Source organism: Plectropomus leopardus, chromosome 17 (genome assembly GCF_008729295.1).
Source record: "Plectropomus leopardus isolate mb chromosome 17, YSFRI_Pleo_2.0, whole genome shotgun sequence".
Taxonomy (NCBI): domain Eukaryota; kingdom Metazoa; phylum Chordata; class Actinopteri; order Perciformes; family Serranidae; genus Plectropomus; species Plectropomus leopardus.
Genome location: NC_056479.1, coordinates 12,927,836 through 12,999,580, shown reverse-complemented (window position 1 = coordinate 12,999,580; position 71,745 = coordinate 12,927,836). Strand labels below are relative to the sequence as shown.

The following is a 71,745-nucleotide window of genomic DNA, read 5'->3' as shown; positions in this document are numbered from 1 at the left end:
CACTGGGATATTACACAAACAGCATGCTTAGTTTGGACTCCTATTATACGTCCTTACACAACAAAACGAAATGTTAGATGTGGCAACAGCTTTTGTGCTTTAATGGTAATCTTTTTGGCAATATAATTTTTATTATATCAATCTTTCAGTGCGAGGCTTTTGATTCGGTTCACATGGATTATCAAAAGCTTCAGCACATTTTGTCCTCAATTCTGCTTTTGTTTTCTTTTAATTACAAAAGCTATATTTGTCTTGTGTTAAACAGGGTTCCCTCACCTGATTAAAAATTAGATTCAAAGACTGTTCAAGGACTGTTCAAGGACTTTCCAGGTCCAATTTTCTAAAGTTCAAGGCCCCAACATGGCATAGTTTGAAACACTGATCAACATTAATTACTGTTACAACATTGACATTTTTATAATGAAAACTATCAGGTTTCACAGAAGCTCACAGGTAACAATTAAACAGAGCCCATTGACTTAATATTTTGTAAAAATCAATAAATAAATGGCAAAATTTCTCCCATACATAGTCAAGTGCATTTAAACAACAACAAAAAAGTCTATTTATGTGTATTTTCAAAAAACTTCAAAGTCTACATTTTTCCCTCGAATTCACAAATTTTAAGGAATTAAGAGAAAGGAAGAACTATTGGGAACCCTGGTGTTATATGCTGCTGTGGAAAAATCTATAGTTTAATTTTTAGGTGCCAAAATGTATACTTTTATCAAAATTATTTAAATACAATTTTAAAAAAATATTTTTAAATATTTCTTCTGTACTGAAAACACACAGACCCCCTACAGCGTAACAAAAATAATGGAGATATTTAAGTTAAGAGGCCTCAAACTTTCAAGGCCTTGATTTTTATCCTCTCACACACAAATTTCAAGAACACATGAACTTTATATGTTGCTGTGGAAAGGCTACAGTGGTTCTAGGTATACTTTTATCAAAATTATGATGATAACAAATTTAAAAAATGAACTTTTTCTGTAGTGAAAATATCCTAAACAACTTAAAGTAGCACAACAATAACCAATATATCCAAGTTAGGGTCAATGCTAGTCTTTGCTAAAAAAAAAAAAAACAAAAAACAAAAAACAACTTAACAATAATAGAAAACCTTTTACCTGATAAATGAATAAATCGTGTTTCAAAATTGTGATGAATTAATTCTCTGTAAATCTATATCTGTAGCTCAGTTCAATCTATGTCAATGCACATTCACATCCACACAATGACTCTATAAATACCTTTCCCTATGAGCTCTGCTTCAGCATTACATCTGTCTCCGGCTTTCAGCACTGCAATGACGGCCTGCAGTGGCACTTCAGTATCTCTGCGATATGCCAAAGCCTCAGCCAGGTGGAGGAAACCTGTACGCACTGCAGGGCAGAGAAACTTGTCACTCATTACAAAAAAAATGAATTAATTCACATTGTAAAAGCTAAAGAGTTGAGGTGCTCACCATCATTGTGCCTGTGTTTGTGAGAGTTCTGACCAGCGAAGGATTTGAGCAGAGTCTTCAGTGGTCCTGCCTCCACAGTCGGATTGTCTAACCAGATTAACATCTCAACAATAACCTTAAGGAATAGTGAGGAAAACGCCACGTCCTGGGACACGAGACGCTGGAGGCAACAAGAAAAAGAGTTTTATATTCCAGTATTTCATGACACAACCTGAAATAATGCTTTGATTATCAGAAAGCCTCACCTGGTAGAGGTGAAGCTGGCGCATGAGAGGACAGGAGAGGGCATGGCTGTGGTGCATCGACATGACAATAGGCCCTGCGTGTACCGAGGTGAGCAGGGCCGCTATGGCCTGTAGTAGCCGAAATGCCAACCCACCCTGCTGAATTTGGCCCTGCTTGGCCCGCATCAGCTCTTTAGCAAGGGCCTGCTGCAAGGCCAGAGAGAGCTGGCTGGGAGGGGGGCCGTGCCAGCGAGGGTCCACTTTTAAGGGGAATATCTGTGAAGGCAAAGGAGACATAACAGGTCAGTTTAATGCAAAGGTGACTCAAAAATAAAGGGAATAAACCTAAAGGGGATTTGTTTTGGAGTACACCTGACATTAAACATTTTTGAATTGAGAATAAATCAGCTAGGGAATCCCACCTGAAGCAACATGCCAGTGAGATCATCATCAGGCCCAACTGCAGGAAGCTGACTGGCTGCTCTCATCTTCACAGAGCTGTGCGGTGTTTCCACTGTAACTTTGACCTTACTGGTTTCAGAGGAATCTGTCAGGCATAATGTAGCAGAGGCAAATTTGCATTATTTTTATGCATTTTCACATAGATTATGTGTCAGATACTTTATATTTAAGGCTCTGTGTAATCTATGATCATGTGTGAGTAAAGTGTAATTCTTAATATTGTTAAACATATTTACAATATTGTGAGTAATAAAGACTTTTAATGTTAATGGTTTAAACATTTCATGAAGAAAATGACAGCAGATAAACAATAATTTGGAGGCGAAAGTCACTAACCTCTGTGTGGAGGAAGTGAAGAGCTCAGTAAGGAATGGAAAGTGTGCCCCCCTGTGGCACCTCGCTCATGCTGCACTTCAACCAGGTGGGCCATGTAGTCTATTGCAGGATAAATACACAATGAAATAAATCGGATCATTACAGCTATATTTCAAAACCTTAACTCATTTCAAATGTTGGATATCTGCAGCCTGCTTACGCTTGTCCATGATGTTCTGCTCAAGCGACTGTGGATCATGAGAGACAGCCTGATCCAAATACTGCAGCAATTTACTCATGCTGGATACAGGAATGCCGAAGGACTGAACGAACAGCAGCAGCTGCTGAGGCTCCAGGTCTTGCAAAGCTGATGGAAAAACATATATCGCTCCGTTAAAAGGTAAAAATGTATTTATATGGTAGCAACACATTTTTGTGCACTAAGACAAGTTGTACCTGCATCGACCAATCGAGAAACCTCTGAGCGGATCATCCTCAGTTTCAACCAATCAGGTAGCAGAAGGGCCTCTTCTGAGGTGTCAACAAGGAAGGCAGTGGGTAGAGGTTTCTTGTCGGGGAACCAAATGTCCAAAAGAGAATAAAAATCACTCTCTCCTGTAAAAATACACACAATGGTAAAAATGTTCTCACAGCCCCTATAACACAGCTAATGTTACACTATACACTCATCACAATATACAGTGAACAGGACTACCTTTGGGTGGCCCCAGTGTCAGCAGGATAACCATCGCATGAACAACAAGAATGTGCATCGTAGCAGTCTCTCCTGTGGTCCAACGCAGAAACACCTGGTCCTGAGATTCCGACTGGAAAAAGAAGTTTGTCAAACACATCTTATAATACAATTTCACTACAGGCCAATGAAAAAATATCAAAGTGGGATTAAACTTCAACTGCAAAGAAAATGCACTGTCGAAATTTCCCACACAATTTAGTGTGATTTTTTTTTTAAATTAAAAAGGACAGAGATAACATGTTTAACATTCCCTCTGAGCAAATAATTAATGAGAAATTCTGTATCTGTATTTTGTATATACTCTGTGGTTACACCTTATTTTGAAAAGCAGACATGGTCATTGTGTATCCTGGGTTGTTTCAAAGCATTAACCATAAATCTCAGAATACGGGAGCACTCCAGTTTCAGTGGCGGCTGGTTTGACCACAGAGATGCAAGTGACAGCTAGCTTCAATCATCAGACGCTGCCTCTGGACGAGGAGGACGGGATATGATCGAGCTTGGCTGACCGAGCAAAAAGCGGTCAAGTTCACCATAACACACATTGCTGTGGTCAAATCATCCAACGCTAAAGTTGGGGACAGACACAGGCAGAGCAGAGCAGTCTCAGTTAGTGAAGCAGAGGTAGCGATGTCGCTAGCGAAGCAACACACACACACACACACACACACACACACACACACACACACACACACACACACACACACCAATTCTCACTCCCTCCTGGAGTTTACATGATATATGCTGGGTTTGACAAAAAAAGAAGAAAGAAAAAAAAGGGCATATTTGCAATTTTAGTTATACGTTTTTCAACAGTCTCTCCAAAAATGGTCCCAAAATGCAACTAAATAGTCACTGTCTGAAGCCCTGTTTTAGGGAGTGTGTAACTTGAAACTTATTCTCAAATGTTTCACTTACTTTGATCCAGTAAGAAGATCAATGGAAAGTTAACTATAATGGAAATGATGATGTGCTTCAGTTAGTAACATGACTCTTGCTCACCCAGCTGTAAAGATCCTCGCCCTCTTTGGTCTTCCTCATCCTCTTGATGTATGTAGAGAAGATGGTGAGGAAAGCACTGAGCACAGCATCTGACTCGGGTCTGCAGGAGTGTTTGCAGAACAGGCTGTTCATGATGGTGGAACGCTCGACGATTAGCCGGGCAACGTCCTGCAGAGAGTGACTGAGGTCAGCACTGCTGAATGAAAACAAAACAGATTTAAAGCAACTCACTGTGATTACCAGGGCAAGGTCATTGTGAGAGGCCTGCTCCTCCACTGGTGCATGCTGGGACAGGTAGATGAGATAGGCACTGATCGTCTGTGGATCTGTCTCCATGTGTATAGCCTTCAAGAGAGCAGACAGACATAACATCCATCAAACTCTTGGTCATTAATCCTCCTAAAAGGTCTACATTTATATCCACTTATTAAGAGTTTAATGTGGAGTTGCTGACCTGCTGCAGAGCGGTGGACGTCATGCCTCTGACGCTGTCAAACAACGGGAGCTTTGGGAGGTCTTGTAACAGCCACTGGTATCCTGGCAAGAGCTCGGCATCTGCAGAGTCTTCCTCCATGGGCTGATCCCGCTCATCTCCGTCTTTCAAACCGCCTTCACTCAGCACCAATGACAAACCCTAAACACCAACAGATATTGTAAATTCAATCATTTTTAACACTAACAATGCTACTAGAGATATTTTTTTTCTGCCTACAATACAGTACCTTCATGGCTAGGACTCTGGATGCCACCTGAGAAGAGCTGAGACGTCGCAAAAAGTAGTCCAGCACTTCGCATGTTGTCTGTTCGTCAGCCTTAGGACCTAACAAAAGATCCTGCAGCCGTCCAAGTAGCTGTCTTTGCTTTTGCTGTCTCTACAGGAAGAGTTAGAATTCAGAATTAGTCAGTAATAAGCTGCACATAAGAAGTATAAATAAGCAGTGATATGAATTCAGCATATAGCATGTTAAATTGAGACTAGTGAGTCATTAAGAAAAAATCTAAAACGATGCCAAAATAGGACAACTTCCTTCCTGCCAAAAGTAAGGTATGGTGTTCTCATCAACATACTTGTCTCTTCTTGGCTTTCTGCTCTTTGCTCTCTCCCTCTTCGTCATCCTCTATTGGCAGACTGTCATCCGCTGCGTCATGCAGAAGGAATTCACACAGGCACTGCACTGGAAGCACATCCAAGGACCCCTCGCTGGACTGGACCAAATCAGCCAACCACGGCATGGACTGAGAGGAAGCCTGTGAAGCAGTGGAAATGTATTGCAGTTACCGGGTTCATACTGAAGACAAAAGCCTAAGAAGTCTGGCTCACATTGTGTTCTTGATACCTCATATCCTGGATACTAATCCAAAGCAACTCCAGTAAAGAACTAAGCCACAATCTTATACAAATTGTGAGCTTGTTGAGAAACAATCCCCATTTTGGAAGCAACATAGCCATCAACACACCTGTAACATTTTTAGTGAGTCAGAGAGGAATCTTTACAGACATTTTACCATTTTGAGGCATGCTCATTCTGTCCTATCAGCAGTAAAGGGGTGTTACAGTAAGTTTTAGGCAGTATTTTAGTGTGCAGTAGTATCTCCATGGCCATTACCTGTCTCTGGATGATGTTGAGGAGGAAGTCTGGATTGCGGCTGCGACAGAGGAGATGCCCCAAACGCAGAGACTGGTTGAGGCTTTTCACCTGCTCCTGGATCTGAGGAGGGGGTCGCCGAGGAGGGCCCCTGAACACAAAAAATGTGAGTCCATCTTCCAGTCACACAACCGTAAAAACACTTTTATCAAGACTTAAAAGTTTAAGCGCTAATACAGAATAATAAAGGAGTTGTTATATTATGGACTGACAGTGATTTTTTTAGTAGAAAACAGCTAGATTGAACTGTCCGCTGTGTAAAAAGTTAGAATGAGGACACTGTTCTCCCCCCAGTCTTAAGAAAGTGGGGTTAGTTGGAAAAGTCTCAAGATCCAATTCAACTTTTTCCACTCTATGACTGAGTCATTCTCTTTTAGAATATAATCAGCCAGTTACAGGGTGCATAAGGTAATTCCTTTTGGTCTCTTACTGTGGATCCAGACTGGTAAGCTGAGACAACAGCAGGCTGTTGCTCTCTGTGATGGTCTGTTTGGTGGAGGCTGCTGCCAAGTGGCTCTCAAAGGCCAGGATCTCCTGTTTCTCTCTCTGGGAGATCTGCAGCTCCCTGTTGATCATCTCTGTCTTTGTGTCCTCGTCCGCAATTGTGCATGGAGGGTAGGTATAGTTACTGTGGGAGCATGGAGAGATGTGTTAGTCGTTTGGCATCATCTTGAAACAATATTATATTCTAAAAGATAACCTTTACCTACTTTGTCATTACCATCTCCATGAGCATCTTCAGTGTAGGATAGCCATCCCAAGCAGCCAAACCTAAAGGTAAAATTGTCAGAAAATATATTAATGACAAATATTTAATAGTTTAAAAATAGCAGCTCATATGTATGCAATATAAAAACGTGTGCCGTACCGATTTTCTGAGGATTAAACGCAGCTACCACAAGCAGCAGCAGCCATGCCTTCCAATACAGGGTGGATATTGCCAAATTTGGCGGCTGATACCTTAAACATTAAAAGTCACTTGTTATTTTAGACTGTAAACTGTACGACTTCAAAGTGTTTTTAAAAGCTAGTTTAAGTACCCTGCAGGCAGCTGAATGTTTTCTGGGTGATGGTATGTACACAGATTCAGCACTGCATCAATGAGTTGGATCCTCTCCACTTTCAGGACCTCCAGATCTGTTTCAAAGCAAACAGTCAGTCAGCTTTATGGATTCAAGCATAATATACATCATGAATCATGCCAGGAGTGTTTAAGCAATTACAATAAAAAAGACATAATTCCTCTGTTCATACTATCCTAACTACTTTTTGCTAACTTGGGAGGGTAAGATGTGAACAAAGGGTTGGCCCTCTGATAGACTTCAGTTGGCTGCTCCTTAAACTGAAGCACATGTGTTTACTAAATGTGCCAGAGGGTGATATACGCAGCTTTAACTGCGATCGTAAACAGTTAAAGACTAAGTGGATCTTCACACACCATCAGACTGAACTCCAGCAGCCCTCTTAACCAAGTGATCCGCAAGCTCCATGGCATCGGCCGGGCCCAGGGGCAAATCACGTGACAGCCCGATCACCAGGATGCGCATGAGTGTGTCCTCCAACAGAGGCACCTCGGAGCAGAGGCGAAGGAAGAAACTGAGGAATAAAAAAAAAAAAAAAAAAAAAAGCTTAGTAAGGTGACAGTTAGATACAGTCAGAAAAAAAACACCATTAATGTAGCAGAACTGATGAAAACTGACTTTCTGTCACTCTCTGGAGGCCAGTTGTCCCACTTGTAATATGTCTCCGGTTGCTCAGTGAAAAGCACTTTGTGAAGACTGCAGACATAAAAGAGAGTTTTCATATTTAAAGTTGCTAAAGACATGGTTAGTGAAGTTAGAACACTAAACAAAACAGATTCATGCAGTTACAAACCAGTGAACGTAGTCTTTTGCGCCAACTTTGCTGATGGTTGGAACCACGGTGTGCAGCCACCACACAGCGTCTCTCTGGATGGCAGCTATCTGATTCTGGAACGACCTCAGGACCTCCAGATCTGAAACAAACCAGACATGGGTTTCAGGCAAAGCTGATCATGCATTTTCAGACTAAAAAAAAAAACATCATTAGAACAAATACTCAACACTCACTCTTCTTCTCTCCTTTGTCCCACGCGATGCCAGCTTCTTTGACCTGAGCCGTGATGCCCAACATCATGGAGACAGTCAGTAAATCCGTCACCTGGATAACAAAACGCTCCTGTGGGAGAGACAAAGTCCAGTGTAAACACATGAACATTAAAGATGAAATGACTAGAGGGATTTTCTTATAAACACACTTTAAACTCCATGTCCACATAGCTGCTCTCCTTTCTCTCCTGCATTAAACCAAAGCAGAAGGACTGGAAGTTAATCTCATGCTTGGTCTGTTTGATGATCTCTCTCAGCAAAGCTCGGGAGGCGCGGAGGTAATCATCCTTATTGGTTAGCAGGTCCTGGAAGACCATCGCCAAGAACTGCGGATAAAATGGAAGAAAACAAGAGATTTTAAATACGAAAGACTAATTACATAAAGAAAAACACTTATGAACTACTGTTTGTTTAACTTTTTAAGAAATTTGAAAAGTCTCTGGTTTCACCTTTGGAGCCTGCTCTGGGCTGTGCTGCAGCACCGTGTGGAGGACTTGCATGTTGTTAGGATTCCTGGCGTTGGACAGCTCATTGAAGATCACCAGCTTCACCATAGTGCCCAGGTTGTCTCTGTTTGCATTGAGCAGCTCCCTGGAGGTTTTCAACCAAAGTACCAGTTAGAGTAAGGAGGCCTTTACATCAGGGTCCCAGGTCCAGATCTGAGGACGCCTGATCAAAAAGTCCAGTTTGTTTGATTATTGTGAACATTGTTTACAGTATCCAGGCAGCCTGAGTGCACTTGAAAAGGTGGTCGTAAATATAGTTTATGTGTACTCAGGTATGGTTTGTATCAGATATGAGAACCAACTGTAGCAAAACACCAAAGTGGACTGCTACTTAATGTTAGTAGCCATTGGCAAGTAGAGTTGCAAAGGCATTTCTCAGCACTGCCAGTCTCCTCCAAAATGTGCATATGTGTGCAGCAAGCACCAGTTTTGTCTGAGAGGGATGTTCTTGGCATTGTTTTCAAAATATAAATCATAATAGGCATTAATGCAAAGGTCGACTCGATTGTATCATACCTAATATAAAAACGACCAGCTCACTGCATGTAATTACAAGATAGAAGTGAGAGAAAGAGAGACTCCACAGACCTGACACAAAGCATATAGTGGTTGAGGAGGACTTTAGGTTTGAGTCGGATCTTAATCAGGTTGGAGATCACCTCCATGTCATCTGCTCCCTGGGTGTTGCAGTTCATGCACAAAGACATGAGGAGGTCTTGAGCTGGTCGGGTCAGCTGCAGACAAACAAAAACAGAGTTATTAATCATTAGTTACAATAACCAACATTCATCTTCATACTCAAGATGAAGTGAAATTTACAAAAAATATTTGATTCTGTAATTCTGCAATCTAGCTGTACATTTAATAATAAATACTCTAGTAAAAATACTGCACAAGAAAGTATCACAATATTGATAACAACGTATGGACTTTATAGTGTTTTTTTAATTTTATTTTTTGCCCTGATAAGCCACCTTTTACTTTTCATTATAGAGATATTGTGACAAATTCACCCTGCAATTCACTGACCAAATGCAGTATATTACTACATTGTGGACAGAAAACATGGCTACTGAGATCCTGGGAAACTGGGCATTACAACTAGTTTATTTTAGAATGTTTGTTACTCACCTTTGGGTTCTGAAGCCACATCTCCAGCCTCTGCACAGCCATGAGCCGTGCCTCTTTATAGCCACACGTGGCCGTGAGGAGACGCAGCAGGTTTCGGGACACGTTGTCCATCGGCTGCCTGCGGTTCAACTGATCCCTGAGGACGTCAAGCACATAGTCCTCCACACTCTCTGCCAGTTCATCATACCTACAGCATGCCAGAAGGTGAGACAAAAAATCAAAATTGTCCCGGAGCTCAGTCCATCTTTTGCAAGAATCAATTTTTTTTTTAATTAAGTGTGACAATTGCTTATTTACATTATTAAATTTACAAATCTTAGCATCTAGAACAAAAAAAGCAAATTTGAGTTGTATCTTGAATTGAGTTGTGCCTGTCTGAAGCTGTGGTACCCTCACATCTGTATTGGTAGTTGTCATACCTTGGCATAATCTGGCCCTCATCCTCAGGGCTGAGTTTCTCCTCAGCTATCAGCAATTCTGTCTGGCTGTCATCCTCATCTGGGGTTGAGGGGTGAGGGCTACTACCTAAAAAAACAAAACGTGCAAACCAAACCAAAAGCAGCATAAATAATCAGCACGCATTTCCTGCATCACCAATCCCAACATCCAACACGCTGGTGTCTGTTTTCTTCATGAAACTGTACCTGCACTGAGATCTCCACCAGTGCGACCAGTGTCAGCCTGCAACAGCATACTTTTAGGGGGCATCTTTGTCCCAAAAGCAGTCTGGATGTTGTCAACGAAATTCTTGCAGTGAGAACTGTCGACCCAAATTCTTTCCCCCAAAGAGTCCTCAATGTACACCTGAAAAGACACTTTCAATTATCCCACTGCAAGAATTTCTACATGGCTCAAATAAAACATTTTAAAAATGAATACATTTTGGAGTATTTAGGATGTTCTCACTTTCACAAAGATCTCTGGCCAGTTCTCGTCCTCCTCGTAGGCTGCCATCAGCAGATTGCAAGCGAGAACAGACACAAGGCTGTTCCCCTTTGCTTTAAAGTTGATCGAAGCATCCCGTCGCAGGAGGCTGCACAAGGCCTTGTGACAAGAGTGAGACAGGTGGAGAGTCCAGTCAAATTCCAACATCTGTGACGTTCAAGATTTCTTTAGCAAAGATAAAATTGACAATGAGAAATCTTACCTCAATAATTCCTTCAGTAGCAAAAACATTGGGCTTGATTTTGGCCAGGAACATGAGACTGAGGTACAGTGTTATGTCAGGCTTGGCTCTGTTCATCTTGAGTTGTTTCACCGCTCCACAGAGCAGCCCCTCGATGCGGTCATCATTTCCTTCAGACTCTGCAGCTTCAATCTCATCCAGTAACACTACAGGTGACACTGCAATAAAAAAGGGGTTTTAATTAACTACTATGACAGTGTAAAAAATTTGATTTTAACAGGCACAAAGCTGTTGATTTACCTTCAATAGGTACCACTGATGGCTCCTTTATTGAGGGTGATATTGCCCTCTTGTCCACAGCTGCAACATCAGCGAGTCGTCCCAGGGCACTGACTGGAGGGGTGGTGGATAGTTTGGGTCGCTTGGTGAGGCTGGATAGACCCGATGAGGAGGGCAGAGCAGATGAAGTCTCTCTCTTTCGATCAGCAGGTAAATTTGTGGATGCCGGCTTCAGGAGGACAGCGGGGGCTTTGGGCTCTCCAGCCTGGCTCTTTGATCCAAGAGCAATGAAATCTCCTGGTGGAGGGTGACCTGGGAGAATCAGACGTCGTAGTCATATTATTCTTAATGATTTGCTATCATCTTCAGCATTAGATGAGGTTGTTATTTTTTAAATCACTCAGATGACACAGTGGTTAACTTCATACCCGATGGTTTTGCAGCACTGGGGCGCCTAAGAGTTGTAGGCTTTGGGCGATTCATCTTGAACAAAAGGCACAAAGTCAAAGCCAAATTCACAGCAGGTTACGCAGGTGACACTGCCTAGCTCGGAGAAGTCTGTGTGAGAGAAAAAAACACGAAGAACCACAAGATGAACAAACGTAAAACACAAGGTTAATGCTTGAGCAAAAGTAACGACTAGAGCTCGCTTAGCATCAATTAGCTATTTAAAACTCTAAATCGCAAAGCTGATCACAAACAACATTAACGTTACAGAGCAAAAGTAAGAAAAATGATGTGTTCGTGGTCAGTTGTACATCCCGGACATACCTGCTAAGCTAACAACACAAGGCTACACCTACATAATGTAGCTGTTAGCAACTTTAGCTAGCTTCCCGGTGTAAAGCGCAGCACTGGCGGTGAAATAGCCATTATCAACCAGAAACTTTGAATTAAAAGTGGCTTACGTACTTATTCAGTCTCATAAAACTGATCGTGGTTACGGCGAACGATGAATTTTAAACAGTATTTTCGTTTGCCGACTCAAAACCCACCAAACAGTCTGAGCCATGACGGCTTCTTCTTCTTCGCTGTGTCGACGCTGTTCGCTAACAAACGTAGTAAGTACGTACCGCCGCCTAGTGGTGATGTTGTGGTGAAAGCGGTCCACTCGACATTTTTCCCTTAAAGCAGAAATAAATTAATGTTTTGCTTTAAAACTTACAAAAAACTTTAAGTGCGAGTATTTGTTGGGTTTGTTAAGCGTTACATCGTTGTTCCGCCAGTCATGGCGTGTATCTACACTTCTAAGTTTTATTTGAAACTACACTACGACGCTGTGTGTAACTTGACCGGGCGCAACTGTAGTTACTCACTGTGACCACAGGAGGCACTACATGAGGGCCGACAAATCATTTTATTATACAATCACAGTTTTACTACATAATACACCTATATGGAATAATGGATATATTACAGTGAAAAACAAATCATTACATAACAAGAACTGTGTGGAGAAAGGAATTGGGTCAGTGGCTCACTTAGTTGATAGTAATGTTTCTCCCTGCTGAAAAGCCCTGACCAGCTTAAGATGGCAAAGCTTGTTGACCACCTTGTTTGACCGTGCAGCGTTTGATATCTTTTTGCATTATTTTTTATGGTTTAGCTGGTCATACCAGCTTGTGATGGTCACTCTAGCTGGTTCCTGTAAAATATAACCCAAATCAATGTCCATGAGCATGGAGAAACAACAGTGTCATGAGGGGGAAGTTTGAAAAGCAAAGGACATTAATCAGTTATGTCTTCTGTCACGTGTTAACAAAAACAGAGAGAGGTTCGCACTTCTGTCAAGTGTTATTCATAAAGATAAATGTACAGCTTGACAGGCTGGTCACCCCAGCATGTCAAGCGATGAAAGACCAGCAAGGACCGTCTAAGACCATCTTCAACCAGCTAAAACTAATAAAACCAACTAAACCAGCAACCAGCATTAACTGTTTTTTAGCTGGTTTTTTTTTCTATCATGTCGTGAGAATTTCTGTCTTAGACATGATTTAATTGGCAACTGTAACATCCTCAAATCTAAGACTCAAGCAATCCCCATCTATATTATATCCTTAATAAAAGGAATTTTAACATATTCTGTTCCTATCACCCCCTGTCTCACACAACGTTTAATTGAAGGCTGTGATTTCAACAAAAATAAAAATTCCAAACAAAACAACAAGAACGATATTTAATCACATCTCATGTCCTAGGCCTATATTATCTTCGTCTTCAGAAATTCAACTTCACAAAAATATTATTCAAGTCAGAGGAACTAAATACCTAAAATTCCCCATAACTCTGCAAGCCAAAGAAATCAATTAAAACAAATTAAACAGTGTGTATACGTCCAGTGATTTGCGACAACAATTTGGAATTTAATATCTTGTGATGATCTTGTGTTGATGCGGTCATTTATTTTTCCAGTGTATTTATTCTAGTGCTTTTTGGCTTTCCCCAGAGGGTTTTCTTTTAATTTTTCTCTCAAAAGTACATTATTTATGGACTTGTCATGCACACAATGTCAAGATGACTTTCTGCTTAATAACATGTTAATACTTTGAAGGTTTTATCAACACAAATCCAAGTATATAGAGGTAAAAACTTAGGACTAATGTGTTTCACTATGATTTTCTTTTCTATGTGAAAGCCTTTAAATGCATGACACATAAAATGCAACAAAACAGTTAAGAATACTAGATTATGATTTACAACAAAAGCCCTAGCCCTTAATTTAAACAACAACAAAAACAGACACAAAAATCAAAACAGACACGAAGTTGGAGCATCAGTTGTAGCTATAAAAATATATGTGTATAAAGAAAATAATTATTTGTACATTCATTTTGTTCAATTAAAAGAAGGCCTTAATGGTGCATCAAGGCTGATAAAAATATATTTGTAAAGGTCGAATACGCTATTTTGCCCTTCGGAGGACGGTAACTACAAAGAAGTGCTCCTATACTAAATTAACAATTAAAGAAATGTTATTATACACAATGGCCACTGGAGTGCAGTGTTTACAATGTACTTCTATGGCAGGCAACAACAATGCAATATCAGGTCAGACACAATAGCATAGTGGAACTTCCGTTCAACACTTTCAAAGTAAAACCCAAAAAATTGTTGACTAGAGAGTATCAAAAGTAAGGGAAAATAAATAAAAACCCTTTTTTATAAAAAAGAGAATAAGACATTCACTAAAGAAGACAGAACTCATGGTCACAGATTCTATGAGATGCGTAAACCATGTATTTTTCTAGTTATATTTTTAATATAGTCCCATTACAGGAGGCTACAAAATCATCAACATTTCTTGCATCTGCAGACGCAAGTATTATAGTTCTGATAATCATGAAAAGAGGTTCATTCCTTAAAAAAAAAAAAAAAAAAAAAAAAAAGGACTAATTTCTGAAACAAAAACAGCATGTGTTGTTTATGGCATAGTTTATCTGCATAAGACATAAGGGTTAATAAAGCTGTTTCCTTCTGGACAAAATAAAAGCACAAAAAGAAGAGTAACAGGATTTTACATGAAGGGACGTTTTGACATAAATATCTCATTTTTTAATATTTTTATTTCTCTTCTTTTTAATATTATTACACTAGCTTAACTTTCGTTTTCAAGTAAATACACTACATTCACTTTCTTTTCATATGAATACACCAGATTCACTTTTGTGCCTAGAATAGCACACCACATTTTCATGCTTATGTTAAATGCCACTAATCTAACACATGGGGGCAGCAGTCTCCATTGTATTGCACTGAAATGGTAACATTAATGTACAGGGTGGGAGGTTTCTATCTTACCAGAACAGACTCTTATCATTTGTGTAAATACATAGACATGAATGAAAACAGAACAAGGCTTAATCTAAACAGAACAATCGGCCATGATGAAATATCAGCATTTGGTGTGACTTTATCTCAGACCACACACCTGAAAGGGAGAATAACAGCAACTTTATCCTAACTTTCCACACAGATAGCACAAAACATTAAAAATGCCTTTCAGCTACACAGCAGCCGCAACCATCAGCTTTAATCATAAAGGAAACAAGATGCAGATTTTTTCCGTCTTAAGTCATCGAGAAAGTTTTGAATCTGTATTGGTGAGTCACACGGTAGAGCAATGTACTGTTGATGAGAAGTTTTCTAAAGAAATTACAGTATGCAAATGCTCATCCTGACAGCTGTTTTCATTCTTTAAAAATATCCATGCCTCCAGGAGAAGAAAGTCTGAGCATCAAAGCTTTACCACCCTTAATAATGTCCATATTTAGTCCCACCCATGGTCAGCGGCAGTGCCGGTTCATTCCTTGAACACTCTCAACTATAATGTGAGCAATCTGCACTCCTCTTGCTTTGCTGTTCCCAAACTTTTATTTTGATTACCACATATTTTTCAGCTTTAAGAGAATCTTAAAGCTTTAAACAGTCCACCAGGGCCTGCTCCAGCTGCTGCCACCACCACTACTGTTACTCCACCATGTTCGTTTTCATGCAGCTCTAACCTACCAACCGGTTACGTAAAGTGTTTTCATATGAGACACATTTTGGTGAAGTCAGTGGAATGTCCAGTCAATGTTCCAAATTAAATCTTGTGTCATAAGGGAAGTCTACAAATCTGCAAAAACAATCCTTTTACTTGTGAAATTACGTACGGTCTAAACTGTGCCAGAGGCAGCTGTCAGGCTCTCTCTGTTAGCTGAACAATGTAAAAAACACTTGGAAGAAGAAAATGTGATTAATAATTTCATGGTTTTTTTTTATCCAGCGCGATGCATTTGGCTCATTTGTTATGCTATTACTTAACTTTTAAAAAAATCTGTCTGGTCAATATCAGCCTTTTAACTCATTAATAATTTGGAGCATTTGGAAGTAAAAAAAAAAAAAAAGTGATCCCCTTACAACAGGGGGCCTCTTTGTGCCAGATCACATTTCTGAGTTCAACAGTCTGAGTCACAAAGAAGCAAGATTAGTGACTCAATGTTACTTCCTGTAATCCAAAACTGCCTGTAAGAACTCAGACCCCACAGCATGTTGATCTAACGAGAACCCCGACAAGTCTGCTGCTGATTTTATTGTTTTACACACAATGGGTGTATTTCAGGTCATCTAAGTAGACTGTTGCCAGATGGACAGTAATTGGGTGGTACGGTGTCAACTGAGCAGCTGGATGTTTGACAAGAATATCAGTGGTGGCTCTGCAGAGACTTCCTCTTTGACGACTCCTGGCAACAAACATACCAGCACTACAATCTTTACTCTTTGTTGGTTTGTTTCTCTTCTCTAATATTGTGGTCTCATCTCTAATGTGACCCAATTTCATCTACACTTATCACCTCTCATCTGCTGCAATCTCTAATGTAATGTATTCTAACGTCATGTAATGTCTATTATATTGCATTTTTACATCATTCTCATGTTATCCCATCCTATTTTATCCAAACTCAGTATACCAGTGTTACAGTCCTTTCCATTTTATTGTTTGTTTCTTTATAATCTCGAATAATCTGGTCTCATGTCATTTATTCTCATCACATCTCATTTTATATGTTATGTGAAATCATCCAATTTAATCTACACTACTTTCCTCCAATAAGATCTAATGCAGTTTCTTATTTAATGTAATATATTCTCATTTAATCTATTGCAAAATCTATTTAATCTCATACCCACCTACTTCCATTTCATCTAAACTCTCTAACCTAATTTTTACTTTTATGTAACCTGATCACACTTGATCACCTCTAATCTAACGCAATCTCATTTCATCTTGTGTTTTTCTCATCACATCTCATTTTATCTCTAATGTAATATAATCGAATCTAATCCACCCTACTTTTTTCTCATCTAATGTAAAATATAATTTATTGTAGTCTAATCTTAATCTCCTGTAATACCATCCCAATTTATCTAAACTCCTTGTTAATCTAACCCTCATCTAATCTAATTAAATTAACATAATCCCACACCATGTCATCTCTAATCTATTGTAACCCAATCTAATCCCTCATCTTTCATCTAAAATAATGTAACAGATCTCATCTCAAATCTATTCTAAAAGAATGCAAACCCATCAAGTTCTGTCTCTAATGTAATCTGATTCTATCTCATCTCAAATTGAATCCGATCAAATCCAATCCTACATCATTTTTCGCATCTAAAAATCCTGCTCTGGTGCTTTACAAGCAGTTTCATTATTTGCAGAAAACACTGAGTCAAAAGAGAACTGTTTCACTAAATGATGCTTGAGTTTAACTCATTACAGGAAAGCCAAACAAAGGAAATGGTGTGTTGTTGTTTGTGGTCAACACAAAGGTGACACAAACTAACCAGAACACAAAGCTGGTTCGTCATCTGACAGAGTTAGTTTGCTTTTACTCGAAACACGCTCTCATGCAGATTTAAAAAAAAAAAAAAAAAATCTCTAGTTAGTAATTGATTCCATATGGGATTCAGTGGAAGAGCTCCATCTGTTGAGTCACTAGCCGTAAATTATGACAGCACCATAAATCTACGCCAATCTTGGTATCTGGCACAGAGCCGAGGTAAAAGTGATGATTTGTCAGGAGTTAGTCAGATTCACTGGAAGTGTGATTTGTAATGTGACTCAGAATAATCAATATTCAATGTTTGTTTGGCTAACGTCAGTGCTTTGGAAAACTGTAAAAAGCAAAGAGAGACGTCAGTATAGTGCGTGTTCAGTGATTTGATTCTTTTTGGCCAAAATAGTCACAGTAACAAAATCTAACTCAATATTGCTCATTTATTTACTGCTAGTCACACTTTAGCTAAAGGTCAACATTACATCATGCATCTGAGACAATGTGTGCCTTTTATTTGTGTGTCTTTGCTTCCTCTTTTGTCTCTCCAGTGGCTAAACATAGCAACATAAATCAGAAAACATCATGGAACAAAAATGGCTCAATAATGAAGTGACTTTTGGCCTGAAATGGGCAATTAAACAACTCAAAACTTAAACCACAATATGTTTATATCTGCCAAATAGACAACTGCAGTTTTTTTAATCCAATTTTTTGTCAGTTTATACTTTTTAAAGAAGGTATTAGACAGTATAATCAACTGTAAATGCTACATTTGATAAAGGATGTGGTTTCTGATGTCTACCTTTTCTATGCATGTGTTGTGATCTATGCTTTATTTTCAAAGGGATGGTTCAGATTTTTTTTAAGTGGGGCTGTATGGGGTACTTATCCATAGACCATACATGACAAACAGAAGACGTCAGTCAGCATGCACCCAGTTTGGAGAAGTAGAGTTGATTCTGACATGGAAGCTAAGCTGGCCACCTAAAAGAAGTCCCACTGAAAAAAAATTAAATTAGTTTAAGTGTACACTATACTGGGTGTATTTTAACTGCTTTAGCTTAATCAACATAAAAATGGAGCAGTTAACTGTCTCTCTTCGAAGCCAGACTCCACTGAAAAAAACAGTGATTTAACATCACTGAACACAGGAGCTGCTGGTGTACTGCTGCCTTTATCACTTTGTTTGTTTGTGTTATTGTGTGACTTTGGTGTTTAAAAGGATTAGTTTGGATTCCTTTAAGGTGCACAATAACAAAAACTAACTTATTGATTGAAGCACCAGTAGACGAGCAGATCCCATATTTAGCCAGCTAAATGTATTGGTTTTGTCAGTGGAGTCTGGTGGCTTTGACAAGAGAAAAGATTGGAAACTGAAGCTGTTATCAGCTTCCCTGTTGAAACTGGCTGTCTGACGGAAATGCAAAGCAATAAAAAAAAACTCTCAATATAGCACTGATTTAAACTGTTGTCATTTTTAGGAGGGTATTTTATTTAGGTGGTTAAAATCTGTTTTGTTGCTGACCCCCATCCACAGCAGTACAATTAGCTTCCTTGTCGAGCCCCAGTCTGCTTCACCAAACCAGAGGCATGCCAGAGGCATGTAACAAAGTAATAATACTTTGTAACAGTACTTACATATTTTTTGAGAGTCTCTGTACTTTTCTTGAGGTTATATATTTTTGTCAACTTTCACTGTTACTCCACTACATATCCTAATTAAAATGTCCATTTTTACTCCACTACATTTCCCCTGACTTTTAGTTACTCATTACAAAGTAAGGAAGGAAGGGAGGGAGAAGGGGACGGACAGATGAATGAAGGAACGTGTGGGAAGGAAAAGCTGGATTTTGTTCTTCAAATCAAGTTTTGAAAAAGAGTGTATTTTTCTTCAAGTGTTTTACAGGCTCCATTTTTAAGGTGGTGTATGTTCGGAATAAATATAAACCATAATTCTCAAACTTCTGACCCCTTGCTTTTTTTATTACCAGCATTTACTTGTACTTTTCCTTTGAATTCTTAAGTACATTTAATTTGATAAAATTACTTTTGATACTTAAGTACAGAAAATATCACATTCTTTAAGACTTTTACTCAAGTAATATTCTCATAGGTAACTTTGACTTCTACCAAAGTCATTTTCTGGTGAGATATCTGTACTTTTACTCAAATGTGGCTTTCACTTTCAGGTACCACTGGTAATACACCGAGTAGCACTGGATAAGTACCTCATACAAAAACTGAACTATCACTTAAACAGGTTTTCATTTTTACTAATATTATTATTACTCACATACCGTAAAACTTCAAATGAAAGCCTAGGACCAAATAAACGTCCACTCCCTTTTACATGTAGCTACACCCGGCCTGGTTGCCATGCAGTTCATTTTTATAGAAGTTCTTTGGATGTATAAAACCGGGCGGTTGTAGAAAACATCTTTTAAAAAGCTAAGGAAAAATGTCCAGTGAACTACATTCATAATACTAATTATGATAATAATCATAATTACAAATTATTTTACAGAATTATTTTAATTTTTAAGCATTTTTTTCCCTCCCCCCTTTCTCGCTTTGTTTTTTCTTTTTTTACTCTCTTTTTCGTTTGTTTGGGTTTTTTTGTTTTTGTAGGTTGTTTGGCAAACTTTTAGGTAATTTTCTTGTGCTTTTCACAGATTTCTTGCTAACTTATGGGTCATATCTTCTTTTGTTGGTCATTATCTTATTCCCATGTTTTTGAAAAACTAAAATAAAAAATAAATAAATAAATAAAGCCACTTTGGCCAGGTTGCAAAGATTTAAATAAAACATTTGATTGTATTTCTCATCTTTGGTGATCAACAGTTTTGTGTGAGAGGAAATAAAAGCCAGTCCCATACTGATGCCTGTCCCAAATATGAGCCTGTTGAGTTCAATGATTTAAGCAAATAATACCCCAGGCGAATAATTAAAGTTTTACAGCAAGTTACAGTTTATCCGGCAAGAAGCCTGTGGTTATTTAAAAGTATTATTTTAGTCTTCAAGAATTTGCTCCAAGTCATGCTGCTCCAGTCAGCAGTAAAACATGTGAAAGTGCATTTTTCTCCTGTTTTTTTTTTATCCTTGTTTGAACTGTGTAGCCCACTGTTGTTTACAGTGTTAACACACTGCATCTGTTTTTAACGAGCACTATAGTCTGAAGCAGCCTCAAAACTGAAGTCTTTGTCTATGGAATAGGTGAGCTGGGGAAACCCATAACAGAGCGGCAGCCCTTAAAAGGCAACTGACTTAACATATTTACATTCAGTACTTAATTACCCAGAATAACCTGTGACGCCACTGGCAGCAGTGAAGTTAAAATAAGAGAAATCCTGTGACTGCTGGGCTACTACGCCACATACTTTCCCCGGGAAAGGAATGCTGCTGCTGCTCCAGAGTCAGGCAGAGGGAGGAGGTCGCTGTTTTCTCTCAGTTATTGCACATTTTTGAATACTTTGTAGTGTAGAGACCTAACCATAAAGACGTCTACTTATAGTAATGGGGTAGCAGACTGAGAAACTTCCGATTTAAAGTTTTTCCTTGAGTACTCTGTGGTAATATTGGCAACATGAGCTGAATTTGCTCTGATTACTTTTGTAAAGTAAGCAAAAGCAGTCGCCAGCAATATCTATCTTCTATTTATGGCCTCCCCCGCACCCCCCTTCCCAGACTGACGTAAGCAGAAAGTTATTTTCATGAATGGAGGGGGCGGTCACGAGGAATCGGTGACGTGAGTGCTTGCGGAAGCAGAGCGTGGAATGTTGGTACATTGTTGTTGTTTTGTAGTTAATTTAGTACGAGGATACACCGCTGCCCGGCTGCTGGACGTTTTATACCTACTGTGTCAAGTTACTTCGCCGCCTGTATCGGAAACCTACTCCGACAGTTTTTACGCATCACGGTCCACAGATACCCGCGTCCACAGAGGTAAGCTTGTGTTTCTTTTTTCTTTTTTTATGGGAAGATGTTTTGACATCCCTTTCTAAATTGCTGAAGTTGTCACGGTGACATAGTGGCGCACGCAGACAGGATTAAGTTAGCGTCACGCGCCAGTAATGTAGGATAAGTTTTTGATCCCGGTTATGAAAGTTGATGTTGACTTTGTAGATTGTTTCAGTCGCGTGGACACGTGTTGTGTTAGTAACACAGCGCCCAGAAAGTGGCTCACAGCTCGGGGTGGTCGCGCTAAAGAAGTGCGGATCGATAGGCAAAAAACTGGGAGAATTATTTTTTTTATATAAATTCTCTTTTGTTTCTACTTTATTTTATTTCATTGTTGTTTTTTTGCCGAATGTTAGTAATCTGAACCAGTCTGGTAATTTTTAAAATTAATCTAAGTGAATAAGTTGCCCCAGTGAGTAAAATCTTATATGATATCTAATACATTTTTTAGTCTATAACGACTGCATAAAATATGTATTAAACACATTCAATAAAATCACACCATTTTTGCAAAAGCAATGTTACGGTTACAGTGTTACTTAATGTTGTTAAAGTCACTGTTACAAAACTGTTATATATTTATCGATGAGCGCCACGCAGCCATTGTAATGAGATCTCTTATAATAACATGAAAAAAAGCGATTTTGTTGTTGTTGTTGTTGTTGTTGTTGTTGTTCTTGTTTATATCCGTCTTTCTGTCACTTGAATGAGTTTTTTGGTGAAAATAGAAGTGAAATAAATTCACCGACTGTCCCATTTAAACTAATTCATATTAAACATTCTCACATCCCCTTTATTTTTGGCCCTCTTGATCATTGCACCGCGGGTTTTAATTTGGGTTGCTAAAATGCTAAATACCAACCTACTTTTGACATTGGAATCAACACGTGGTCCGCATTTTAGACATGTGGGACAAAGGGCACGATGTGAAGTGAGACCACCAGGGCTGACTGGCTTACACAGGAGAAACAAGCAGTCACTAAACAGCAGGAGGAGCCCATATTTCCACTAACAATAAATCACTGAGGAAGGAGAAAAGGGCTTTATCTTATCTTTCTGTTAGCAATCATATATCAATGTATCTTTATGACTTAGGTAAAGATAAGGAAAGTTTCCAGAAAGTGTATTATTTTTTTTAAAAATATAATTAGCCTACATAACAACAAAACAATTTTAAACCAGAAATAATACTGCTTGACTGTCTCAACATTTGGTTTTTAATTTGTTTTTATTGAGCAACTTGGACCTATGCCCTTTCAATGCCATTGTGGTGAATATATGGAACATATTTGTCTTTGAGTAACTTTTTATTTGGTCACAGATTTGTATCTAAGAGGCTTTTGTGATTCACTGTTGTTTCTGGTGGGTGCACACAGTGTCTGCTGCTTTTACACAGGCAGTGGGAGCTGGTGCACTCCTCTGTCATGAGGTTAACATGTGGTTAAATAACCGAAGTGATGATGTATTCTTTGGAGAAGTAACGGCGGCTGACTCATTTTATCACCAGAATATTCTGTGACAGTGACGAGACACATCGGGAGAAATCCCCCTCAAATCACAGGGTATAGTGTCATTATCACCAGATATATTTCCTCTTTTTGCTGGTCGGTAGTGATAGATGTAAGCATAGCAGAATGCAAAACGTTTTTGTGGTGGAGTATTGTGAAAGTGAAATAGCTGCGGTTAGTGATGCTGTGACTCACAGGGAACACGTTGGCCAGGATGTGTTTTGCTCCTCTTACTGGAAAAAAAGACGTTGAGTTTTTGATTATTGACTTTGGAAGCCAGTGATTTTATCCACAGCTGAACATGCCAAACAGAGTGTATACAGGCAATAACAAATGAATGTGTGAACAGGCCCGTGGTGTATCCGTCCAAAGTGACTCCCTGACAGTTATACGGTGTCTGAGGCTGCTCACTCTGCCACCCACAGTGATTTGCATCCTGCCTTTTTTTTCCTGTCAGTGACCGAATCTCAACCCACTGCATTCACCTCATCATGGTCAGAGGTGTGGCAAGCGTCAGGTTTACTCATTTATTTATTTTGTGGGGTTGTCATGTCATTTGGGGATTCCTTATTTGTTCCCACTGGGGCTGACTTGCTGATCCAATTGTTGATCTTTTTTCCTTGGCAACTTCCCGATTCCACTGTGACTCAGACTGCATGTTGGCAGCAACACAAACAAACACTTAACAGCTCCACAGCATTAAGAATGTATGTTTTGATGTCACTTCCTGTCTGTCCTTGTGTCTCAGAGAGTTGTTTTCGAAGGAGAAGCACTGAAATCTGGATATGAACAATGTTTTTCAATAGTTTTGGTATCTTTTTGGAAAAGGTGTTTTTTTTTTGGAAACAGGGTGTTTATATTTTCCTAGTATTCACTATTCATTATTGGGTTCCAGGTAGTAAAAAGTGGGACAGGTATGTCCTTGTCTTTTGCATTCTTGACATTTCTTTGAATCCCAGCGTCCCTGATTGAGAGAATGTCTTAGCTCAGACAGTCTGTGAGTTCTCCTCCCTTTCCGCACAAAAGTTCTGGTGTTCACGCCAACCATTTCCAAGGTTCTCTGTACTTTTCCTTCCTCCCCACGAAACAACGGGATTTTCCAGGAAACGTCAGATCAGGAGGGTGTGTGATTCCCTGCCGCTGGTCGTCGCTTTTACCAGTAAACAGCATGACTCACTGCTCAGCTATGCTCTCCATTTCCCTCACATAATATCCCACCAAATGTGCTGCGCTGGAGAAAGAGCAGAGTGCTGCGCGCACCACGTCTGTGGAGAAATCTCTCCACCTCCCTGAGAAAAATGCAAGAAAAGCAAGAGCTTTCTCAGTGTTATCAGGCTGTCAAGGGCAGCAGCACTTTTGCTTTCTGCTCAACCTGCTCCCAAATTGAAACAAAAAGACAAAGTAAACAAAGAGTCTGGACGAGCCAACTCTGCATTTATCATCAGAGCATGAGCGTGCAAGTCTTTGATATGCTGTTTATTTTAGGAGGAGGTCGGGCCCCACAGTTACCTGCTGTCACTAAAGTGCAGCCTTGAACTTGACCAGATGCCTGGCTTTAAAAACATAACAATTTGGCATCAGGGAACAAATGGGACATAGGTTTATCAAACTGACTTTGTCTAAAAAATTAACTAACTAGGGGTGGGAATTACAAGAGGCCCTTTAATATGATATATTATCATGATATGATATTATTACCACAATATTACTTCAGTGACGATACAATATTATTGCATTTTTAAACATGTTAACATGTATTGTGATAACATATATTGTGATATATTGCGATTTATTACTTTTGTTCCACTGCTAATTGTGTCCTTAGAGGAAATCTTTGTTAACAATCTTTTTCAAGATAACATTATCAGACTATTTATTTCAATCAAGTCATTTTTATTGCAGCAAAATATATCTAGTAGCCTGTAAAAGCAATTGATTTTAGAAGGCAACCAAAAGTTTTATTTGCATTTGTAATAACATTAATTTATATTAAAAAAAAAAGATTCTTGGTGTCCATGTATCGATTGGATATTGCCAAGCAAAAATATTTCAATACTATGCTGTATTGACCCCCCCCCCCCCGTAAAGGGGTCAGTCCATCTTCAAAGCAAAGTGTACACCCAAAGAACAAAGTAGCAAGTTTACCAGAAAATATTTGGCTGTCCACATCAAATAAGACACATGCTTAACACACAAACATAGTCATGAAATGTGTGTATGCTGTTTGTAGCAGACAAATCAGGAGTTACTCTCATGCCACCTCTTGGCTGTGATCAGCATTTTTGTGACACTTTGTCATTATCTAATGATAGTATTGTTTCTGATTAAATTGCTTATTAGTCATCAGAGGTATGAAACATTATTCACTGTTGTACTGAAAGATAGATCCTACAAAGTGAAGGTATAGTGGATTTCCACATGTGTGCACACAGGCTGCCTTTGATTTGTTTGGGCAAGTTAAAAGATGGTAGACGCTTCTGAATTCCAGACATTTTGTGAATTTCGCAGCCGTTGTTTTACAAGTGGGATTGTTTGAACTCCACCCCCATAGCTGAGTGCATTGCGGGACATATTCAGACTGAATGTTCCTTCCTCGGTGAAGATCTGCCTGCTTTGTGCATGTGAGGGTTTGCACATGTGTGTTCACTCAGGAATGTGGTTTTGTTCTTTACCCTCCATCTGTGGCTTTTCTTTGAGGTATTTTTCCCAGACTCCTTTTCTTACTGTTATGGAAACCTAATATGAGTTGTTTTCTTGACTAAAGCGAGAAGATTTGTTGTGAAATATGCCCGTCTCGTCTGAGTGGCAAAATCATAAAGAGCGGATTTGGCTGTGTAACATAATTGATGTTTTTCCTCTAAGGAAACTTTGGCATCTTGATCAGGAAAACATCGTCTCTTTGTGAGTTGCAAAAACATAAGCGCATGCCTAAAGAATTTGAGGGAAACAACCTGGCCTCTTGCAAGCTGGAGGCCTCTTGTATGAAGTGGGGGAGGCCCCACACCACTTTTCCATGATCTTTGCAAGGAATATACCCAGGGACCCCCTCTGATGCAATACCACTTAAATTATGCTGTTTGGGCCAAAGTGCTTTCGAGGAACGTTGTGTTTCAGTTCTTCATCTTTATTTGATGCTTCTCAAATCCCAATTATACAATTCTTTGCTGCATATTTTGCAAAATGAACAAAGGACACCAGAGAGAGCAGCAGATGTTTGCTAAATGTCTAAACATGATTTTATGTGGCTCTGGATTTAGCTGTTAGGTTGGTACATGTCGGATATCATCTGTTTACTTTCCAAGTCAAGAAAAGCCTTTGAGGAATTTGCTTATGACAAAAACACTAAAACCATTCTCAGACAGCGGTGTTGAATTTAAAAGAATACTTTACCCACTAAATGATCATTTTTATATCAATTACTCACCCCATGTTACGTTGAATTCCTGAAGAAACCTTTGTTTTGGGATTCTTTGTTCCCTGTGAAGGCATGTGAGAAAAAGATAAAATTCTTTATGAATTGGAGAAAAAAGGGACTGCGCTTAATGACAACAAAACTGTATCAAAACTGCCATTTACAAACTCTCATACAACTCAGTATAATCCAAGTCTAATTCATCCAATTGTATGCAAATATATAAGCTATATATAAATTTGTGGGGAAAGTTCAAGCAGTGTGCACATCCAAAATTGATCAAGACTAGGTGCTGGACAAAACCAAAACAGATATCAAAGAATAGATAAAGTCTGCACTTTATCTATTCCTGCTCCCATGAAAGTTTAGTAAATGCTTGAAAGATGTAAATGTAAAAGTAAATGCTCCCATGAAAGTTAATTCGATAACCTCCACACGTGTGACGTTTAAGGCATTAGCCCTTCCTCAGACATGATATAACTTTGTCTTTCCTGTATGCCATCACAATAAACGAAGGCATACTTGGTGTCTGTGTATCGATTCGATATTGCCACGCAAAAATATTGCAATACTAAGCTGTATTGATTTTTCCCCCCACCCCTAAGACACACAGTATTTCACAAATTTGTTTGTGCCCAAAGTAAAAATGGGTCTTAGTCTGGTTCTGTGTTCTTTATGTAAAAACAAAGACAATTCTTGATGAATTGAAGCCATAGGGGACCATGTTTCACATCAGCAAAAGTAAATCAAAACATCCATTTGCAAACCTTTACAAAACTCAATATAATCCAAGTGTAATTTGTCCAGTCGAATGCTCAGTACTTCCAAAACAGACAGCTCTGTCCGACAGGGAATTTACTCTCTTAGAAGATTCATTTTTTAAAAAATCCAGTACTTTAACCTTGCTGAACACGGGAGCTGCTGGCCACCACTGCCTTGATCAGTAATTTGACTGTGTCATTGTCTGATTTTTGTGTTTAAGTCCAGATTCTGTAAAGTCACTCAATAACACAAAAAAACTAACTGGTTGAGGCAATGATAGACCAGCAGCTCCCATGTTCAAAGATGTAAAAATTAAAGTTTTTGTCATTGCAATCGGGCTTTGAAGAGAGCTAAGATTCACTTTTAGTCCTGTTCCCTGTTCGAGAGAGCTGTCTGTTTGGGAAGTTCTGAGCACACAAAGTTGATTTTCATGTTCACTGCATTATATCTTGCAATCAACAACTATATCATCAAAGTGCTGTATTAGCAATTTATCCACAGGATGTGAAAACATGACAAACATCCCAAAAAGAACAGCCACACCCAGAGTTTTTTTTTCTCCCATGAAAGCTGCAGCTAACAGGACTGCAGAGAATATCTGCGCTCTTACTGAGGTATCACTTATCGCACACTCACTTAAATTGTTTAGTTGGCAGAAATTTGTGTCAGCACTGTGGGCTAAATATATCCGCCAGAGTTAAATAAGGGCATAGAGCGGCTCAGGAAAGCCCAGTGTAAGAGGATCCAACCAGCGAGACACAGCACTAAATCGATAGACTACATTGTCTCCCAGCAAAAATACATCAGTGACTATAAAGGAAACTATTTCTCTGTGACACTCTATCTCCAGGAATTTTCCACATGCGTATCTGCTGCCCCGTAAAGTTCAGCATAACTGTAAATGTTATGCTGATGTGATGGACTGTTTTAATGTTTGATGAGGACACAGAGTTGTGTGTGCAGTTCAGATTAGGGGAATAAACACTGGGCTGGATTTAAGGAAAAGTAAAGACAAAGATCCTGGACACATTGAAAACTTGTGTCCACGGGATGTTTTTTAAGCTATCAGCACAAGTTGGTGCTTCTTATTTGTACTATGTATAGACTGTGGTTATGAATGAGACTTGTTTACCCTTTTGGTGACCATGTGACTCCCACTCCCACGCCCCATTTGCAGGGCGTTTCCATGGTAGCAGTCGAGCATGGAACAGTGCACTCGTAGTCAGGCTGGTCTGCAGGTCCTGAAATGGAGCCTTGGGGGATGTGTGCCTCTCACAGGATCACAGCTCAGCGCTCTCGCTTTTTTTGGCCATGGCAGCAGTCCGGAAAGCATGTGCCTCCACTGTAATGAGTACAGAGAGGTTTCTTTAAAGACTGCCCTGGCCCAGAGAGCTTCACTGCAAACTTGTTTGAAGAGACAGGAAGAGAGGTTGCCTGTTTCTAATCTTGCTTGGTCTAGTGAACTACATTGTCAGCACCCTCGTCTGTCAAGTAAATATAGGCGTGCTTCTGTGTTTTTGGGTTTTCTGGTGTCATGCTGCCCTCTGCTGGCATCCAAGGCTCTAACATGCAAACATAAATGTTGACACATGACGTAACCCTGGAATGTTGTTGTGGTGCCTTTGAGGTGAATTTGTGGGGAGGAGGGCCAATATTATGTCCTACTCTGAATCCGCAACTCATGAAAACATGCCTTTGTAGCAGAAGTATTCACATTTTGTTTTAAGTAAAAGTATCAACTATCACATTTTAAAAAATACTTACAACCAGAGGTGGGGCAAAGTCACTGTTTTGCAAGTCACAAGTACATTTCAAGTCCGTTCACATTAGAACCAAGTCCCAAACATTACATTTTGAGTGCTAAGCAGGTCATAATGACCTCTTAACCAAATGTAATGCCATTTTAAGTAAAAAGTGATAATTTATTAAACTTACAAGTTATTAATGTTTTTTTAACAATTGTATTTATTTGTTGAAACAAGTGCGACTGAATCAAGTAATAAGGAAGTGGTGATGACATCAGCATATAGCACTCTTAACAAGTCCGACAACAAAATGATTTTTTATGTTTCTGTCCTGTCTGTTTAACTCATTTCATATTGGAAAAATGACAATAAATGTATCTCTCCAAATTGGCTAGGAAGTGAAGTCAAAAGTCAATGGAGTTTAAGTCCAGGTTGAGTTGACTCTTTTTAAGATTTTTTTCTATATTGAGTCTGAGGTCATCAAATTTGTGACCGCAGTCCAAGTCATGTGATTCGGGTCAACACCTCTGCTCACTACTGTGTCCAAAATCATATTAAAGTACATTAGTGTTGTCAGCAAAACTATTTAAAATGTAAAATAGAAGTACTTTTGCTGTGAGCAGCAGCAGTGTATCTTGTCAAAAGGGAACAAATTTAAACTATTTTGATAGTTTTATCTGTAAGAGCGAATCATATTTTAAAAAAATGATGTTTTGTGTGTTAAATATTTCTATTAGAAAAAGTTTTCAAAAAAATATGGTGGACTGGCAAAGTGCATTAGTTCCATTTTATAAAGTAGCATAAAATGGAAATACTCAAGTAATATGCCAGAATCTCTAAAATATAAAGTACAGTGCCTGAATAAATGTACTTTGTTACTCTCCACTGCTGATAATGATATGTTGTATTTCACTGTTTATTTTTTCTTCACAGTGTGTCTTCTGTGAGATTCTGGCCAGTTGTCTGCATGCAGGGAATGACGACTCAGTTTAAGACGAGCAAAGCTTTAAAGGTAAGTACGAGAAGTTTGAGAAACATGTGTTTTGTTTTTGTTATTATTCAGACAAAGTGCAGTTCCTCACCCGCTGTTCATGTCCTGCAGGTCAAGAAGGAGGTGGGTGAGAATGCCCCGGTGCTCAGCGACGATGAGTTGGTGGCCATGTCCGTGCGGGAGCTCAACCAGCACCTGCGTGGGCTGACCAAGGATGATGTTGTGAGGTTGAAGCAGCGACGACGGACCCTGAAGAACCGGGGCTACGCCGCCAGCTGCCGCATCAAACGTGTCACCCAGAAGGAGGAGCTGGAGAGACAAAAGATAGAGCTGCAGCTTGAGGTGGACAAGCTGGCCCGCGAGAATGCCAGCATGAGGCTGGAGCTGGATGCCCTGCGAGCCAAGTACGAGGCCCTGCAGTGTTTCGCCCGGACTGTGACCCGTGGGCCCCTCTCGCCAGGCAAGGTGGCCACCACCAGTGTCATCACCATCGTCAAGTCCGCCAACCACAACAACTCCAACCCGACCCAGTTCTCGACTCCCTCCTAGTGTTGACAGGACTGGGCTCTCCTCCTCCTGCCTGGTCCTTCCCGGTTCTGACCCCGCCTGACCCCGCTCATCCTGAACTGAGAGGACGCTCAGTAGTTAGACTGAGGGATGGAATGGGGTGGCAAGCTCGATGTGATGTTATGCTGCATTCACAACTTCGTCTGTCTCCTTCTGTCTCTTTTACACAATCTACATTGTCTGTGCACTGTGCAAAACCAACCCTTCCCGACCCCCCCAGCACCGGCAGGGTACTGGGCCTTTGTGACCCGTCCTCCAAGACTGTTAGCAGAGATTTGCTCTTTACTCCAGTGACGTAAAACGTATTTTACATGCCTTATAGTGGCAGCACTGGCCTGGGACTGCTCTTATGCTATTTAGCATAAAACTTGAGAAATATAAGTAGAGACATATGTGACAGTAAAGCTAATCACATTTCTTTATGTTGAAGTGTCTCAATGTAAATTGAGACTTTGAAGCTGTTGCCTTTTAAAGATCTTTAATATAAATTATTGTAGGATACTGACATGTAGTTTAACACAAAGAGGATTACCTGTTCCAGCTTTGACGCCTCTTCACAGAAACCAGTGGTCTCTAACCAGTTGCCTTTACGAGCCAGCCAAACATAACAACAGATGTTTTCACTGATTAGCTGCTCTTCTCTTTTGGAAGGTGCTAAGCTGTAAAATCACCTGTTGTAGTGTTTTGGTTTGGAGTAAAAACCTGCCTACACATGGCTCTCTATGGCCTGTTTGGAGAGCACTGCATTATGCAGTTTGATAACTGACCAATGTTCATCCTCTACTCACAATGCGCTATTGTTTATATTTCTGTCTTAGTTATGCAAAGTTTTACTCGGTGGTCATGCCAAATAGCTTGTTTAGTGTGTTGGAAAAGTAACGCTAGAGAACAGCAGTCAGTACCCTCCAGTAACGGCGTCCATACATGTGCTGATAGTGGTTTAATTTAGGAGTTTTAAAGTAACATTTTTCGTTTGTGTTTGAAAAGTGTTAGACTCAATCATGAGGCCAGAATTTGTATGCAAACCTTTGCTGGACTATATCGACTGCCCTTGTAGAATATTATTATAGACAGCCATTTTATGCCCTTTTCTCTCCTATTAGAAATTGTACAAAAATGAATTTGCAGTCATTAGAGCTCATCCATGGATGTTTTTGTAGTTTGGTTGAGAAATTGTTGGATTTGTCTGTGGGGCTGGCAAGTGTTGTAAGCGATTTTGTTGAAGACATCAGAGGGTGTTGGGCAGGTGCTGCAAGTGATTCTGTTGGTATCTTTGTGGCCTTTTAATGAGAGAAAATAATTAAAGTTTTTGCTCGAATATTTTGAAAAAGCAGGTGAATACTTGTTTTCCATGGATTGGAAAGCTCTTTGACTAAAAAGGTAGATGTAGAAAAGAAAGATGTAGGATTAGGAAATGATTAAGGAGCAATTTGGGGTCAGATTTGTTTGGATCTGGAAGATCTGACATTTCCCAATGTCTATCATTTTACAGTACTTAAAAGAAAACTGTTAAGCTGCAGTATAAACGAAAATTCACAGGGCAACTGATTCATAGAATTAAAGAAGATGACAAAAAAAACTTTTCTTGCATTTCTGAAGTTGTTTAGGTTTAATTGTATGCTTTTTAAATGTGGTGTGACCACTTCCTTTAAGGTCAAACATAATGTAACTAAGGATACTCTCTGTTATGTATGCCGCAGCACTTACTGGGTGATGTTTTGCCTCTTTCCTTTATACGGCACTCTTTGGTAGGTAATCCATATTGGATATAGTGACAATGAGCGCGGTCCTTTCAAGTGAAATGCAATTCAACTTACTTCCTGTATATTACAGACTGCCAAAATGATAAAGCTCCCACTGCCTCCGTTGTCACTTTACATTGAGAACTCCGTCCAAATAGAAATCATTCCTACTGCTGGGTCACGAGAAGTGCTGCTGCTGGTGTTGGTCACTCTGAGACAGTAGCTTTTAACCTTGCTTTTGACACACTCTTCTGCAAGAGAACTCCTGACGCCCATCTCTAGAAACAGTGGTGTCATAACAGCTAAATGCAGTAAACACCTTCCTCCTGTTGTACATTTTGAGATATTTAAATCTGAAATTCACTTGAAATCAAGTCGTTCTTACCGAGGATCCATTCCTAATTTGGAGTGAAGTCAATAGAGATTGTTCATGTCAGGATTTTCTCTTGGCTAAGAGGACATGACTGTTTTTCCCCTGTTCCATAGCTGCAAAGAACAGTATGGGGAACTTTGCTGCTGTACAACCTGCTGTGATTTTTAAGCAGGGGCAATGCTGTGTTCTTACTATTTTGTATTTTCACTTGGTTTCTATGTTGACACATCCTGTTTTCTTTCTGATACTTAGTTTTATACGCATATACAGTATATAAATATATATATAAATATATATTACATATTTTTCTATATTTATGTCTTATTATCCTGGGAGTGGTGTGATTATGTAATCATTCTGAAATCAAATTATGTCAATGCTGACCTTCTTCAGTTGTATTCAGATTTACAATGAGAAAACTATTTTCATACCTAAACTCTTCTTTGTGAGTATTTATGCCCCATGATTAAGTCTTCTCAGCACATTTATTATGTTTCATTTGCATATTGGACAGACGGTGGCTAGGGTTACATACAGGCTGCAGCTAATTATTTGTAATGGTCAAGAATTTACATTATAAAAACAGCAGAATTTCAAGCTGTATAGATTCTTTGTGTTAGTAAAGAGCACATGTCTATGACATTTTACTTTATAACTTAAAAATCTGTTATAACATTACAACGATACAAATTAAAACGTAATCACATGAGAGGTTTGAATTTAAACTATCTCTGCAAAATGAATTTAAAGGCAACAAAATTCTGCATAATTCTGGATTATTTAGCTGGAAATGTGTGTTACACATTTATTTTAGTGAATCAATAATTTCAAATATTGAAAACATAATTCAATACAGGAGCACATTGGTCTGATTTGATCAGATTTTGAAAAGCCTAGTTTTGACCCATTGTTTTACTCTCAGTTGGCACTTTCAAATCCGTTATTTTAATAAAAATGAGAACATTTATTCAGGAAAAAAATGGTCTAATTTTAAAATGTTAACCTGCATGTAAACCTACTCAGTTGTTCTGGACACAAAGACGATATACTTTTCTATAGATGCAAATCAGTTTAGTCAACAGTTTCAAATGATGATAATGGTAATACTTTTTGTAAACTTTGAGAAACCTTACCGGAAATAATTCCAAAGCTGCTAAAGACTGGCTGCCCAGACTTCTAATGTTTACAATCTTTTTTAAGCCTGAATCAAGAATGAGTCAGAAGAATTTATATTAGATGTATACATCTGTCATTTTTCAGCACATTATCTAACACGTCAATACAGCTTGACAAATTTTCTGTCAAGCATTAATGTGAGGTCTTGTGGTTAAGATTCAAAACAAAATGCTGTAAAATGGCACCTTATTTAATTTTAGCACATATTACTGTATTTGGATCTGAGGTGGATGCTTTCAGGCAGCACACCTTCAAAATAAAACTCTGGAAATTAAAAAAAAAAAAAAAAAAGATGGAAAAAAATGCATTTCCATACCATGCCATATTAAAAGACAAACCTCTCTCCAGGTGAATTAAGTACTTTGTTGTTAATTTTACATCTGCTGTGACCCAGCAGAGGTCCATTCATGCTCTCAAATACATGTTGCTCTTAGGCTAGCTTTCGGCAAGCATAACTTACAGTTTCTACAAGAAACTTTTTTTTTAGCTAGAAGAACAGCAGACCTGCAAAATCATTTTATGGACAGAAATGTAGACAAGTTTAGGGATGAAAAGAAGTATACATTACTTACCATGGATGTTTCTTTCTTCCCCCAGGCAAATGCAGCTTGTAACACTTTACCAAGCAGCTGTAATTGAACTATTAAAGATATCAGTGGTTATTTTACATTTTTACATGAACCACAACAATGCAAATGTTTGTATGGAAATGACATTTCCTGTATATGTTGACTAGGTATTCAAGGTTTTAATTTAAATTTGCTTCCTGAAAACATGTCTTTGATTAAATAAGCTGCAAAACAAAATCTCTGCCAGTCCTACAAGCTACAGTATTTAACTTTAGACATGTAGAAAGTCAGTTGAGGTTTTGACTATAAATTTTAAAAAAAAAGCCTCATAATAAGAAGAAATGGAGCATGTATGTGGATAATAGGGTTGAGGGTGAAATGTGTTAAATGTTAGTTTAACAGCAGCAGTTTATATGTTAAGTTTGTATGGATTTCCTTGTTCTAGTCTCATAGCAACATGTTTATGAGTGACGACAGTAACAAGGACAGTAATAAGGCAGCATAAACTGAGTATGTACCCATCGCAACTTGTTATTACTCTGCTCATATATATTTTATATTTATTTCATTGAATTGTGTAATTTTATTAAAACAAAACACCTAAATTATTTTTTATTTTACTTTCATTTATTTACATGTTTTCTCAATGAACTACCCTCATGTACAAATAAAGTCTGTATTTGTTTCTGCTCTGATTTAAAGTATGGTAAATTATTCCTATAAATAAGTCTGCTGTGTCTGTTTTTGTACCTTCAAATAAAGCTTTTTTTCCTCATTGAGAAGTGCAGATTCACTCAGTTCAACTTACACAAGCAGAAACGACTGTTTAATTTTGTCACACAGAACTAAGACACACAAGTCAACTATTTCATATAAATTTTAAATATTACTAGTACCCAACGCTAAATTAAATCCTGCTTTCCCAGAAAGACAGCTATAATTGGCACAAGAGGGTATGAAAATTAAAAACAATGTATGACTTTGAAAACTATTGTGCTAAAAACCTATTTGTCTCCCATGTGACATAATCACAGATGATAACATTCCTAGAGAGAAATAAAATAGGACAAGAAATAGGGCTGGGCAATATATCAATATTATATATAGATTCTAGATATCAATTTATATTTTGGATATTGTAAGTGTTGTCTTTTCCAGGTTTTAAAGACTGCATTTTGTAATTGACAGAAGTTACCAGAATGTTCTAGCTGTTCTACTATTTGTCTTAGCTCACTCAGTCATTATATTCACTTTACTGATGATTATTTATCGAAAATCTCATTGTGTTAAAGTTTTGTGAAAGCACCACTACTCCACCTTACAGTTTTGCCGCTATGTGGGTAGAGGTATTTTATCAAATATATTGTGATATTTGATTTTCTCTATATCCCAGCCCTAAGAAGAAACTACAAAATCTCTTAAAGCATACGTTTGTGTTTCTCTATTCCCCACATAGAATTTGGTTCAGTCCGACTACGCCTGAACTACACACTTTAAATACATTTGAATCTTCCCAATTCATAATCCAAGCAGAGCTTTTTACACAAATATAACATTGAATACCAAAATTTACAACAAACACATTCTGTGCACATTTCATAATCCCTGGAACTTGGAATGTGAAAACGTCAAACATAAAAAAATTCTGCCAAAAGCATTTACAATAGTGCAGAAGCTGCAAAAAGCTTAATTGTTAGCGTCTGTTGAACGGCTGTCTAGTTGAACTGAATTAAACTCTTTAGCATGCTGGGAAAATTAATGAGAATAACACAACTCCCACTTTGTCGGAGACAGGTTTATCCAATTTGTCCATGCTACAGTAGATACAAAGGACTGCAAAGTGCTATAGTCTGCAGTTTGAAGTGCCTGCTCCAAAACGAAAGTGTCTCTGAACAAATTTTTCCATTTGTCAGGAAACCATGCAGAGGAATGCTCAGCAAATACTTCAAACAAGCAGATGCGAGAAGACGGTCCATAAAGTGTCATTCCCAGCCATCGCTGGCTTCCCTGCTTCCCTCCCGGAGCCACATATTAATCATCTCCTCTTTGAAACTGACATGAATCAGAGAGAGCGAACTTCAGACGGCCAGAGAGCGAGAGCTGACATAATGAACGAAACAGAATCAGGATCAGGGACACTGCTGAACATCCGGCACCTTGATTTAAAGAAAATGCATAACTCCTGATGTCTCTGATACAGCAAAGGTGACATGTCATTTTCCTGTGATTATTACTGCCCAGATGCAGAAGTGTCAGCTATCAATTTCAAAAACTACTATTAATTTCATCCTCCCCTTGGTGTTTAAATTATTCATTAAAACAGGACAGAAGTAAGCGTCATCTTAAATACTTGGATAATGAAAATTAAACACCTGGATTCAATCCAGCTCTGCGTGACATGATGAGATAGAGGTGGCAAGGACACAAACACCTGGATCTTGCTGGAAAAATGCCTAGAATTCGTCATCAGAGGTAATCAGCATGATTTTGTCAGACTTGCGGGAGGTCTTGTTTCCTGCGGCCACTTTTCCGTTGGCGCTGGGCTGGACCACTTCCTGTGTGGACTGCTGGGTGTACTGCTGGTAGGCTGGGGAGAAGTTGTGGATGGCATCCTGCACCATGTCTCCTGGATTTATAGTCTCCTTCAGACCGCTGGAGATGCTCTGCATACGAGGGACGTTCTCTGTGGGAACATTGACGACATTGGCAGAAGAAGGATTGGACAATCACGCATGTGACTGCAGTATTACAGCTTTAGAAGGAATAGTTTCACATTAACTTGCTGCAGGCAAATTTGCAATTTTTAGGATGGTGAAGGAGTGGCCCACCTGAGTCTGCTTCTGACTGGCTTACCCTGACATTCTTTAAGGGTTATTTTTGGGGGCTATTGCCTTTATTAATAGGCCAGGTTAAGTGTAAAAAGGGAAGACAGAGGGGATGACATGTAGCAAAGGGCCACAGGTTGGAGTTGAGCCTTTGGCGGCTGCATAAAGGATTTAGCCTTTATACATGGGGTGCCCGCTCTACCAGGTGAGCTAGTGAACGCCGCTCACTCTGACATTCTTGACCTACCCTTATCCAATCCCACTCCTCTTGCCTAAACCTAATTAATCCAACCAACAAAGGCAACAAGTACCAGGCACTCAGAGAAAGAGTAAGGCAGATCATTCCTTCACTATCCTAGGATTCGCAAATTTGCCTCCTGGGGTCTCCTCTGGTTGCCTAGCAACTGCTCCCTGACAAGAAATAGACTAGCACTTACCTCCTGTAAAACTTTAAATTGTTGTTTTAACTTAAGATTTTTGAACAAATGAAACAAGTATGATAAAACGTTTTAATTTAAACTTATAGCAAGAACCTGCATATCGCAAAACGTGAAAGCGTTTTTTTAAATCCCTGAACTGAGGGGATCAAACTGAGCATGAGCACATCATGTGAAATAAAAATCGGTTTCAGTGCAGAATAAGAGAATGTTATATGATTTCTTTAAGACCAAGAAAGCTAGTCATGAAAAGGATGTTGTTATTTCTTGGCGTCCCACTGATTTCACAATTTGTCAAAGTTTCATTTCAATTATTCATTCCATTGTCAAAAAAAATGTGAAAATGTAAAGTTCCTGAAGCCCAAAGCGACTTATTGCTTGTTTTGTCTTCCTACACGGAAGCCAGAACAACAAAAGATTTTGCATTTTTGTTGGATAAACAGCTTATTGGCTCATCAAATTAAATTTGTCTGTTGTTTAATTGCCTATTTGTTTAATTGGTACTATAAACTGTCCACTGTGCAGCATTGTAGCTGTAATATTTGACATTCGGTTAAAAAAAGATCACTAAATGGGCTGATTTATTTCTTTCATCATGGCTTATTCACAGGCTGCAGTCTATAAATGGACTGAACACAACTCCCAGCCACTGTCTTCACTGATAGTCTCTCAGCATCCAGCTGTGAGCCAGGTTCAATGTACCCCAGAACTAAAAGGGTGTTCAAGGCAAAAAAGAACGGGCAGAAATCCACAGCTTTGTGTGTCAGGGTCACTGGCTGTACATCAGTCTGGATTGGCTTGTAGAGGTGGCAAAGTGAAGGGCAAGGTGGGGTGGGGGGGTGGGGGGTGGCACAGGGCAGTTAGGCACGGTCTGCTGAGTTTCTCCTTACTGCCTGACCGCTCTGCGGGGCTAGAGCAGAGGAACGGTAAACCAGAGGTGTGGCAATCTCTGCACAATTCAACACCTGAGGGTGTATGTGTGTGGCTGCAAAGCTAGAGTGCAAATGTTAGTGGAGTTTAGTTCAGCAGGAGGGAACAGGATGGCTGAAGCAATACAACTAAACATAAAAGAAAGAGTGGAATAATGAGCTTTGGAGCAACATTATTATAGACGAGATGAATAATGGATCTTTCCATATGGGAAGGATGAAAACCAACAATTTCATCTCATCCCTAATTTGATTTTCATTTTGATTAAAAAAAATGTCTTCATCAAGTTGAAATGTTTCTGTTTTCATCATCACTTCCAGTGCTTCTGCATGTTAAGTAACTCAAGGGAACAGAGGGTTTCCTATAGCAGGAAAAAAAGGTAAAATGACTGATATCGCTGCAGAAGGTTTTTCCCATGGCTTCCATTTGTCTTTTACTTGGAAGCAACACTGACGTCAGAAGGGTGCCGCTCCCTCCCTGTAGTAACTGTACCGTTGCTTTTGAATTCATTTTCCTCTCCATTGTTTTAATGCCATCTCTCCTCTGAGCCACGAGTAACAGTAAGTGCCCTCAGGCTAATGAAACCCCCAGCTGGATTCGAACCTGACTGACACACTGATCATGATACCAAGCAAAAAAAAATTTTGAATTGTGGACGCAAGCTTGTGTATTTGTTAAAATAGAGGGACTGGATGTGAAATGTAACTTTAAAAGTCAGTCTGACTGAACTAAATGGGTGCAAAAGGCACAGAGGAATGCAATTACAGCCATTGCTAATACTTTTAAGTCTGTGTCAGTCCTTATTCTGTGTGGGAGATGGGCAATTAGCTTTGGAACATGTCAACATAATTTCGTGGAGAGGGCAAGAGGTAATGATGTACAGACTACAGCACTCACCTGGCACTTCATTCTTTTTCTCCTGGTAGACGGTGCAGGTGAAGGCATATCTGAGGGCGATGGCAGCAAAGAACATCTCTATGCAGATGATGAAGTTCTGCCAGCCTGCCGCCACCGTGCCAGCGCCGACCTCTTCTCCATCGATGAAGAGTGCGTTGGGTATGACGCCGCAGCGCTCCAGGATGGCGAGCACCATTCCTACAAAAGCAGCAACATTTTCATCACCAATTTATTAAGGGTGGGGGGAAAATTGATACAGCATAGTACCGTGATATTTTGCATGGCAATATTTTATCGATAAACAGATATCTATTTTTTATATCAGGTATGTGTTTTTTATTATATCAATTATCAATACTGCAAATACAAATTAAACCTTGGTAGCCTACTCAAATAATGAAGTTATTTGCTTTTTAAGTATTATTGCTGCAATGAAAATGATTGAAGTGACATGAACAGACTGAAAACTCTACTAGGTAAAAACAGATGTTGACAAAGTTTTTCCTTAATTTGGAGTTGGAAAAAAAAGGTCATAAATCCCAATAAATTGCCATAAATGTTATTGCAAAACTCACATTTAAAACATTTAAACTTGCAATAATATTGTATTGTGATGAAAGTATTGTGATAACATACTATTGGGGGGCTGTGGTGATTCCCACCCCGACAATGTACATATGCATGTGCTGATAAAAAACAAAAGTAGGGGTGAACTTACCTTGCCAGAAGGATAAGAATATGACAGATTTGATTGTGAGGAATTTGAGCACTGGCTCATATGGCCTGAGCAGGTCACTTGTTGCAAAGAAGAAGAGGAACAGAGCGTAGAGAGCCAGGCTGACTGAGAAGTTGTAGATGATTGTGATATACAGGTATCCTCCATTTATGCTGCACAGACACAGAGTAGTAACATTTTCCATCATTACATAATTAGCTACAACCATGACACTTTCCCATCTGTGATCATATCCTTGAGGTTTTGGACAGCGACAATTTATTTACATTTTGAATCCATTTATTACTTCGGGCTGTATGAAAAAAATGGCAGCCTAAATCTGATGACATTTTCAACCATATTACCAGAATAGCTGGAAATCCAGCCTTTTTGTCGTCTTACTTGAAGCTGTTAATAAAGCCTGTTTGTATATGGCCTTCTTATTTCAGGATGCATCTGACAAAGAGGCCGACTTGTCTGTATTTCATTGTCAGGCTGCATACCGACCCTCTTTGCATTCTAGAGAGCTTCTCTGATGCCTCAGCTGTGACTACACTAATTACTCCCATGCAGTATAGAGTGCATGGTTGGCTGAAAGCGTATAAGTAAACAATCTGTGAATCATCATGGTCTTGCTACAGAGCTTAAAAAAAGACCTAAGCCTGCTAATTTTGCTGTTGAAGTATATGGAGAAATAAGCAGGAAGAATTTAATCATGTCTATCTTTTAGCTCGACAGTAAGAGGGTAATGATAGAAAGCTGATTGGAAACGTCTGTCTTGAGCTCTTGTTGAACTCTGTGCTTCTTCTGAGTAGTTTAGAAACAAGTGTTGTCACAGCTGAATCTTCAGAAAGAGATGCTGAGCGGAGAGGCGGAGAAGAGCACCTGAAAAATAAGTCAGGCAGACTTTATGGGCTCCAGATTATATAGCTTTTGATTACACACTAAAGACTATTTTATTGAATGTATTACCCTCTCCATATTCTGTTGAGAACCTTATTGGCTCATCTGGTGCGACTGGAAATACACTGGAATAAAGTTCGTCAGTCACATCTGAAGAAAAAGTAGGAAATGAAACAATATATCGCTTTATATTACAGCACTTCACTGAGTGCAACATACAATGAGAATTAAATGTCTTCATTTCAGAACACTTACATTTGGGGGAAACTCAAAGAAATATAAAATTCTTTACTCCATATATCAAACCCTTGAATTATTTTTTGAAATACCACCAATGCCCAAAAGGATGTGATTATGGTTAGGGTGGTGACACAATATGCAGTAAAGTACCTGCAAAGTCTCACAGGAAACTTTGAAACCCAGCACTCTACAGCCTGAAATGAAACCCTTTAATTCTAAACATCTTCATCGTGCCAACTGTGAGGAGGTGATAGAATTATCTCAATTTGCAAATTATTTCCATGTGCATGTAAACAGCAAACAAGCCTGCTGGCAATGACATGGAGTGTGTACGACACATAAAAGAATGGGATGGAAAGAGGTGATGCTCACTTAAAATCTCCATCGTGGTATTTGCCATAGGCCTGCAGGATGATGGTGATGACTGCCATAATGGGTTTGACAACGCAGAACTGGAGAGTCGCCTAGAGAACACATTACAATTCAGAATGAGACACCCAAACAAGCAAGGACACCATGAAGGCGGGGGAGGATGAAGGACGAAGACTGACGTCAGAATGTGTTTGTATATCTAATCACCTGGAAAAGCTCCGTTACTGCTCACTGAGAACAAGCAAAGCTCACCAATTAACCGGTTGTAAATTGTTTGTTTAATCCACACAAAACCTTGCAAGTGTAAAAGACATTTTTCATATTAGTCTGACTATTTCTTGGCCGAAAAAAAGTCTGGCACATAACCTCTCATAAAACAGCTGTTGTTTTTAAACTTTCGTTTTTACAACAAACAAGATGTAATGGATGACTTTAAGAGCTGCTGGAAGGTGGATTTTTCGACAGAGTCAGGCTCGCTGTTTTCCCCTGCTTTCACGCTTTGTGCTATGCTAAGCTAACTAGCTGCTGGGTGTAGCCTTACACTTAAAGGTCCAATGTGTAAATATAAATACTGTTTTTTGTTAAAAAAAATAATCACCTGAAAATGATAAATGTTGTGTTTTTGTCACTTTAGAATGAGACGTTTATATCTACACAGGGAGCAGGTCCTCTCCCACAGTATGCACCAAGTTGCACCACCGTGTTTCTGCAGAAGCCCAGAACAAACACTAGCTCTAGATAGGGTTGTTACGTTTTCACGTTGGCCATCGGTGTTGGCATCCCTTCCATGAGAAGTCAAATGGCGTTAGAAAAACAGAGATTTTTAATGTGAAATTGCTTTATTCCGTGTTTTTACCAGTTTACTAGTTTACCTGTTTGTTTTGGAGAGGAAGAGAGCTCTGCAGACAATTCATCTCCCGCTAAAAACCTCTTGAACGTCTGGATCTTAAATTATCAGAAATAAAGGTGAGCACAGATTAGCAGGTGCTGGGCTACCAGCCTGTCTGCGATGAGCCGAAAAGCCTCAGAGAAATGTAATGAATGAATGTAATGTCATGAGAAACTGCATTATTCTGTATTTTTACTGGTTTCAATAAACTGGTCATAATTTAGCTCCCAGTGAAAAAAAATCCTGAGCATTTAACACTAAAGGAATTCCAACCAAGAGCTCATGCACTGGCACATGGAAGAAGTTTCAGCTGGTTGCAATCTGTAGTCCTCACCACTAGATGCTACTACACACTGCTCCTTTAATGGACAGATATGAGAGTGGCATCAATATTCTTGTCAAACTCTCTGCAAGGAGGCAAAAGATATATTACATATCCTAAAATGTAAAACTCTGGCTTAAAGTTGAATACTTAAAAAGGGCTTAAAGCAAACAGAATGCATCTTTTGTAAAAATTTGCCCTCCCTTTAGTTCTAGAGAGTAAACCAGCTGAAACTGATGTCTTCATGCTGATGTGGATAGGGACTGGCTGGAGGATGCAGGGGAATGTAGACCTGCATGCAGTATAAGACTGGAGGACAGGTGTCCTCTGTTTTGTGTATTGAAGCCTGAACCAACCAATTTGACAGAGGCTGCTCTAAACTCCCATCACCGCTGCGGCACTTGAAAGCAACAGACCAGGAGTGTTCAACTTGACTAGCCGGAGGGAGGCTTTTCAGAATGGCCTGAGTCGGTGGTGGGCTTGACAAAATGACATCAATAATGATTTACATTACTGATGTGCTTTGAGAATATTCAGAGTGACAAGCTGGCACTAGAACAGGCATAGGGAGAGCAAAGACTGTCAGTGCTAAAAGCTTCAAAGAAAATAATTTTGCATGATACTTCCTGACATGCTTGATATTCAAAACACAATGCACATTGATAATGCTCATGGATTAAAAGTCAGCTGCAGTTTCTGCTTCAAATTAATTTAGTTACTGCATCCATGCGTGCAGACTCTATATAGACCTCATAATACATTTTCAGACTAAGCTACATGTGAGTGTCAGTGTACACTGTAAGACACATGTAAGATAAGAAGACATGTTAATTCTACACACTTATCAGCGGCTCAAATAACAGCTATATTGAAAAAAGGTGTATCAAAGGGTTATGTGAACTAGGACAATGCGCACATCTGTTATATTCACTACATTTGACTATTCACATTTTTTGTTCGCAACCCGTCTGCCTTTCCCAGTACAATACTAAATAATGTCTCATGGCGAATTCACAGCTTGAAATGACCTAAAGCATTTTCTTTCTGTTAATTTTTTTTTTTTTTTTTTTTAACACTTTTGAGTTCCCTGTAATAGTTCACTGGTGGCAGCCATCAACAGGACTGTTTTTTAAATTTCTCCCGAGTCCTATTAAACTGCTACACCCATCTTCTCTGTGTAATACAACACAGGCGCTCAAAAATAATCCTTCTAAATTGATAAAAGTTTAATTAACAAATCCACGTGTCTACCACACGGCCACTGTTTTTTTATTTTATTTTATTATGTTGCCTTGTACTATTCTCCCAGCCTCGGTGCTCTGTGCTGTCCGCTCTTGAATCTTTCATTTCTGCAGGGAAACCCTCAGAGGCTTTTCTGATAAAACCTCTGCCCAACATCAATAAATTATTTCCATTTTTTTAATCAGCTGCTTGTGTATTCTTGCTGCTGTTCTTCCCTTTAAGAAAAACAAAAACTAAGGAAAATAAAACATAAAAACACTGTTGTTAAATGATTATATGGTGGTGAGAAAACACAGAAAAGCCAAAACGTAGGGTTCATACAGACGTTACAACATGAAACTGAAAGACTTTCAAGCGCTTCCTTTTCATTTTCAAAGACTTTACTCAAAGCAAATAGGCTAATATAATATATTGAAAATAATTGTACATTTTTATTAAACATAAATTATGTAATATACATCTCTCTCTTTCAGTGAAGGTTAAGTAATCACACTGTAGGTGTACTGTATAAAATCCTAAACACGGCATGTGAATGTGATAAAACCATCCGATAAAAGTACAAGGAAACAGTGCTAGCTTAAGTTTCACTTTCAGTTTTTGATGAAAGCTATAACGTTGGCGCACTGCTGGAGAGTGGAAGACAAATCACAGGAAAAGCCATCTGATTACGTGACAACATGTTAAGTTTAACCATATCAACATATGCCTATTGGTCCTGCCCGGGTGTTAAGAATGGAGCAAAGTGAAAATGAATTGTGATGTCAGGCAGGACATCATCAAGGAAAATGGAGAGTGCACCACGGTTGCACTGGGGAGGGGTGTGAGACAACGACATGTCAATTTTAAAAAAAGAAAAAAAATTGATTCAAGCAAGTGAATTATAATGACTTGATGAACAAAACTTGGGTCAAATACAAGGCAGTGTTAGGTGATATATTTGGAATTTCAAGGACCTTTTCTTTGTTCAAAATGACTATTCAAGTACTTGATTTCCCCCCTCAAAATTCAAGCACTTCAAGCATATTGAAATACCCTGCAAATATATTGAGTCTTGTTCTGGTGTAAAGCCAAGTGTAGCATGAGTGTAGTCACAGTGCACATTTGTCAGATGGCAGTCTATTTTGCTGTGCTCTCTCCCCAATGGCCCTCAACAGTGCAATAGCTGCCCCCTGCGGTCCACAGGATTCCACTTTTGCCCATTTCTTAGGTAGAATAAGACCTTAAAGTGTCTACAATACGATAAAGGACTTAAAACTGAAATGTCAAAAAACAGTTTGGGATGCAAGAGCAGCTTATCCTCTAACCTTATCTCTAAGAACCACAATTACTCTAGGCTGCTTTTCCATATCAGCGATTCATTTGTTAACCCCTCTCTAATCACACATTGAAGCTTCACTAAAATGTGCAAAGAATTTCAATGATTTTACTCCCATCCCACCCAAAAATGGATCAAGGCCTTTCAGATCTTGTGCTCTGCCAGGGTCCTATCTGTGAGTTTTACAATTTGACTTTGATGAGCTGTTGCAGATATGCTTCTCCTTGAAGTTTTCTCTCAAAGACTAACATACTGGTGCTTTCTCCAAGTGACAACACTATGTGATCGATATGATTTAAATGAATATGTCCTACAGCAGTTTATCATTACTTTAATCCAGCTAGCCTTTGTGGGAGTTGACCTGCAAAACAGCTTTTTTATTTTTATATTTCTCAGGTGGTCAATACATTGAATTCTGAAAAATTCTGTTCAATGAATGTTAATAAGGTTAACCCATTTCAAAGCAGAATAATTCAGAGCTAAGTCCTTGCTCCAGGCCAACCCTTTCACTGCACTGACACCCAGTTAACTCCAATAAAACCTATGGGTGTTTTAGCATAATGCTTTTAAAAAGCAAAACAAAAAAACCCTGTCAATGTCTTCTCACAAAAAATATCCCTCACTCTGTTTCCTTTTACATATGCCACCAGAGAAACTCGCATGGTTTTCCTTTTAAAACACTTCACGTAGGACTCCTGTGAGGGCACATTGAGTGTTTATCACTTGCCGCTTAAAAAAAAAAAAAAAAGTTCATTTCACCATGTATTTTGTTTTGAAGACATAAATCTCACTTCCAATTTTCATCAGCGTTAGGCTGGGAGCTCGTGCAGCATCCCAAGGCACTGGGAGGGAGCGCTGCGCTGACAGCTCGTATCATCTCTCTGTGTTTATTATCAAGCTGCTTTCACCTGGCCTCAATTGCCTTTGTTTCCCCCTTTTTTTTTTAAACCCGAGGATGTTATCCTCTGAAAAGCACACAGCCAATTATAACAGCTGTCATCTTTAAGCAGTCTGGAGATCTGGGCAGAATGGTAATATACAGCGCAGTATTATTTTTAAGACAATCTGATGTATTCTTATTTTCAATGTGTGTAAATTTATTTCAGTAGTCAAATGGGAGCTTCTCTAGAGCGCAGATAAGGGGATGATTGAAGCTCACCTGTTTGCAGAATCTTAAAAAGCCGATGGAATAGCTCATTCCAACGAGGCAGCAGGTGCCATACATACAGCTTGACCTGTGGAGACAACAGGAAATGATGCTATTAAGCCAAGTCAACACATCATATTTTCAACACCACATAAAGAAAGCGAGATAAAATATGTACTGAGTGACGTGTAAAATAGAAACAAATGTGCAATGTAATACAGCAGCCACACAAGAAAAGCCAGCTGCTTAAAACAGGGTTTCCTACACATTCAGTTATGTGTGGCTGCCTGCCACCATTAAAACGTCTGCTGCCACGTACTGATTTTATATTTTCGGAGCTGGACTGCACATTAGGAGTGCAGTATATATGTATATATATGTATGTATTTCTGCCTGCGCTGTGTTCACAGTGTTTTGTCGATATTAGAGCTAAAAGTTGGTTAATTAATGGATTAGCTAATCAATAGAAAAATTAGATGACAACTATTCTAATAAATGATTAGAAATTTGAGTAATTTTTTCAATGGCAGATATTTGCCTCTGTAATGTCAGTGAGGATTGGCTGTTTGTTCTCTGCTTTAAAACCTAAACTGAATATCTTTGGGTGTTGGACTATTGGTTGGACAATACAAGACATTTGAAGACGTTACTTAGGCTCTGTGTAAGAGCTTTTGCTATTTTCTGACATTTTATGGACAAAACAACTAAGCAATTAACGATAACAATAATAACAATAATCAGCGCATCAATCATTTGATGAACTACTGACCGTGGTTGGCATTACTAAAGTTGGTTTTCTGTCGACTCTGTTATATGGCGCATTTTCTGAATTTGACTGCAAACTGACTGTAGTGAGACGTTCCTCATATTTTGGCCACGCTTATTATATGTAGGAGCAAAAATATGAAAAACAACAATAACAACAAACAAAAAAAAATGGATAAAATGCATGGCGTAAAAAAAAAAAAAAAAAAGGCAAAAACGGGCACTGACAATTGACAAAATAAATGTTACAAATCAAGACCATAGTGTTCATGTAAAGCTGCCTACATGACAAAATCCCAGTTGGGAGTTATTTAGAGCTACACAAAGCCAATCATGTAAACTGAAAGACAAGCTGCTTACACCATATTGTGTGCGGTTATTGAGCATATGCACATACAATAAACATTTTGATTCATTTTTAATTGGGAACACTATTTGGAACCTTCATGCAAAATGAAGGATATGTTGCTCTTATTTAACATGTCCATCTTAAAATATAAGGAACTTGTACAGAGGATCAAGGAGTTGTGTGAGACAGTGGATTTAAAGGCTTCTTGGTGTCTTTGACAGATAAACTGAATAGCTTTAGGCTAAAAAAAAAACAAAAAACAACAGTATTGACAATAAACGGGACTGATCTGAAAATACTGCTGAACAGGACGAAAGAAGGCAGATAAGGCAAATGTAATCAATTTTTTCTTAACTATTCTTTTTTTCCACTGGGCAGCAGTGTTGTGTTTAGGAGGCAGTTTAGGTTGTGGGAGAGGAAGATATAATAAATATACTGGTGAGAAACACTGGCTGAGCTGTAGGACTGAGCCTGGAAGCAGCAGAGAGGAAGATTAGGTCTAAACTCGCTCCAACAACAGCTCACTATCAGGCTGCTCTGTAGCTGCATTAGACTTTTTCATGCTCCTAACCATCAGACTGCACAAAGACTGTGCAACATTTTATTACTTGCTTATGTCTACATGTCTATTGTTTTAATTTGCTTGTCTTTATCTTCTTTACAGATTACTGATGCCCAAGCTCTCAAATGCATCGTCATTACTTGCAAATAAGAGCATGGATATTCAGTCAAACTGAATTTGAGAAACAAATTGGGATTTGCCTGCAGAGCGAAAGTAGTCCATGTATTTGTTGCGGTCTGTGTTGAGTCCCACAGAATCTGTGTGCATTCAAGGTGTTTTATTTAGAGAATTCACACTTAATCTAGTTTATTAATGGGAACATGACATATTAAACTGAATCTGATTCGGTGTACAATACTAATTAGAATATGAGCATGCTTAATGATTACACACTTAAATTTTACTTCACTTAAATTCACTTAAATTGCACATAGTAATGGCATATATACATAAAGCATGGGATCTAATTTATCTGCCATGCTGCTGGTTAAAACATACTCAACCTAAACTTTAACACGCTACAATATTATCCACAGTATTGGATGTCTAAAAGAAATCCTAAAGGACGAGTAACAGCAAGGCACTGCAGTGCATTTCTGTAAAACAAGATGTAGAATTTATGCCTCGTCTCCAGTGGCTGGTGTTGAGCAATGCTACCATTTATCAGGGCTCAACATTAGTGTCTCCACTGTCTTAAGAACCTGGCAAAGAGCTGCTGCCCTGTGGCTGAGTCAGCCATAAAACACAGCCTGTCTGAGGCTGGTCAAAAGCTCTGAGATAAAGGATAAGTGTCATAGATTAACAATGCAGTTGTTTATTGCCGGCTCTTTCGCTGTGCTGTTCAAACTAAATGCTAATTCAATGGCAGCAAGATGCACCATGTGTCATTTGTGATGTAAACATGAAGACAAAACAACACCACAGTTTGCCACAGTAAAACTGAAGATGAGTAATATTCTGTCAACTTATCATGCGAAAAATATTTTAAATATTTATTATTTATAATAAATAATATTTATATTTTGATCTGTGAATTAAAACAAATGTGGGCCAGGGGCGTACTACACCGCCCCCCTTCCTCAGACCACACACATCCTTGGCCTTCATTGTGATCTTAACTGCACACCTGTAAAATTTTGTGAACCCGAGACATAAAGTGGGTGCAATGACCCCTCCTCCACTTCCTACCAGAATCCTGCAGAGGTCTCAGTTTCTGGACCTGCTCCCGAATCAGAATGGCAACATGCAAAACTGCACCTGCCTTACCACTCATACATATGAACGATTAGTTTCGCCACCCAACCCCACCCACCAACACAAGAACTGCAGCTCAACCCAAAACTACAACTGCGTGCTGTTAAAATAATACTTTATCAATTTGGGACATTTCATACATGTGAAACTAACTATTTTAACATGAAAGTTATTCAGAAAATAAAATTTTAAATTCATATTTCTTGCTTGTTTTTAAAATATAAAGCAGCACATTTTCACAATGAACGTGTCTTTTCGTAGTGCACCTGATTGAAGGCGTTCTCATTTTTCAGCTGATGGCCAACACACAGAGTCAGCAGTCAGAGGATTAAAACATTAAATTATCTTAAATTATTGTTATTCATTTTCATATATGTCTCAACCAACACCTACAATCTGACCCATATATATTCTTTAAACGACCCAAAACCCAACCCGAACATAAAATTAAGACTATTATATATATATAATTAAAGTACCGCCCATGAAGCACCTTTCTGGTGGGTCATCCTCCTGGTATCTGATCCAGTACAGGACTCCCTATTCTATGAGGCACTTGCTTAAAACCACACCCATCTTCAAACTCAGTCTTCATTGTGATCAAAGCAACACACCTGTAACGTTTCAGGGCTCATTTTGCAATCCTCATTTTGTGATGCAATCCAGGTGATGAAATCTGTGTCCTGACATATAAACGCAAAGTACTCAAACCGGCTTCTGTGGTAGTTCCCACTACAATCGGTGTTTCCAGGACCACATTTTGCCATCATGACACACAAAAATTTTCAATCTAGAGCTAAATCAAGCATGTACATGTACGCCACAACTGAATGGAGAATTGGAATGAGAGCACTCACTGAATGGGCTTCCCTCGGATCTCTGACATGATTGCACTCTCTCCTCCCAGATACTCAAAGGACAGGCTCAGGAAATTGTAAATGACAAATGCTGTGACAGAAAGAGAACAGTTACTTCTTTAAACCCTGCACAATACATGGCATGATTTTAACTGTAGAATAATTCTTCATCACCTTCAAGTATAACTTTATTTAAAAGGTTAAATCATTTTAGAGGAGAAGACGTCCGCATGATAAAAAAAAAAATAATTAGTCCTACATTTTGGAACAATAACTGTTTCAGTCCTTACATTAAGAAGCTTCCAAGGGTTCTGTGTCTTGGAAATCCCTTCCTAATCCTTTGTTGCTATTTAAGGAGGGATTAAATGAAGCTAATGCAGATGGTGTCCAGTCAAGAGAAGGTTCATTATGTTTTAGCCGCAGCCGCTGGTAGTATTCCAGTCTCCCTGCTTTCTGATGCGCTGTGCTATCAATCAGCCACAAAATTGGCCTGCAAACTGGAAACTAATCTCCTGAATAATGTATTTCTTACTTTTCCCTTTCTCAAATTACTTGTAATCCATTTTGCATATGATTCACCTTTGCCATTGGTGAAGTGCTTTGGTCTTTAACCAATACACAATTATTGTTGCAATGTATAAAGACAACTACACTAAAATGTATAGAGCAAAGTCTATTTATTTAAATAATGACAATCACTCTAAAATTACAAATACATGTCAAAAACTAATAAACATATTTAGAATATTTTTTAAGTTCACTGTAATTGTCTCTTTCCATTTGCAAACACAAGTAACACAAAAGGATGCTTCTATAATTACTCCTCCAAGAAACGTAACACCTTGAATAATGAGGTCTACATGAAAACAACCACTGGTGTGTCAAACAAGTTTGGTCAGTTCCTTGTCTTTCCTTTCCTGGCAGCCATGTAAAGTATGAAAGCAGGCAAAAAAAACCCTGATTGTCCAGGAAGGACATTATCAGGCAGATAATGGGAGGGGAGTGCTTGTGGTACTTACCTTCGTAGCAGTCTCGGACAGAATCAAAGTAAACATAGTACTGGTCGTTGCTGATAAAGAGCAGGCTGAGCCATGAATCAAAGGCATAAACCGGCACGATAAACAGGATGCGGATGATGTAGCGCTGCTCATTGGGAACAGTGTAGGATCGAAGATGTGTATAGATCTACAATAAAAAAATACAAACAAAGCAAATAAAAAATGTCAGTAAACAGGAAAATCCTAATTACCTGATCTTGGTAAGCACTGTTAGACTCAGAACAGAGTTATGAATTAAACAACTAGGGAACTTAATTTCTGCTCATGATGGATGAGATTATTTAATAGGAACTTGGATGCTTCCCTGTATTGACTTTGACGCAGTATAAACCACAGGCATGTGATCTACGTGATATGTCAAGCACCAGACAGCTAACAGAAAACAATCAACAAAAGTAAAATACATTGTATATATTGCTCTGTTCGTGTAAAGATCTGTAACCATGAAACACAGAAGCGGGGCTGACCAACTAAAGAGAGATCACCCAACTCTCACTGTATAATAAAAACATTCCAGCTCTAATATCACGGGCCACACCTTTTATTGTACAGCTTTGACTTCAGATACAGAAGCAGGCAATGTGATCAAGTAAACTTTTTCCACTAAGCCCATAAAAGGTCTTAACCTTTACTTTTGAACACACGCCTCCCACATGCCCTCATATGGCCTCCATAAAGGTAATGTGGTGCAGCTGAAGACATTTATTGGAATACACACAGCATACGGCAGAAAATCCTATCATCACTCTTTTCAGTGACCTTTAGCCAGGAGATATATTGCTTTTTAATTACCCTTCTGCTGAGATAACTGGCTCTGTCATGAATGTAATTGTTTACATACTCGCTTATGTTATACATGTTACTGAAGAATTCCACTAAAGGGCACACCAATGTGCACATTGCATCTTGTGTAGATGTTGTGTTAATTTCTGAGGACATGCGCAACCAACACTTCAAACGGATGCAAGATATGCGAATGTGTGATGAAAAGCAAGTTCTTCTCCAGCCTTGGTTTTATAGATTTTAGACATGGCAAAACTAACTTGTATTAATATACAAATAACCACTGTACTAACAGCAAGGTAAGTGCTGGCTCCAAACACGCATTTAGTCAGCGTGGCTGACTAATAGGAATCTAGCTTTCCCTTGTGGAAATAAAATTTCAACATTAACATGTTAATCTAAGATATCTGGAAAATATTTTTGACTTGTTACAAAAATATTTTCACATGCAGAAAATGGCATTTTGACTGTCAAAACCAATTAACAGACATCTTTAATTTAGTTATAGATATCAGTAATTCCTTTTTCACCAATACAAATAACAATTACAGACACCTACAATTGAATTTCCACATGATGGAAAGGATTGTGACTGGTCAATATTAACTACCTATTGCAGACATCATCAACTGCATTTCCAATATGCCTAACATGTCATCAAACTATATCGGATATGTGGGCATCATATCAGTCATTGGTCAGCTTTTACATAACTACACCATACCATTTCGGCAATGTTGCACAAACTACCATATTCATTTTCAGATATGTATGTACGTCATTAAAGATATCCACAGTAAGATATTGACTATTGCAAAGTCCTTTTTGGATATCTTATTTCAATTCTGACTAGTTATAAAAGGAATTGTAGAAATATAGTATATATAGTTGTAATAGTACTGATATAATTTTCACTAAATACAGTTGTATTCCAAATATTTCAGATATATTAGATATTAAATGTTAAACGGGCTTGCCATTTTGCCACAGGCTTATCCATACTGATCTCACGCAAATACAGCACTTTATGATCTGTATGTCAGTAAAGTAAGATACATTTTCAACAGTGTAATTTAAACATAGCTAAACTGCCCTCTCAGGTAATGTTAGCAGGTGAGCACAGGTTGGCTAATCTCACCAGTGTTAATAAATCAAACCAAAGCTACTGCGACATCAAGCTGTGGGGAAACTGCCATAACCTGGCAACGTCTCTGATCCAACAAACAGTATGAAATATATATACATCAATAGTTTATAATCCTGCAAATTTAATTTATCCTCACATAAATTAATTCTTATCTGACTAATACTCCCAGGATCTCTTCAACTAAACAATTTGCATATTTAATAGGAAAATCTGTCAAACTGTTTCTCCAGTATTATTGTCCTTCTGCAGATGACTGCAGTCATGCAGAAAGAGCTCCTAAATGTAGCACTTATCACAGACCAAAGCATATTAGGGAATATTATTATAGTGCCAGAGACTTGGCAAATTATTTTCTAGTGATGAGTGATGACTCATTTTTCATAAAGAGACCATTTAAAAAATGACTAACCAACTAAAATTTTCTCAATCGACCAAGATGGTTATTATGAACCATTAGTCATGTAACTGAGGACATGGGGGCAATCCAAGTAATCAAACCAAGCTCACTGCTCACTATTAAGGGAAAACAAACACAGCATCATGACTATATCCATGTTACCTCATCAGACATTCGACTCATTTCTAAAACAATTAGTCAGTTTATTGACTTGAAGTAATTTTTTAAGTAAAAATGCCAGTACCTCAAATGAGATGATTTCTGTTTTTTCTTTGTCTTAATAGAGACTTGTCTTCGATAAATAATCTTCAGGATTAGGGATGCAACCCACAACTGTTTTCATTATTGATTTATCTGTAGATTATTTTCACGATTAATCATTCAGTCTGAAATGTCAAAAAACGACTTGAAAAATGCTCATCACACTTTTCCAAAGCCCAAAGTACTTCTTCACATTACTTCTTTTGAGGATTAATTTACACGACAAATGACAAAGAATTGTTATTGTTCTAGCTCAAAAAATGAGCAAAAATAATAACATTGTCAATTACAAAAATAGTCGATGATTATTTTTCTTTCAATCGATGTATCGATTAATGGTTGTAGCACTATTTGGACTGTTGGCTGGATATTATAAAAATATGAAGACATCAGCTTGGTTCTTGTTTACGATGGGCATTTTTCATTCCAACAATTTATTAATACTAATTAATTCATTCATAGCATCACACTCTTAAAACACAGAATGTACTCTGGGCATAGACGATTATCGTGCTTGCTCCAAATGTATGCTTTCACTTGCCTCTCATTCATCAATCTGATCTGATCAGCTCTGACCGGATTGACAGATCAGTTATCCATGTTGAATTCAACCCTAGCTGTGTTCATGGACGCACAAAAACATCTAAATTTAGAGAGGGTGCACAGAATGATTGAAAAAAAAGGGACACACACGCACACACAAGAGGTATAAAAAAAAAAAAGAGAAAAAAAATAGAAGTTTGCTGACTTAATTTCATCAGTCTGAATATTTTGGATTTTTAAAACCTCCATTTGTAGGAGCAAGCTAAACGACATCCAGAGTCTCACTCTTCTCAACGCATTCAACTTGATTAAATGCCCATTAGAGGCTGCACATTAAAGCCTGATTACTGTGAGGGTGGGCAGGGGTGTGATGCATTTGGCCATCGCAACATGTGAAGTGAAGCGGACTGTTGACTGATGTCCTCCATTTGCCTGAAAAGCCAGAAAAGCCCATGTCCTTCCTGACTCCATAACGCTGACCTGACAATAATTCATAGCTGTATGCTGAATAATGGCTTCAAGCCCGAGTAAAGCTCAAACCCATTCCCTCAATTTCTGCCTTGACGGGAGAGTTAGAGGTATCGCATTTTTTAAAACATATATTCTAAAGCAGAAGCGACTGCACATACTATAACTAAATGAGCAAGACATGTAAAAAAAAAAAACCCCAAAACAACAGGATGTACAGCACATGATAAGTGCAGTGCGCTGCTCTAAGTCTTGAATGCTTCAAGTTGCAAAGGGACCAATAAAACCACAAAGAAAAGCGAGCCACACTCCACCGATTACCAGTGCAAAAAGCATTGGCAACTTTACAGCAAAGAGGATCTAAGGTCATTGTCTCTCTGTGTTTAGTATTCAGAATGTGAGTTTAGGAGTCTATAGCAATCCTCCGGAGCCAAGTCAGATGAAACACCACCAGCATTGCAACACTAGTCCTGCAGACCATTTTATTCTCCCTGTGTGACAGAAGGGATGCCTGTTGCAAACCCGCTCCATCTCCCTGCAGTACACTTACTATTTATTTGTTCAATTAAAATGTCTTGTGGCAAGAGTTTGGCCAAACAAGCACTATATTAAAAAAGATAGAAACCAATTTACTGGATATTGAGTCACAAATCCCTAAACAAGAATTGTTTTCATACTCACAGGATACAACATGTTGATGCTTTATGAGTTTTTTTTATTTATAAAAGGTACCTGAAAGAATGACAACTCTTTAACTAATGACACGATAAAGATACAGTTATGACTATTGCTGTGCGACATGGCGTTAAAATATAGCACAATATTTTTAGACTACATTGAGACTACTGTAGGCTAATAAAATACAAAATTCTTAAATTAACTAGTAATTATTACGTTAAATAAAGTTTCTGTTACTGTCATTATGTAATTAACTGTCATAATAAAGTTAAACAAAGTATTATTATAATAAAGTACTGTTATGACTGAATAAAGCGCAACCAGTGGTCCTTTTATTTTGAAGCACAGGACTCGTCTCAGGCCAGAAGTGTTTAAATACCAAAAAGTTCAACTGGTGCCCCTGCACCATTAATTTAACGTTAAGATTTATTAACTGTGAGCTGGAAACAAACTAACAGCTCTCAAGTTTTTAAATTAATAGTATTTGTAGTTGCTCTGGTGCTCCATGGTGGTGAAATGTTACTTAATAGTCACGGTTTAGAGCCTTGCAGATAGAAAAACACACATTTGCCTGCTCATACTATTGTTTAACTCATTAAGTTAAACTGCCACCGCAGCACTGTTAAACGTGAAAAAAGAACCACAGAGTATGTATTTCTTGCTCCTTTGTAGAAGAGGTGGTGGGGCCTTTTATGCATCTGTGCCCAGGGGCCTGTTGTCTCATAATATGCCCATGCCTTCTTTCTGAGAATATTGGATGGATGCATACTCAATACAATGGTTATACAATCATCAACTAAATATGGGGACTATTACAGCCGCACGACATTAAAAGCACAGCGAACAAGAAAACACCCTCATCCTTTATAACGCTGTAAATGGTATCTCAATATCAATTGATTTCCCTGCTGATAATACACTGCACCCTGCCGCATTCTCTCCGAATGATAAAACCATAATGATAAGCTATCATCTGTGCACAGTGGGTAACTCACCCACACAAGAGGAAACACTCATTTACAGCAGCACTGAAATGGTTTCTGGGTAAAGGTGGCCTGTGTTGATCCATTTATTACTCCTTTCCCCCCCACATAGAGAGAGTTTGCTGTGTATTCATTGTCCTTTAATCAGCTAAAGGAATTTTGTCCATTTTAATCTAATAGACAAGTACACGGTGAGCAAAACATTTTCACAATGCAGAGAGGCAGTATGGAAACAAAGTAGAAAGAATAATACCTGCCTGGAATACTTTGACTAGATAAGACTAAGTGTGAGTATGAAAATCAGCGGTGTGAGCTGAGACACTGCTGTGTAATAATCCTTTATGGATGTAAGAATTTCTCCCTGTCCTCTGGCGAGGGAGGTGCAATGTGTCACCTTGCAACCATCTCAGATTACAACATTTACATTACAGAGTGCACCATGCTTTGAGGCAGTATTACTGGCAAGCGTTATGAGGAGCAGTGATTTAAGTTTCTTCAAGTGTATTTATGTGGAAATCTTGTCTGCAACAACACAAACTCACCTGGTGGCATGTTATGAGCAGAGCGGACCAGACAAATATCCCTGAGAGGGCCTGGGCAGCCAGTGTGTTCAAAAACATCTGGTCTTCTATCAGTGTGCCATTGCTGGTTTGAATGATGGTCATATTGGAGATGTCTGACTTGTCTGGGAGAATTGGTGCAGCCAGGTGAACAATAGTATTATTTTCAGTTGATGAATCCATGTCTTTTAAAGAAATGTTCATCTGTAAAAGAAAAAAAACAACAACACACAAGTCGAATAAAGTGACTGTAGAAACATCTCCCCTGTTGCCCTGTTATTTGATTGTCTTAACACTTTATTTATTATACTACAAAATGAATTAATTAGAGAATATACGAACTTACCTTAGACAGAAGTGACAGACTGTGCCGTTTAAATGATCATTGTCTTCGACTTCTTTACAGTCAACAAAACAGCTCACCTTGAGGGGACGGTGGCAGCAGCTTTATCCCGTTTAGATGGCACCGTGTCCACACAAAGCCAACGTTATAGGATCAACATCGAAAATAAAATCACTGTTCAGAAGAGCCAACCGACCTCATTTGCTGCCATTTACAAACGCCCTGTCGATGTAAGAATCAACGGTCGGGTTCAACAAGGCGGACTTCCTTGTTTGAAACAGGTGCCTGTCGGAGGTCGAAGTCCACACAGACAGCGAGAAAAAGCTCAAATAAAACCCGTCACAGAAAACTTACTGTGGCAGCCTGAAGCGTTTACTCTGTGAAACCAGTGGAAACGACAAACTTTCTGTTTAAACGACGAGGATTTGAAATGTGTCCCGCAGCGACGAGTCTGAGGAGCAGCAGAGATAAACAGGTTGGGCACAGGTGAAGGGGTCACGTGTCTGCAGCTCTGTGTGTGTCGTCATCACGTTGCCTTTATCATCGAGAGGTTACGTTTAAGCCAAAGGTCCAGTGTGAGTTGAACTGAAATATTTCTTATATGTTAAAGTAGTTACCATTTCCACCTACATATATGAACAACTTCAATTTAATATAAGGAACCACAAACTCAGAAATAATAGTATAATAAAATGAAAGTGTATATCTGTGCATTAATAACTTCATGTTACAAGAACAGACTGGACAAAAAAAATCAAAAATCTACTTTACAAAGTGAAACTACTTGCACAGAAATTACAAAATAAAAATACAGAGAAAAAATTGATTAAATTACAGTAAAATGGTGGTGATAGCACAGCTGCTACAGCTGAATGTATTCTTTTCAGTAAAAAGTTTATTAGTAGAATTAAACATTTATACAGCAATGCCTTCTTTTGGCATAGACTATTTTCAAATAATTCATCAGCTTTATTGCCCAATTTTTAAAAAAAAAAATGCTAGAAAAGCAATCAAATTGAAACCCAAGACCTACCTTTTTACATTGGCTTTTAATTGAACTTTACCTATTTATTTATTGACTATGTATTTATACATTTTAGTCTGTTTTATTGTTGTACTAGATTGTATATTATTTTATTTTTCATTATTTATATTTTATTATTTTACATTTTTTCTGTTATTTGTTCTGTTCCTTCTAGTTACCTTTTATCTACTATTTAGAGTATTTTATTTATTTTACATATTATTAATATAATATTAATTAATTAATTAATTTATTAATATAATATTTTATATTTTATCTGAAGGTTTTCATCCTGCCTTCGGTATTTCCTCACTTAAAATTGCATTTCCTCTGTTCCTGCTTTTAATGAGTACTTTTATTTTAGCACTTTAATTAATTACTTTCAGTTAATTAACACCCTAGTGAGTGCATGCGTGTGTGTTTGTGTGTGCGTGTGAAGGGGAGGGGGGACTTCCAGTTTTATTGTATGATAGTGCTTTACAAATTAAGTCTGACTAATCTGCTTGATTGAATAAGTTACATTACTTAAATGAAGTTATTAAAATAATTGAATTACTCATAACATTTTTGACAGTTACTGGTCATCTGTAACCAAGTACATCTGAAAAGCAACACTGAAGTTCTTTTTACAACCAAACTCACAAGTTAATACAAATTCCAAATGAGTCTCATATCACAAATTAGTAGTTATATTAGTCATTTTATAACATAAAAATATAAACTACAAGAATGCAAACAAATATTAATCAAAGTCAGAGTATATGAAATAATAGAGAATCTCTTAAGAAAGTATTTATTGTGTAATTCTGCTTTTGTCGTGAACACCAGTGAAGCACTGCTAGCACAGAATGCACTGCTTTGAAATGTGTTGACAATAACTAAATGACTCCTTTACTACATTTTTTGTCACATCCATAAGCAGATCTAAACTATCCTTCACTGGGGCTCATGATTTAAGGTACATTTGTTACAAAGACAGAAAAAAGACAAGGTTTAAGAGTGAACTGTTTTATTTCTAGGCTATCTTCATGAAACAATTTAGAATATCGTCATTCTAAAATAGAAAAATAACAAAGTGTAAAATATTGCAAATTCAAAACAAACAGTAAGGTCAATACGTAGTTTATACAGTGATGAAACTGAAGCTCCTGGACATCAGTCATTTTGCAAACTTGATCAGTGCACATGTCTTCAGTATTTGAGACAGCAGCGACTTGCACAATCCCCTCCTTTACAACCAGATAAACTCTAAATTATGTTTTCCAGAAGACATTCTTCACTGTCTCAACAAATCAAAAGATCAGAGTCACTGAAATTGGATTCATACATTTCTGTCTCGCAGCACAAGCCTCCGGGTTTTTTTAATCACAGATTGGCATTTAGTAAACAGTAAAACCCTTTCACTTTAAAAGATGCAGCAGAAAAATGTGACATTGGGGATGTCCAGAAGGCCTGCACTTCATCAAGCCCTCAGGCTTCATGTCTATTATGTTGACTTCCTACCAGACCTGACAACTTCTTATGATTTCTTTCATTTGTTTGATAGCATCTATGGAGGAATCCTTGAGTGCTAGTCCCAGCAAGACAGGCCTGTTGCCAGCTTCTTGTGACACAAAAGTTACCAGGTTTTTGGCACAGACATGTGTCAGTGGCTGAAAAGAGAAAAACAAATCAGGTGTTAGATTTATACATACAGAAATGCTGTGATGTAATAGGTTTATGTTAGAAGAAAACAAATAAATTAATATGAATGACTCCTACAAAGGCCTGACCTGTGAAACTGATAAAATGAAGGTTTGTCTGTATCTGTAGCACTTTACTTGCACATATCCCTATCATTTACTTTGTTTGATATCATAGACATAAATGAATGTCTTTTCTATCTAATATACAATCCACTTTTCACCACTTAAATGGTAAATACTTTTTCCATATCTTCAAATATCATTTAACAATGTGAAAAAAAAAAAAAACACTTTTCGACTCACATTCTGTGCTGTTGCCACTTCATATATGGTATATTGTTAGAACTTGCCTTAACTGTCATGCACCATTATTGATTGGGCTATATTCCACAAACAGCATGAGAAAAGTAATTTCTTTTTGTGAAGTTCTCCCAAAGTAAGCACCGTTTGCGCGTCTTACAATATGACTTGATTCTATTTTAATGAAACTTCAGATATGGCTCTAGCAGGTTATCTGGCTGCTGTATAATCTAGTTATTTTAACAATAACTGAGATGAAGCCTCGGTTTTTGACATAATGCTCAGTTGCATAATATACTTCAACCAAGGTCAGTGTGACAGTGCTTTAACACTATATCCCTCCCTGACTCTAAAACCACACACTTCACAAAAAGTGCATGTGTTATGTTTTAAAAATGACCACAAGAGTGAAAAATCAAACAAAAACTGTACATCTGTAGACCCCAGAAACAAACATAATTATAATCCATTTGTCTATTGATGATCCATGTCTAGCGCTGTATGCCAGTTAGAAAATTACTTGCTAATGCAGAGCTGAAATAGGTTTTCTTGTGCAAACTTTAACAGCCCGCTGAACTCCATGCCTGCACACATCTCATTTCTCCCCATCCACCACAGCAATTCAGAACCAATCTTATCTGCCCTTTCACAGCATGAAATGAGTTCCCCTGTGTTGCAACAAGTCTGTCTGATGTCCTGTGAACAAGTCTATATCACACTGATACGATAATAATCTGACCAATTTCATCCAGCGTACCTCGTCTTTGCCCAGCAGTACTTTGGTGGAGAACGTTGGGGTGCTGATATCATTAGATCTGGAGTCAGGTGTGACTGATATCAGTGTCCCCATTTTGCCGTACTGAGTGAGAACTACAAATATGTAATTGCTGAACTCTGTACAGACGACCTGCGTCGAAATTCCGTTGACTTCTTTCTCTGTCTGTCTTGATCTGATGATGGGCTCCGTGGAAGACATTTTGCTAATCCTAGGGAAGAAAATGAAAAAGGAAATGGTACATTAAGACTCTTTGTAGGGCTGCAGCTGACAGTATTTGCAATATTGATTGTTCTTCCAATTATTTTCTTGATTAATAATATATCTTACTAGTAAAACTCAGAAAACGGGAGAAAATTGCCATTTTAATTTCCAAAAGCCAAGTGTGAAAAACAAAATGCAAAATGTACTATCATATGACTTTACTATTACATATGACAAAACATTACAACCACATATCTGAGAAGCTAGTACAGCAAATGTTGCTTGTGAAATGGTAGTTGCAAAATACTTTACTGCTGAAGGACTAATCAAAAATGAGTTATCATTTCAGTTCTAGATTATTAACACCACATCCATATTTATTACACTATACATTGGCTATAACGATTAACTGGTTTGTGTATAGTGTCCTACAGTAAACATAACAAATACTGCATGTGTGCAAAGAAAGTCAGTCACACATCAAATTTTCAATATTAAAGTGTATACCTTACTTTAAAGCCTTTATGTAAGTCTGTTGTGCAATTTCAGAATTCAAATACACTACCTTAACGCATATAATCTGTCACTTATTTGCAAAATACGTGGAAATAGTCGCCAAATATGAAACTAACAAAACAATTGGGATTAGCCTCAGTATTAGCCCCAGGAAGAAGGCGAACGACCAAAGTTACGGTATTTAGGTGTTCACAAATCGACATCCCAACAAATGCAAAGAAATGCTAAGATCGCGTAGTGTTGTTTTAAAGCGGAGACGACAGAGAAAAGCTCCGCAGAGGTGATGCTCGGCTGCGGGGAAGTACTGTAGATGCTAACATTAGCTAAACAGCTAACAGTTAGCTCCAGCTGTAATCTTACAGTTAAACTGACAATGAACAGAGTTTTTCAGCGTCTGTGTGAAAGTTAAATACAAAACACTCACCCCGTTTGTCAGTCTGTGCAACGAGTGAAACGTCTTCTGCACAGAGACACTTTCACCAACTGCAGCAGCGTTCTGTCATTAACTAGAAATAAACATGTGGCTGAGCGTAAGCACAGCTCGATTTGCGTGATGACGTAGTATGAAGTCACTCCCGACTTCCGGGGGTAGCTTCTGCCTCAATATAAATCAGAGGATTTTGTCATAATTAATAGCTTAAACAAGCCATTTGGGCTTTATGTGTAATCATAACTGTAAAAAAAAAAAAAAAACAAACCCAGGAGGCATTTCAGTGGTTTGTCTTTTGTCGAATAATATATCCATGATAAAATTATGTTTGATAGAAATGTTTGTTTCTGACTATATCATACTTATTTTGCATTAATTTTACATATGTGACAACTGATTTTGCAATCATTATTTCTGACAACTGTGAAGTGGAACATCTACTTTTATCACACTATGGCTCTTTTAATCAGAACACCCCAGGTAAGAAATAAGAGATAAGACAGATTTATTAATGAAACTGAAAAAAAGGAAGACAGAGTTAAAGTCTATACATTTAAATAAAAAGCAAATAGGCTACACAGTTATTTTTTGTCTACCTGTAGGTTGTTGGCCTTTCAAAATCACAGGACAACTGTAACCATAGATTTTTTTTCTTTTATTTTTTTAATCAATTTTTTTAATCACTATTTTAAAAGCGCTGCCAAAAAATTAATAAATAAATCCCCGGGCAACCTGCAGCAGAGTGGGTAAATACTGTCCCATAAGAGATATCACAAATGTCTGTTAAGTTGGAAAAAAAAAGCAAAATTGTACCTTGAGGTATTGCTCCTGGTATTTTTCCATAATTTTTTCACAGTTGTTTTTTTGTCCTTGGTATTGTCCTCAAAATAAACCTTCCTTGCAGGTTCACAACAAATTCACAGTAACAACATAAATTAGGAGTGGAATTTTCTACGTTTGCCTGAAGTTTGCTGGAGACTTGACGATTAAAACACTTCAGGGCACTTTGTGTTTCTCTTTGTTTTTCTCATAAATAATATTCAAGGTTTCCAGCATTGTTCACAATGCATGCTTACACTTAATCTGCATAGTTATTTTCTCAGAAATGACTGTGAAGTGAGGATAATTCAACTGAACTTTAACAAAGTATTATCAAGAGTGAATTTCTTTAAGTTTTAAAATTAAGCCGATCTTCTGCCCTGGTACATTTCAATCAATATTAAGCAACAGAAACAACTCGTCCAAAGCAAGAAACCACAGAGGCAAGATGTTTTTAATTAACTGTCAAGAGAGCTTTAATTTGAGGCTTGTTTTTTATATTTATTATTTTTTCTTTAATTTTTAGCGGTGAGTTTTATTAAACAGTGGCTGGATAAACTTGTTGTTTACTGGGAGAAATGTAAAATGTCTTTGGCACTATTACATGAAGAAGAAACTTGTCTTCACAGCTTGTATGGTGCAAATTTTATGACTTACATACAAAATGGAAGTATAGATAGCTCATTAATTAATATATTAATATATAGAAAGTATAGTAAAAACCAACTGATAAACTGTTTTCAGGGCCCAACAGTGGTACTGATGTGACATTTGAACTGCATCCAAATGCTACATTTAGGCTGTATCATGGTTTAGTAGGACATTTCCATTTAGGCTACACATCGGCCAACCAAGCAGTCACATCTGCATTTACAGCCACAGGAAAGGCGAGCAGTGGAGGAACTGTCACTGTTAGCAAAAATGCTTGCATGACATCTTTTTTTTTTTTCTTCAGGTGGATGTGAGGCTCCACTGAAGTCTGTGAGTGCTGCATCAGGCTAATCCAAGGAGCCATCCCTATGAACATGGCACACTCACAATGTCAAATAGAGCCGGCTCAGCGGAATTGTTATGCACTCTGAGTAGGCAGCAGTAGGTATGAAATTGGTTGGACCGCTCCCTATACTCCCTGGCTGACCATCTGTGTCCTTGAATGATCATTTTGATCGAAACAAAATTGTAATGCAAATGTCAATATATAACATTTCAGCATTGCCTGTGTAATGCACTGTCTGGGCAAACTGTGATAGTATGCAAATATGTGTGAACCAGCAAATAAAATGTTTTTGAAAGGCAACAGTGAGGTAATGAAGATAATGGTTACACTGTACTATGCCTTCCAACATTTTCTATTGCTTTTGGTTGAACATTGCCTAATTCACAAATGTCAGCTTCTGTTCAGGATCTTAGCAACATCCCAGTTGCAAGAAGAAAATGTTTGCATTGAATGTTTTTGTACACCACAACCTCACTACATTTTGTTTCACATGAATCATATTTAAATAAGTTGACTCTGTAATCAGAAGGTGGCAGAGATGGTAGATGGCGTCTTTATGGATGCCGTGTCAACAAGGCTGTAGACCACTGTTCAAATGAACAAACAAAACTAGTGTTTGTAATACCAAACCTGGGTGTTTTAGCTGGACATCGCAGTGTTTCCCAGCAGCGTTTGAGCCACAAAATCTGTCTGCTATTAGCTGGACATTGCAGCAATCCCCAGCAGTATTTGAGCCATAGAACGTGGGTTCTTCACAGACCCGTCACAGCTTTTCCAGTGGCTTTTGTGCTACCAAACATGGGTGTTTTAAGCCAAAACATGATCTATTCCTAACCATTAGGGATGCATGATAATGGATTTTTTTCCAACATCCAATATGCTGATACATAACAACTCATTTGTCTGATAACCGATACCAATATTGATGTATCCGCTTTTTTCCCTGCCTAATTTTATTGATAATAACATCTTGTTTAACTTAAGGTTAATGTTTTGTACGTGACCACTTTGCCAATAAAAGAAATAGATTTGTTATATTGGCAGAAATCAGCATGTTGACCCATTCTGATATTTTATTTTAAAGCCAATATCTGCCAATACCGAAGATGTGTCGATATTGTTGTGCATCCCCACTTACCATCACCAAATGTTTCATCGCATCTCCTACGTGCTAATGTACAAACGTTATGTATGTGTAGTTTGCAGAAAACACAATGCAAACATTTTTCTGGCAACTGAGTTGCCGCAAAAAAGCTCATGCCAGGTTTATCCAGTGGGTCATGAATAGGTTTTTATGATGTAAGTTTCATATTACTATTTCTTTGTAAAATTTCTTTGTGAATTTCTAAGACTTTGTTTTGCATACTAAATTACAGTAGACTATTATTAATGGTTACAATGGCTGTTTTAGGGGTTCAAGGGTCCTTTGAGCTGTCACCTGGAAAAAAGAGGAGTAGTTTAATTCATTATAATGTGATTCATATGACGATAGAATGAGAATAATTATTCAAATGTCTTTCAAATCACAGGCTTTATATTCGGCTTTCTTTTTACTCCTCCCTCTGTCCACTCCTCTTCTTGCTACCTCAACCTTTTCCAAATCATTAGACATGTTAATAATTTTGGCCTTGAAGCTACAGTAAATGCACATGCACTGGAGAGCCTTGACATCAAGGCTGTGGACTGCATATCAAAGAAGGGCAGGAGTTTAGTTATTGCTTATGTAAATGTGTTTGTATTCATCAACATGTACTTTGGATGACACCTCGACATTTCAAATTTAGGAGCCTGATGCACTTTTAAACTGTCTTGGAAGACATCCTTGAGAGGTGCTTCGTGATCTTTCTTTGGGCAATAAACATACAACAAATGCCAGCTGTATCCTAAAAGTTGAGCGCTGGCGTCACACAGAAAAAAAGAAACGTCTGCTGTCACACGTTTCCAAAAGAGTTGATGGCGCTTAAGGGCTCTCAATTTTACAAATACATCCTATCTGAGTCTGTGTGACTAGTCAAGCATTTTCTTCGTTTCTGTCTGTTTCACACAGAGACCCTCGGTGTCATAATGCCATCCCATATGAAAATATCTTATTTGCTGGATGAAGCAGCTCCCATCACCCCCCTCACAATTCATCCACAAAAAGCTGAATTTGTTTGTCTGCCCATGTCTCTCTGGCACACACCAAATACATTCTGAATACACCTTTTGAATAATAACTACCTCGATATCAGTTAATCAGTGATGTCAATAACCAAAGAGGATTTGAAACATCTTCCTCACACCTGCTTTGTAAAATCAGAGGAAAGGTGGATTGGGGGCAAAAAGGCACCTTCATGCCTTAGCCGCAAATTCTCTCTCACACACATACACATACACATACACATACACACACAAAGACAATTATTACCCTTGTGGCCACTAGAGTGCTGTGCTGTATTAAAGATTGAGCTCAAAAGCGACTTTACCATGACATTTGAAAGTTGCTCTCATGCCACGTGGGATTAACCCCTGGGGTTAGTTTCCATTAAGTGTTTTTCAAATACAGGCAAAGACAAACCAAAGGGGAAAAATACATGTTCGGGGCATCTGTTAGAAAAGCCTGAGCAGACTGTGATTTACCTTTTATGCCTTCAGACCACCCGATGACAAGAGTCTTGGTTTAAGTCTGGTGTTATGAGTTATTTCAGTTTGGTATGTAGTGCGCTCTTATTTGAAAAAAAAAAAAATTGCCTCACCATCAGAGGTTTGTGAATTTGAAAAATCACTTCCTACTGTAACAAAAAATCCCAGCATTCTGAAATCCTATGCTCCCATGCTCCCTGCACTTTCAATTTATTTCAAACTTCTCAGCAATGGAGGACATCAAACACAAGTGTTGAACAATGCAAGACATTTCATTCTCTCAAGCCAAACATGCACATGAAAAAGCCCTTTTATTCCAATAATGTATCTTGCACCATGAAACAGATTACCAATTTCTTATATTTCACAAACCTTAGTCTAAGGAACGGTGTTTCTATAGTTCTATAGTATAGATCTGCTGGCATTGTGACTGACGGAAGGCAGATTCAAATTCTTCAGAGTGGAAAACAGAAATCAGAGAAGCAGCAAAGACACATCCCACCCTGTCTCATCTGAGCTCTTCCCTGCATTCCAGAAATGTACACATTAAATCATGACTGGCTGATCTTTCAGACAGTAAAGGTTTTTGGCTTACTGTCTGAATACTTTGTTAAATGACATCATGCTCCTCAAATCATATCACACAAAAGCAGAGACATAAGAACATAAGACATAACTTCTAATAATAGAGAAAGATTTCTAACAGCTGCATAACTACATTTTGTCACGGCTGATTTACGTGTCCTTGCATTGCTGATGTCCATCTCTACAAGAGTCAGAAATTTCGTTTTTTCATTTTCATTCCATGTACTTAGTAAACGTAAAGATCTTGGAAGAAGATGTTCTACTTGTTTTATCGCAAAAGACAGTAGCCCTGCATCTGTGAATCCACAAACCAGTAGCTTATAAAAGCTTCCTCGAAAGGTGAAATAGAGGCAGCCATTAATACCTCAAGGTGTTATAAAGTTGATACTTTGGAAGAAACAAAGTTACATGTTGAGGTAATCTTTTAATCCAACTATGATCCAATTAAGCTACCCTTCTCATAACAAAACTAGAAAGACGGCGGCAAGACACACACTCCTGTCTACATCAGTGGAGCTGAGGTGGAGCAGGTAAACAGCTATAGATTCCTTGGAATTACCATAACTGAGAACCTATCTTGGTCATCACACATGACCACCCAGGTTAAAAAAACACAGAAAAGGCTATGCTCTCTATGGAAATTTAGGAAGGCTAAATTCCAGAGCAAGACCCTGGTTAACTTCTACAGAGGAGGAATAGAAAGCATATTGACTGGAAACATCACAAACTGGCATGGCTTGTGTACGGTCCAGGACAGGAAGGCTCTATAGCACGTGATTAAAACTGCCCATAAAATCACTGGTTCCCATTTGCAGAGCAGTGGTGACCTTGGTGAAGTGAGGTGTCTGCACAGAGCCCAAAAGATACTGAAAGACAGCAGCCACAGTCTGTTCACTCTGCTGCCATCTGTAAAAAGATACAGAGGTATCCACTGCAGAACCACCAGACTACGAAGCAGCTTCTTTCCCCATGCTGTGAGACTCCTCAACTCCTCCTTTGATGCCAAAAAGATGTAGCAGGATTTAGGGTCAACTATAATTTCATTTCTTCTTAAACCACGTTAAAGAAAACAAGAAATGTTAATTTGCATAACTAAATGCTCTTAAGGTATACTTAGTGCCAAAGTGCATTGTCTTTTCTAGGAACCTTCATATTAAATGACAACTACATAACAGTTCCTTTATGGAAGATTACTGGGAAATGATGAGACCTGTAAAATAAACTGTTTTGGCCCAAACACACCAAACCAAAAGCAAAGCACTTGTGGCAAAGAAGGCCAGTTGATGCATCACCTCACGTCACCTGTATCTCAGCTGAACTTGAACACACCACAAAAACTACAGCTAAGACCCAACTAACACTTATGTTCTGTAACTGCGCAAAAAGAAATAACTCCATAGCAGTAGGCAGTGGTAGTCTGTATTTGTTATTAAAAGAGGAAACTGGAAGACCGACAGGACAAATTTAAGACGCTAGTTAGCAGGTTAGCACATAACACAACCCAATGCCAAAAGAACACAGGATATTAACTATGCATTAGCAAAAAATAATGAACAATTGCAAACAGTTTCTGCTTAAGAGCTCAATAGCTAGAAAAACAATCTTATCCAGTATCAAAAGTTTGTTTCAATTTCACAAACTCTCATGTTTAGCCATCTGTTTGCTTACGTCCCTTTTATTTCTCTTTGTGCTCTTAGCTGAACTGCCAATCAGTGACTTTACTCACAGATCGGTTCCTAAGCCGATTCAACATGCTGAATCAGCATACAAGGGCCAACTTGTGCCAACCATACAGAACACACTGCAAAGACTAGTGTGACAAACACTCACTGACGGCTCGACATTGGCAAATGGCCGACTACTCGACTTGGTGTGTCAGGGCCCTTCCTGTACGTCAGGGTGCATACTGTACAACATATGGGTTACTATACCGTTTAAGTACTGTATACTTTGTACGGAGTAAATGCCTTGTGTAATTAACAGGGAATTTAAATACACTAAGAACTACTCATTTGCATGTTTATAAAATAACGAATTCTAAATGATAATTAACTAAATAATTAGTAATTCAGACTTTATTTTCTTATATTTGAGTGAGAACTAATTGTATGACAACAGTGAGGTGGAATCTCTGAGCACTTTTAATATTTGCATTATGTTGAAAGTGAAACCATGCCCTTTGGTTGCAAGTTGCTAGGTGTTATATAAGTGATAACCCTTCAGCACCTTCAGATACCTGAGTATTCAGGTCAGGAGTGGATGTAAACATTGCTTGTCCTTGTTTGTAGATTACACTGGAAACATCCTTGTCAGAGTGGAAAAAATCCTATTTGCACCTTTCCTGCAAGAATATCTGAATAATTAGCAGCAAAGAAGACTTGCTTTTAACAAATTGCTCTCATCGCAGGCATACTTAAGATATTAAGTGCCTCACATTTTCACTGTTCTCACACATTAGGCAGCAGAATCAGGTCCTTAATCTTGTATTTGTGATCATTAATCATTACTAACGACCTTCATTAGGTCTTAGCTTAGTCTGTCTATGTCCATGCATGTTTGCTGTGCAGGCTGAGAGCCAGACTTGGCCAATTATGAAAATATAAAAGTTAATACAAAATAAAATGAATGTCACATGAGTCAGGAGAAATTGATGGGTTTCACCAACACCGTCTAAACAGCTGAGCATATTTGGTTGATGAGTTCATTAACGGTAATCAGTTTCAACTGCCTCTTGACACGTGCATGTAAATGAAACATAAGTAGCGTGCCCTTTAGTGTTGTTTAAATTTACACACAAATGTATCACCTGATTAATTTAAATAACTTTGTTAATTTGTGCCACTGATTATCTGCCTGGTCTGTGATGCAGCACCTCATTAGATCAGGACAGCCAGAAGGCATTCATAGCAGTCGAGCAGAGAAATGATATATTCCAAACTAATATTGATATTCAGCAGCATGATGTGCAGAAACATAATTCCTAATTGAATTATTAAGTGGGCACTGGAACATATTTGAAACTTCAGTGCACTTCTGTTCTCATGCACTGTTCACATGTAGTATAGCTATTAAAAGTAATGTGCCAGAATTAAAAAAATTCATGACAGCTGCAATCACTGTACAAGTGCGATGATGAGAGTAAGGAAGGAAGTAGTAGCCTATGATGTGAACAAAAGGCCGTGTCAGGAGACAGGTCGGGGTGGTGGATCAGTCAAACAAACCTACTTTTTCCAACGACACTGGTGTTTGGGACTATGAAACCAAAAGAATGTTGGGTCATTTCAAGGTATGTTGTCACCACCATGTTTCTTTACCTAAACTGCCTAACTTTACATAAAGTTTGTAATGTGACTATGCCCAGCCATAGCCCCTTTCACATTCATTCATTCATTTTCCATCACTGCTTGTCCTCGTAAGGGTCGCGGGGGGGCTGGAGCCAATCCCAGCTGTCATCGGGCGGAAGGCGAGGTACACCCTGGACAGGTCGCCAGACTATCACAGGGCCGACACATATAGACAGACAACCTTTCATGCTCACAGTCACACCTAAGGGCAATTTAGAGTCACCTATCAACCTGAACTGCATGTCTTTGGACTGTGGGAGGAAGCCGGAGACTCCCGAGAAAACCCACGCAGACGTGGGGAGAACATGCGAACTCCGCACAGAGGGGCCCCTGCCCATGGACCGAACCCCGTTTCAACCTGGTTCCAACCCGGTTCCAACCCGGTTTCACCCTCTTGCTGTGAGGCAACAGTGCTAACCACGCCGCCACCTGCTTAGACTAGGCTGCTGGATCCTCAACGCAAGTAAAAATTAAGTAGGGATCAGGACAGGACTATAATTCAAAGTTTAATTTTGCCCTTCTTCAGTGTGTGTATTGGCAGTGTAGCCTATATACATTCCCAATCGCTGTCCTGATCTTTACTTCATAGATATCATACCAACCATTGGATGTGCATTTTTATAAAATACATGGACTGTCGAATCAGGATACATTGCTTCTTGAATGAAAACAGTGAAGTTGTGAAGAAAAATTTAAGGTATCATTTTACAGCAGCAACACACTCCTGCCATCAAAGCTGGATTAATACAGTGCAGTTTACTTATTCTGGGGGACAACAGCAAAATTGCAGAGGAGAAACTAAAAGTCCATCCTATGTATTTTTACAGATGGTAATGCGGAAGAGTTATTTTTTCCTTGACGCCTCAGGAACTGGACTCAAATGGCATCTATTCATTTTCTACACTGTCGCTGAGTATTCCCAAAGAGAATTCACCCGACACCTTCAAACTCCACTGATACCAGGGCACTCAAGGCCTCCTGGAAAAACAGTATGCAAACAATGGAGTACATTTTTCAGATCACGTCTGCGGA

At 38.5% G+C, this 71,745-nt stretch overlaps 4 protein-coding genes across 5 annotated transcripts in view; 1 reads left to right on the top strand and 3 right to left on the bottom strand.

The window, feature by feature from the left end:
• Positions 1-12,071, bottom strand: part of ints1 (integrator complex subunit 1) — a 20,507-nt gene extending 8,436 nt beyond the window's left edge. The window contains exons 1-34 of one of the 2 annotated variants that reach the window (XM_042504763.1): positions 12,044-12,071; positions 11,477-11,606; positions 11,070-11,360; positions 10,791-10,987; positions 10,550-10,687; positions 10,288-10,447; positions 10,063-10,168; positions 9,644-9,830; positions 9,101-9,246; positions 8,456-8,597; positions 8,156-8,332; positions 7,968-8,076; positions 7,753-7,873; positions 7,578-7,655; positions 7,316-7,473; positions 6,918-7,014; positions 6,746-6,837; positions 6,588-6,648; positions 6,308-6,505; positions 5,839-5,968; positions 5,300-5,479; positions 4,954-5,103; positions 4,686-4,865; positions 4,472-4,576; positions 4,232-4,399; positions 3,188-3,299; positions 2,929-3,087; positions 2,693-2,839; positions 2,494-2,592; positions 2,118-2,242; positions 1,717-1,971; positions 1,472-1,631; positions 1,257-1,388; positions 1-2 (exon numbers count right to left, since the gene is read on the bottom strand). The exon at positions 1-2 is cut by the window's left edge and continues 167 nt beyond it. In XM_042504763.1, coding sequence (XP_042360697.1) covers positions 1-2; positions 1,257-1,388; positions 1,472-1,631; positions 1,717-1,971; positions 2,118-2,242; positions 2,494-2,592; positions 2,693-2,839; positions 2,929-3,087; positions 3,188-3,299; positions 4,232-4,399; positions 4,472-4,576; positions 4,686-4,865; positions 4,954-5,103; positions 5,300-5,479; positions 5,839-5,968; positions 6,308-6,505; positions 6,588-6,648; positions 6,746-6,837; positions 6,918-7,014; positions 7,316-7,473; positions 7,578-7,655; positions 7,753-7,873; positions 7,968-8,076; positions 8,156-8,332; positions 8,456-8,597; positions 9,101-9,246; positions 9,644-9,830; positions 10,063-10,168; positions 10,288-10,447; positions 10,550-10,687; positions 10,791-10,987; positions 11,070-11,360; positions 11,477-11,531 — 4,617 coding nt within the window. In that variant the 5' untranslated portion in view covers positions 11,532-11,606; positions 12,044-12,071. Of the gene's footprint in view, positions 3-1,256; positions 1,389-1,471; positions 1,632-1,716; positions 1,972-2,117; positions 2,243-2,493; positions 2,593-2,692; positions 2,840-2,928; positions 3,088-3,187; positions 3,300-4,231; positions 4,400-4,471; positions 4,577-4,685; positions 4,866-4,953; positions 5,104-5,299; positions 5,480-5,838; positions 5,969-6,307; positions 6,506-6,587; positions 6,649-6,745; positions 6,838-6,917; positions 7,015-7,315; positions 7,474-7,577; positions 7,656-7,752; positions 7,874-7,967; positions 8,077-8,155; positions 8,333-8,455; positions 8,598-9,100; positions 9,247-9,643; positions 9,831-10,062; positions 10,169-10,287; positions 10,448-10,549; positions 10,688-10,790; positions 10,988-11,069; positions 11,361-11,476; positions 11,607-11,960 lie in introns of both variants that reach the window. The other variant, XM_042504762.1, reaches the window with a different exon arrangement.
• An 8,757-nt stretch (positions 12,072-20,828) lies between these two features.
• Positions 20,829-34,950, top strand: mafk (v-maf avian musculoaponeurotic fibrosarcoma oncogene homolog K). Its single transcript, XM_042505557.1, is given in 4 exon segments — positions 20,829-21,208; positions 21,211-21,310; positions 29,686-29,764; positions 29,855-34,950. Coding segments are annotated over 4 exon segments (684 nt in total). The 5' UTR covers positions 20,829-21,141; the 3' UTR covers positions 30,293-34,950.
• An 18-nt stretch (positions 34,951-34,968) lies between these two features.
• On the bottom strand, positions 34,969-57,899 carry tmem184a (transmembrane protein 184a). Its single transcript, XM_042505556.1, has 9 exons — positions 57,416-57,899; positions 57,052-57,273; positions 51,211-51,376; positions 50,192-50,282; positions 46,417-46,492; positions 41,490-41,581; positions 39,978-40,147; positions 39,260-39,457; positions 34,969-36,853 (listed from the first exon to the last, which is right to left on the bottom strand). Exons 2-9 carry the CDS (start codon positions 57,271-57,273, stop codon positions 36,624-36,626), a joined length of 1,245 nt encoding a protein of 414 aa, XP_042361490.1. The 5' UTR covers positions 57,416-57,899; the 3' UTR covers positions 34,969-36,623.
• Positions 57,900-59,428: 1,529 nt separating this feature from the next.
• psmg3 (proteasome (prosome, macropain) assembly chaperone 3) lies at positions 59,429-62,451 on the bottom strand. The gene is made up of 3 exons (XM_042505608.1): positions 62,341-62,451; positions 61,179-61,407; positions 59,429-60,088 (listed from the first exon to the last, which is right to left on the bottom strand). The coding sequence occupies exons 2-3, from the start codon at positions 61,395-61,397 to the stop codon at positions 59,936-59,938; spliced, it is 372 nt and encodes a 123-aa protein (XP_042361542.1). The 5' UTR covers positions 61,398-61,407; positions 62,341-62,451; the 3' UTR covers positions 59,429-59,935.
• Positions 62,452-71,745: the final 9,294 nt, after the last annotated feature.

Bases quoted from the DNA above. Each gene is read 5' to 3' on its own strand.
- psmg3 (XM_042505608.1), bottom strand. From the start codon at position 61,397: ATGTCTTCCACGGAGCCCATCATCAGATCAAGACAGACAGAGAAAGAA. The intron at 60,089-61,178 runs GTACGCTGGATG...TTCTCTTTTCAG, and splicing joins TACTGCTGGGCAAAGACGAG to CCACTGACACATGTCTGTGC.
- tmem184a (XM_042505556.1), bottom strand. From the start codon at position 57,273: ATGAACATTTCTTTAAAAGACATGGATTCATCAACTGAAAATAATACT. The intron at 50,283-51,210 runs GTAAGTACCACA...TTTCTGTCACAG, and splicing joins TGTCCGAGACTGCTACGAAG to CATTTGTCATTTACAATTTC. The intron at 40,148-41,489 runs GTGAGCATCACC...GTGTCTGTGCAG, and splicing joins TACCACGATGGAGATTTTAA to CATAAATGGAGGATACCTGT.